The sequence below is a fragment of the Tachyglossus aculeatus genome, chromosome 18, assembly GCF_015852505.1.
Source record: "Tachyglossus aculeatus isolate mTacAcu1 chromosome 18, mTacAcu1.pri, whole genome shotgun sequence".
Lineage (NCBI taxonomy): Eukaryota > Metazoa > Chordata > Mammalia > Monotremata > Tachyglossidae > Tachyglossus > Tachyglossus aculeatus.
The window spans coordinates 23,664,344-23,736,432 of NC_052083.1; the positions used below are offsets into that span (position 1 = coordinate 23,664,344).

Consider the following 72,089-nt stretch of genomic DNA (forward strand, 5'->3'; position numbering starts at 1 on the left):
GACCCTCGCAGCTTCTCCCGTCGCCCACAGATGGGTGGATTGTGGGGATTTGCTGGGGTCGGGGATTTCCCTGCAGCTCTTGGACTCGGTCGGCAGAGGGCGCCCTCTCAGTTTCTCCCGTCCCCTCCAAATCAACTGGTGCTTGGTGACTGGCTGTGGTCGGGGACTGTGAGAGCGCCGCCATAGACGCCCAGGACTCCGTTCCCGAGAAGCCCGACCGCCCGCCCGCCATCACACCGCGTGGCCCCCGCTGCTCCCGGAAGGATCCTCTCCTCAGAGCGCCGCCATAGACGCCCGGGACTCCGTTCCTGAGAGGCCCGCCCGCCCCCATCACACCGCGTGGCCCCCGCTGCTCCAGGAATGATCCTCTCCTCAGAGCGCCCCCATAGACGCCCGGGACTCCGTTCCCGAGAGGCCCGCCCGCCCGCCATCACACCGCATGGACTCCGCTGCTCGCGGAAGGATCCTCTCCTCAGAGCGCCACAGAGGCCCGCCATAGACGCCCGGAACTCCGTTCCCGAGAGGCCCGCCCGCCCCCCATCACACCGCGTGGCCCCCGCTGCTCCTGGAAGGCTCCTCTCCTCCGAGCGCCGCCATAGACTCCCCCTGCTTCCATCCCCCCTCCACCTAAGCGACCTTCCTTATAGTGCTCCCCAACCCCCCTTCCCGGTCCGGTCCTGATTGACTCTCCCCCACCCCCACCCCCACCCCGGGGAAAAGGCTTTTGTTATCACCAAGTTACATTAATGACAACCTCATTCGCACCTACTCAGCCTTGCTGTACCGCCATCGACCCCCGGCCACATCCTCCCCCGGGCCTGGAATGCCCTCCCTCACCCTGGACTTCAAGGCTCTCCATCACCTCGCCCCCTCCTACCTCACCTCCCTTCTCTCTTTCTACAGCCCACCCCGCATCCTCCGCTCCTCTGCTGCTAATCCCCTCACTGTACCTCGTTCTCGCCTGTCCCACCATCGACCCCCGGCCCACGTCATCCCCCGGGCCTGGAATGTCCTCCCTCTGCCCATCTGCCAAGCTAGCTCTCTTCCTCCCTTCAAGGCCCTACTGAGAGCTCACCTACTCCAGGAGGCCTTCCCAGACTAAGCCCCTTCCTTCCTCTCCCCCGGTCCCCCTCTCCATCCCCGCTTATTACCTCCTTCCCTTCCCCACTGCACCTGTATATATGTATATATGTTTGTACATATTTGTTACTCTATTTATTTATTTATTTATTTATTTTACTTGTACATATCTATTCTATTTATTTTATTTTGTTAGTATGTTTGGTTTTGTTCTCTGTCACCCCCTTTTAGACTGTGAGCCCACTGTTGGGTAGAGACTGTCTCTATATGTTGCCAACTTGTACTTTCCAAGCGCTTAGTACAGTGCTCTGCACACAGTAAGCGCTCAATAAATACGATTGATGATGATGATGAAGAGCCCTAGAACAGTGCTTTGCACATAGTAAGCGCTTAATAAATGCCATCATCATCATCACCACCATCATCATCATCATCATCATCAAGAGCCCGGCCTTGGGAGTCAGAGGTCGTGGGTTCTAATCCCTGCTCTGCCACTTGTCAACTGTGTGACTTTGAGCAAGTCACTTCACTGCTCTGGGCCTCAGTTACCTCATCTGTAAAATGGGGATTAAAAGTGTGAGCTCCACGTAGGACAACCTGACAAACTTGTACCCCGCCCCCCCAGCTCCTAGAACAGTGCTTGTCACATAGTAAGCGCTTAACAAATGTCATCATTATTATTATGACCCGGAGGGGGAGAAGGGCCTGGGCTAGGAGAAGGAAGATGGTCAGGACTGGGCGGAGGAGAAAGACCAGGTACAGGTGGAGGAAAAGGACAAGAACCGGGCGGAGGAGTAGGGGTAGGACGGGGCAGATGAGGAAGCCCAGGACAGGGACGAGAATTAGGTCCAAGACAGGGCAGAGGAGGAAGCCCAGCCCTTGGAGGAGGAGGAGGAGCGTCAGAACCTGGCGTAGGAGTAGGACCAGGACCTGGTGGCCAATTAGGACCAGTCAAGGGTGGAGGCATAGGGAGAGGAAGGGGAGGAGGAGGAGGGCCAGAACCATAGGGAGCAGTAGGGCCTGGACCCGGCGGACAAGGAGGGACAGGACCGTGTAATAATAGGAAGACCAGGACGAGGCTGAAGAAGAGGGCCAGGTCCGAGCCAAAGAGAGAGGGCTTGGACTGGACAGAGGAGGATGGCCAGGACCAGTGGGAAAAGGAGGGCCTGGGCGAGGCAGAGGAGAAGGGTCAGGAATGGGTGGAATAGGAGTGTCAGACCAGGTGGAAGAGTAGGGCCAGGGTCAGGCAGAGGGATAAGGTCAGGACCAGAGTGAGAAGTAAGGCCCGGACAAGGTGGAAGATTAGGGCCGGGACTGGGCAGAGAGTAGGGCCAGGACCATAGGGAGGAGTCGGGCACGGATGAGGTGGAGGAGGGCAAGGACCGGGTGAAAGAGAAAAGCCATGAAAGTGGAGAAAAGAACGGTCAGGACCGGGCAGAAGAGGAGGGATTCAAAGACCGGTGGAAGAGTAGGGACAGGACCGGATAGAGGAGGAAGGCTAGACTCGGAGGTGGAGGGCCAAAACTGGGCAGAGAAGGAGGGTCACGATCAGTTGGTGAAGGAGGCTCTGGAACGAGCAGAGGAGCAGGGCTGGGAATGGGCAGAGGGGTAGGGCCGAGAATGGGCAGAGGGATAGGGCCGAGACCCGACGGAGGAGAAGGGCCTGGAATAGGAGGAGTATCATCATCATCATCATCATCATCAATCGTATTTATTGAGTGCTTACTGTGTGCAGAGCACTGTACTAAGCGCTTGGGAAGTACAAGTTGGCAACATATAGAGACAGTCCCTACCCAACAGTGGGCTCACAGTCTAAAAGGGGGAGACAGAGAACAAATCCAAACATACTAACAAAATAAAATAACTAGAATAGATATGTACAAGTAAAATGAATAAATAAATAAATAAATAGAGTAACAAATATGTACAAACATATATACATATATACAGGTGCTGTGGCGAAGGGAAGGAGGTAAGATGGGGGGAAGGAGGTAAGATGGGGGGAAGGAGAGGGGGGCGAGGGGGAGAGGAAGGAAGGGGCTCAGTCTGGGAAGGCCTCCTGGAGTAGGTGAGCTTTCAGTAGGGCCTTGAAGGGAGGAAGAGAGCTAGCTTGGCTGGTGGGCAGAGGGAGGGCATTCCAGGCCAGGGGGATGACGTGGGCCGGGGGTCGATAGCGGAACAGGCGAGAACGAGGTACGGTGAGGAGATTAGCGGCAGAGGAGCGGAGGGTGCGGGGTGGGCTGTAGAAGGAGAGAAGGGAGGTGAGGTAGGAGGGGGCGAGGCGATGGAGAGCCTTGAAGCCCAGAATGAGGAGTTTCTGCCTGATGCGCAGATTGATTGGTAGCCACTGGAGATTTTTGAGGATGGCCTCGACTGGGCGGAGGAGGTCCAGGCGGAAGAGGAGGGACTGGACTGCGCAGAGGAGGAGGACCAGGACCGCGTCGGGGAAGAGAGCAAGTACTGGACCGAAGAGCAGGGCCAGGACGGCTAAGAAGAGGAGGTGGGGCAGGACCAGTTATAGGAGGAAGGCCAGGACAAGGAAGGGCAGTAGGTACAGGACAGCGTGGAGGAGTGGGGCCAAGACCAGATAGAGGAATAGGGCCAGGATCGGGCAGACTAGTTGGGCCAGTATCGGGTGGAGAAGAAGTGCAAGGACCGAGTCAAGGAGAAGGGCAAAAACCGGGTGAAGGAGGAGTGCCTGGACCGAGCCGAGGATTAGGGCTGGGAACGTGCAGTGGGATGGGGCCGGGACCCCGCAGCGGAGGAAGTCCTGGACTAGGAGAAGGAGGATGGCCAGGATCGGGTGAAGGAGGAGGGCCAGGTCCGGACAGAAGAGGAGGGCCTGGACTGGGCAGAGGAGGAGGGCCAGGACCAGGTGGAGGGGTAGGGTCAGGACCAGAGCAAGAAGTAGGGCCTGGACCAGGATGAGGAGTAGGGCCAGGACCGGGTAGAGGAGTACATCCAGGACCGGGAAGAATAGGAGGTCCAGTAAAGGGTGGAGGAAGAGGGCCCAGGCTGGGCACTGGAGGAGGGCCAAGACCGAGAGTAGAAGGAAGGGCTGGATCAGGCAGAGGAGGAGGGTCGGGACCGGTCAGAGTAGAAAGACTAAGACTGGGCAGAGAAGGAGAGTAAGGACAAGGCGAAGCAGGAGGGCCAGGACCAGACGGAAGAGAAGGGCTAAGACCGGGTGGAGGAGGAAGACCTGGTCCGGGCAGAGGAGGAGAGCCAGGATCGGGTAGAGGAAGAGGTCCTGGATCCGCCAGAGGGGTAAGGCCGGGACTGGGTGAAGGGATAGGGATGGGACCCGGTGCAGAAGGAGGGCCTGGACTAGGAGAAGAAAGATGTGCAGGACCAGGCGGAGGAGATAGGCCACGACACGGAGGAGGAGGATGGCCAGGCCCGGTGGAAGAGGCGAGCCTGGACTGGGAAGAGGAGGGTGTTAAGACTGGGTGTAAGACGAGGGCCAGGAACGGGAGGAGGAGGGCCAGGTCGGGGCTGGGGGGAATGGGCAGGACCGGGAGCAAGGGGTAGGTCAGGACTAGGCAGAATAGGAGAACCAAGATCATGGAACGAGGGAGGGCCAGAACCAGGGGGAGAAGGTCCAGCACCGGGAGGAGAAGTATGGCCAGAGCCTGATGGAGGAGTAGGGTCAGAACCCGGAGGAGGAGGGAGGACCACGACTAGGAGAAGGAGGATGGCCAGGATTGAGCTGGGGAGAAATGTCAGGACCAAACGGAGGAGGAGGGCTAAGATCGGGCAGAAGAGAAGGGCCAGGACTGGGCCGAAGTGTATGGCCAGGACCAGGCGGAGGAGGACTGCCAGGATCCAGAGGAGGAGGTGGGCCTGGATTAACAAAAGGAGGATGACCAGGACTGAGTGGAGCAGGAAGGCCAGGACTGGTCGGATGAGTAATTCCAGGACCTGACGTAGGAGTAGGGCCAGATCAAGACAGAGGAGGAGGGCCAGGTTCGGGCGGAGCAGTATGGTCAGGACAAGCAGGAGTAGTAGGGCCCGGCTATTCCACTCTCCCTCTCCACCCAACAGGGCCAGACATGGCCAGCGGTCCTGCTGCAGTGTATAACAGAAGTGCTAGTTTGGTAGGCGGAGGTGAAAGCTATATAAAACGAGCACCACAGAACAATTCCCAGAAGCTTTTGTGCCCTGAGCCGCCACATCACTCTCAATCCCCTTGTGATAGGGCCTGATTGGTTGCGTCAGTGATTGTGCTCGACTACATAGAAACCCAACGAATAGGGAGGGGACTAATTAGGCTTCCCTCTTGTGGGACTATCTTTGGGAGAGACAACACCATCTGCATATGACAGCTCGGAGAGGGCTCATTCAAATGAAAGGATGTGTTATAACACAGAGTGGGTAAAATGCCAGAACACAGAATGTGGAGCCGCTCAGAACCTTGTCGCTTAGTTGTGTGAGGAATGGGATTAAACGAGCCTGATTCTTAGCGAGTTTGGGCTATCCGTGTTCTCAATGTGACACCTCACAGGTAGTGGTCACAGGTTCTTAACAAAGACCATAATTAGTCCTTTGCACATAATAAGAGCTTAATAAATGCCATTTAAAAATTACAAATGATAAAGCTCCCTAAACATCCGCCTCCGACGACTTCCACAATCCATGAAATAGCCACCGTTCCAACTTGGGGCATGACGGGAGTGGTAGTTCAGTAGGCAAAGGTGAACACTGTCAAGAACCAGCATCGCACTACAATTCTCACAAGTCTTTGTGCCTCGAGCTACCATGCCACTCTCCCTCTCCTCGGAACAGGGCCAGACATAGCTGAGGCCCCGCTACGGGGCATGATGGGAGTGGTAATTCGTTAGGCAGAGGTGAACGCTGTCTAGAACGAGCATCACACTATAACACCCAGAAGGCTTTGTGCCTCGAGCCGCCATGCTACTCTAACTCTCCTCGCAACAGGGCCAGATATGGCCGCAGCCCTGCCGAGGGTCATGACTGGAGTGGTAGTTCGGTATTCGGAGGTGAACGCTGTCTAGAACGAACAGCACATCATAACTCCTAGTAGTCTTTTGTGTCATCAGTCGCATAGCTACTCTCCCGCACCTCGCGACAGGCCTGACAAGGCCAAATCTCCCCCGCTGGGCATGACGGCTTCAGCTATCATCTCTACGCTGATAACACCCACATCTACATCTCTGCCCTGCTCTCTCTCCCTCCCTTCAGATTCGGGTCTCCTCCTGCCTTCAGAACATCTCCATCTGGATGTCTGCCTGCCATCTAAAACTCAATATGTCCATTACTGAACTCCTTATCTTCCCTCCCAAACCGTGCCCTCTCCCTGACTTTCCCATCACTGTAGATGGCACTACCACCCTTCCCGTCTCACAAGCCCGGAACCTTGGTGTCATCCTCGGCTCTGCTCTCTCGTTTACCCCTCACATCCAATCCTTCACCAAAACCTGCCGGTCTCACCTCGGCAACATCGCCAATATCCGCCCTTTCCTCTCCATCCAAACTGCTACCCTGCTCGTTCAATCTCTCATCCTATCCCGACCCGACTACTGCATCAGCCTCCTCTCTGATCTCCCATCCTCCTGTCTCTCCCCACTTCAATCTATACTTCACGCTGTTGCCCGGATCGTCTTTGTGCAGAAACGCTCTGGGCATGTTACTGCCCTCATCAAAAATCTCCAGTGGCTACCAATCAACCTACGCATCAGACAAAAACTCCTCATTTCAAGGCTCTCCATCACCTCGCCCCCTCCTACCTCACCACCCTTCTTTCCTTCTACAGCCCAGCCCGCACCTTCAGCTCCTCTGCTGCTAATCTCCTCACTGTGCCTCGTTCTCGCCTGTCCCACCGTTGACCCCTGGCCCACGTCCTCTTCCTGGTTTGGAATGCCCTCCTTTCGCACATCCGCCAAGCTAGCTCTCTTCCTCCATTCAAAGCCCTACTGAGAGCTCACCTCCTCTAGGAGGCTTTCCCAGACTGAGCCCCCTCCTTCCTCTCCCCCCAACCCCCGTCTCCATCCCCCCACCTTACCTCCTTCCCCTCCCCACAACACCTGTATATATGTTTGTACAGATTTATTACTCTATTTATTTTACTTGTCTATATTTACGATTCTATTTATTTTGCTAATGATGTGCATCTAGCTTTACTTCTATTTATTCTGATGACTTGACACCTGTCAACATGTTTTGTTTTGTTGTCTGTCTCCCCCCTCTAGACTGTGAGTCCGTTGTTGGGTAGGGACCGTCTCTATATGTTCCCAACCTGTACTTCCCAAGCGCTTAGTACAGTGCTCTGCACACAGTAAGCACTCAATAAATACGAACGAACGAATGAATGAATGAATGAATGAATGAATGAATGACGGGAGTAATAGTTCAGTAGATGGAGGTGAACGTTGTCTGGAAAGAGCATCACAGTACAACTCCCAGAAGATTTTGTGCCCCGAGACGCAATGCCACTCTCCTTCTCTTCCCAACAGGGCCAGACATGGCCGAGAGCCCAGAAGCGGGGCATGAGGGAGTGGTGGTTTGGTAGATGGATGTGAACGCTGTCTAGAAGGAGCATCACACTACAACTCCCAGAGGTCTCTGGGCCCCGAGCTCCCATGACACTCTCCCTGTCCTCGCGATAGTTGCAGACATGGTGGCGGGCCCCACCGCGAGGCATTGTGGGAGTGGTAGTTCAGTAGGTGTACGTGAACGCTGTCTAGCACGAGCATTGCGCTCTAACTTCCAGGTTTCTTTGTCCTATGAGCCGCCTATCCACTCTTCTCACCTCGTTAAAGGGCCTGATTAGTTTGTGTCGGTGACTGGGCTCAACTACATAGGAATCCTACGGATGGGGCGGGGTTCTTTCTTGTGTGAGCATCTTCGGGAGAGACAAGGCCATCTGCATTTCAAAGCTCGGAGCGAGCTCATTCAAATGCAGTGATCTATTATAACCAACCCCGAGAAAGATGCTCGGACACAGTATGTTGAGCCAATCAGTTCCTTAACACTTAGCTGTGTAGTAAATTCTCCTGGGAGAGAATAGATTAAAGGAGCCTGATTCTGAGCGAGTTTGGTGTCTCCGAGTTCTCTATACGACACTTCAAGGGGTGTGGTAACACGTACTTAGAATATGCCACAAATACTATCAATATAAATGGGAAAACGCTGTGAATATCTGCTTCCCGCGCCCTCTGCCCTCCACAGAATGGCCGCGGCTTCCCCGCGGGGGACGACGGGAGTGGTAGTTCTGTAGGCGGATGTGAACCTGTCTAGAACGAGCATCACTCTCCAACTCCCAGAAGTCTCTGTGCCCCAAGCGGCCATCCCACTCTCCTTCTCCTCTTGACTGAGCTCAACAAGGCTGAGGCTTCTCCATGGGGCAAGGCAGGAGTGGTAATACCGTAGAAGGAGGTCAACGCTGTCTAGAACGAGCATCAAACTACACCTCACAGACGTTTCTAATAATAATAATGATGATAGCATTTGTTAAGCGCTTACTATGTGCCAAATACTGTTCTAAGCACTGAAGGGTACAAGGTAATCAGTTTGTCGCACATGGAGCTCACAGCCTTAATCCCCATTTTACAAATGAGGTAACTGAGGCACAGAGAAGTTAGGTGGCTTGCCCAAAGTCACACAACTGACAAGTGGCGGAGCCGGGATTAGAACCCATTACCTCTGACTCCCAAGACCGTGCTCCTTCCACTGAGCCACGCTGCTTCTCTATAATATTATAGTATTTGTTAAGCGCTTACCATGTACCAAGCACTGTTCTAAGCGCTGAGGTAGATGAAAGGTAATTAGTTTGTCCCACGTGGAACTCACAGTTTTAATCACAGAGAATCACGCTGAGAGAAACAGCGTGGCTCAGTGGAAAGAGCGCGAGCTTTGGAGCCAGACGTCATGGGTTCAAATCCCGGTTCCTCCACTTGTCAGCTATGTGACTTTGGGCAAGTCACTTAACTTCTTTGTGCCTCAGTTATCTCATCTGTAAAATGGGGATTAAGACTTCGAGCCCCCCGTGGGACAACTTGATCTCCTTATAACTTCCCCAGCGCTTAGAACAGTGCTTTGCACCTAGTAAGTGCTTAATAAATGTCATTATTATTATTATTATTATTAATCCCCATTTTACAGATGAGGTAACTGAGGCAACGAGATGTTAAGTGACCTGCCCAAAGTCACACAGGTGACAAATGACGGAGCCGAGATTAAAATCCACGATCTCTGACTCCCAAACCCAGGCTCTTTCCACTCTTTCCATACCCCACGCTGCCACGCCATTCTCCTTCTCCTTGCGACTGGGCCTGACATGTCCACAGGCCCCTCCGCGGGGAAAACCGTTAGTGGTAGTTCGGCACGTTGAGGTGAACGCTGTCTAGAGCGAGAAGCGTAGAAAGAGACCGACCTTCAGAATCAGAGGATGTGGGCTCTACTCCTGTTATTGAAGCCTGGAGCGAGCTGGAACAAAACTGGACCCTCCGGGGCCTCATGAAACTGCCCTCCTATTGGGAGGACATTCGGATGCTGATGCAGTAGTGAATGAGGTATAGTGAATGAGGAATAAGGTACATTCTTAGATTAGCGTGGTGGCAGTGTGACTGGCGAGGAAAGGGAGGATTTCTGATCAATCAATCAATCGTATTTGTTGAGCGCTTACTATGTGCAGAGCACTGTACTAAGCGCTTGGGAAGTACAAATTGGCAACATATAGAGACAGTCCCTACCCAACAGTGGGCTCACAGTCTAAAGGGGGGAGACAGAGAACAAAACCAAACATGCTAACAAAATAAAATGAATAGGATAGATATGTACAAGTAAAATAAATAAATAAATAAATGAATAGAGTAATAAATATGTACAAATATGTATACATATATACAGGTGCTGTGGGGAAGGGAAGGAGGTAAGACGGGGGGATGGAGAGAGAGACGAGGGGGAGAGGAAGGAAGGGGCTCAGTCTGGGAAGTCCTCCTGGAGGAGGTGAGCTCTCAGTAGGGCCTTGAAGGGAGGAAGAGAGCTAGCTTGGCGGAGGGGCAGAGGGAGGGCATTCCAGGCCCGGGGGATGACATGGGCCGGGGGTCGATGGCGGGACAGGCGAGAACGAGGTACGGTGAGGAGATTAGCGGCAGAGGAGCGGAGGGTGCGGGCTGGGCTGTAGAAGGAGAGAAGGGAGGTGAGGTAGGAGGGGGCGAGGTGATGGAGAGCCTTGAAGCCCAGGGTGAGGAGTTTCTGCCTGATGCGCAGATTGATTGGTAGCCACTGGAGATTTTTGAGGAGGGGAGTAATATGCCCAGAGCGTTTCTGGACAAAAATAATCCGGGCAGCAGCATGAAGTATGGATTGAAGTGGAGAGAGACACGAGGATGGGAGATCAGAGAGAAGGCTGATGCAGTAGTCCAGACGGGATAGGATGAGAGCTTGAATGAGCAGGGTAGCGGTATGGATGGAGAGGAAAGGGCGGATCTTGGCAATGTTGCGGAGCTGAGACCGGCAGGTTTTGGTGACGGCTCGGATGTGAGGGGTGAATGAGAGAGCGGAGTCGAGGATGACACCAAGGTTGCGGGCTTGTGAAACGGGAAGGATGGTAGTGCCGTCAACAGAGATGGGAAAGTCAGGGAGAGGACAAGGTTTGGGAGGGAAGACAAGGAGTTCAGTCTTCGACATGTTGGGTTTTAGGTGGCGGGTAGACATCCAGATGGAGATGTCCTGAAGGCAGGAGGAGATTCGAGCCTGGAGAGAGGGGGAGAGAGCAGGGGCAGAGATGTAGATCTGGGTGTCATCAGCGTAGAGATGATAGTTGAAGCCGTGGAAGCGAATGAGGTCACCAAGGGAGTGCGTGTAGATTGAGAACAGAAGGGGACCAAGCACTGAACCTTGGGGAACCCCCACAGTAAGAGGATGGGAGGGGGAGGAGGAGCCTGCAAAAGAGACTGAGAAAGAACGACCGGAGAGATAAGAGGAGAACCAGGAGAGGACGGAGTCTGTGAAGCCAAGGTCAGATAGCGTGTTGAGGAGAAGGGGGTGGTCCACAGTGTCAAAGGCTGCTGAGAGGTCGAGGAGGATTAGGATGGAGTATGAGCCGTTGGATTTGGCAAGCAGGAGGTCATTGGTGACCTTTGAGAGGGAAGTTTCCGTGGAATGAAGGGGACGGAAGCCAGACTGGAGGGGGTCGAGGAGAGAGTTGTTGTTGAGGAATTCTAGGCAGCGCGTGTAGACGACTCGTTCAAGGAGTTTGGAAAGGAATAGTAGGAGGGATATGGGGCGATAACTAGAAGGCGAGGTGGGGTCAAGAGAGGGTTTTTTTAGGATGGGAGAGACATGGGCATGTTTGAAGGCAGAGGGGAAGGAACCAGTGGTGAGTGAGCGGTTGAAGATGGAAGTTCAGGAGGGGAGAAGGGATGGAGCGAGAGATTTCATGAGATGAGAGGGAATGGGGTCAGAAGCACAGGTGGCCGGAGTAGCACTTGAGAGGAGGGAGGAGAGGTCCTCTGAGGATACTGCTGGGAAGGATGGGAAAGTAGCAGAGAGTGTGAGAGCCGGGGGGTTGGAGGAGGGGGGAAGAGACTTTGGGGAGGTCGGACCTGATGGATTTAATTTTGTTAATGAAGTAGGAGGCCAGATCGTTGGGGGTGAGGGAAGGAGGAGGGGGAGGAACCGGGTCCCTGAGAAGGGAGTTGAATGTACGGAAGAGCTGGCGGGGGTGATGGGCATGGGTGTCAATAAGGGAGGAGAAATAGTTTTGTCTGGCAGAAGAGAGGGCTGAGTTGAGGCAGCAAAGGATAAACTTGAAGTGAACGAGGTTGGCATGGTGTTTAGACTTTCGCCAGCAGCGTTCGGCTGATTTCCAGGATATGGTGAGAAAAATGAATATGTGGTTGAATGAGGCAGGTGAGCCAAGGCTATTGCCTAGGTTATGGGGTTGTGAGGCTAAGAGGATGCTGGCATTTTTTCCAGTGGTGTGGAAATCATAAAGACGGGCGGGGATACTTGTGTTTGAGTGTGAAGAGGAAGAGTTCCTCCTCGGACATGTTAAATGTCGGTAAATGGCCGCAACGATAGGAAGTGCTGTCTTCGAGCGGAGAAGGGGTAGTGTTAGAGCAGGTGAGCCTAATTTGGAGAGGGCCCTCGTGTCAAGACAGAGGAGTTGAATTGTGACAAAAGGTGCCATGCATGACTGGTTTGCGGACATTCGGGTTGGGGCTTCTCGGGGAGGAGCCCCAAGACGTTGACCCCACCCATGTGCTGAGAATCAGGCCAGACAGGCCCTCGTGACGAACCGTCTTCCGGGTCGATCTCTCTCACCAGAGTCGCCCAAAGCACGCACACCGTAAAACTCAGGATATATCAATGTGAGTGGAAACTGTGTTCGGAAAGCGTCTTCTTGCGGCAGCCTGACAAGTCACCCTCTCAAGCCTAGAAAATATGACCTTTAACCAGGTTTTGTCTCGACATAGCGGGCACAATCAGTCCATTGCCCTCGGGTTTAGCGCACCTCTTGCTCCCCCTTTCATCCCTTTGCCTTGTGCCAATATGGTTCTCCACACATACGATTCCCACATCAAGTGTGTGTGAAACGGGGATTAGAACCGGGGTACTCTGACTCCCAGGCCCATGCTATCTCTATTCATCCATGCTGCTTCTCCACGGATTTCATATCACTGATAAGCAATGTTGGTAACTCCGGAGTGATTTGAAGTATGCCTCCTTTGAGAGTTCTGTTGGCCGTTACTTCTTCAAGGGTTATATTTTCCCAGCACGTGAGCATTTCCTTTCTCTTCTCTCTGGGGTGTTATCGCTGACTTGCCAGAGTGAATAGGACCGGTCAATGGCTAAAATTTCCCTATCAATAAATCGGAACAGCTATTTCACATGTCGGATTTACAGGAGCAAAGTGCAATTTTCCTGAATAAGATGAAAGAGCTCCGCCTTTGGAAATTAAGTTCCGTATTACTTTTGATCATATAGGAAAGCGGTGTGGCCTAGTGCAAGAAAGTACGGGGACCTAGGTTTTAATACTGGCTCTGCCACTAGTCCCCGATGTGATCTTGGGCCAATCACTTAACTTCTAGATGCCTCAGATACCTCACCTGTAAAACTCGGATTAAATTATACTCCTTCCTATTTAGCACTGTCCTAAACACTAGGGTGGGTAGGACCCTGATAAACCATTCAGGTAGGACCGAGTCCCTGTCCAGCTGGAGTCTGAGCACCTAGATGCAACTTGCATAATGATACTTTTAATCCTCCTTCACACTCTGAAGAGCTTTAGTACGGTGATCCTGAGGGGAAAAGGTTTCTAGCACTAAAACTCTTCAGAGTGTGAAGGAGGATTACAAGTATCATCCTGAGTCTTTTCAGTCTTATATGGAGGTAGAGGATTGTACTGCTGACATGGGATCCCGTCACTTGGAAGGAGGAGATGTTCTGTTCATTCCACGGTCTTTTTTAATAGCCTATGCAGATAGGAGGTTACACCAAAGATGCTTGCAGATCCAAAGCAATGTAGAATACTGTTAACTCACAGCTTTCACTAGAAGATTGACTGGAGTTTCATCCCTGATATGGACGTCATCAATGCCCTGCCCTGTCATACCCCTGAAGTATTTTGATACACTCCTCCTCTCGTCCCCATCCCTAGAGCATTTACTACCACTACCCAGAACTGGGTCCCCTGTGCAGGACCATGTTGGAAAACATCTTCTGGAGTCAGTTAGAGGAAGGGAGATGAATGGATGATGCATGACAATCAGCAAGGGAGAAGGGGGAATGGGTGTCAGGGCCCATGGTCCCTCTAGACCATGGTCCTGCTTAACTGGAGTGAAAGGAAGAAAGGCCTGGTCACCATTTCGTTTTCAATTCTACCTCAATTAACTCCTCTGAGAGAATCCAGGCGTTGGCCTTGATCTGAGTTGTATGAATTCTGCAGCTCCGCTGTCTGGGGTAAAGGCGGAGTGGAGAAGGGGAGTTACCTATAAGGAGGCCAGAAGGTTTAACCATGAGACATGCGCTCTGGTGTGGAGGTGTGCCGTTCCCGAGGCGAAGACCTCTCCAAGGGGCTAAGAATGACTGGAGGCCATGAGGGGAGTATGGGCCTGGAAGGATTAGCCTTACCCGAGCTGGAGAGTATGTCGGGTCTAATCAAGCAGATGCAAGGGGGGGGGGATCAATCTCAATCTTGGCTGAGTAGGTGTCGTTTGCACACCTGGCTGACCCTGCGTTTCGTCTCTCGTAGGTAAGACAAGGGGAGAAGACGGGTCGGAGCGGACCGGAGAGGCGGACAGGAGGGAAGCTATGTATGAGGCATTTCTCTGACACGTTGTAGAAAGAGATGACTCCGGCCTCATAATCCAGGAAAACCTCACCCGGCGGATAGGAAGGGCCGTAGTGAGCTGGGTGAAGGGGAAGGCGATCCAGAAACTTCTCCCACCTATAGACTGGAAGGCCATCAGTGAAAAGTGTCTCCTGGTGCAATTGACACGTTGTTCATCTTACTCATCTACTCGTAACACACCACCACCTCCCACTCCGGCTGGTCTCCCACCTCCACCTCCCAGTAGTGCCGCCCCGAAGTGAACACCGGGATGCCCAGGACGCTGCCACAATTGTCGAATCTGTCCTGATGGTCTGGCACATCCTGCGGGGCCTCCACGAGTGTCACACTCCTCCGATCCTGTGACACGACGAGATGCGGACCTGCTGTGTTTGGGTCCAGGGTCATGTCCACTACGGAGAGAGAAAAGGTCGCATTTCATTATACCACATTCTATCCTTGGCTTCCATAGGTGTTTGGAGAGTTTAGCAGTGGAGAGGGGCATAGTGCAGTGCGGCACCCACAATCCATGCCTGGAAAGAAAGATGGGGATTCGGCTATATTTGTCTCCACTCCAGCGGTGAGAGCAGAGATGTTTTCTGCATGAATTCTTAGCCCACTAGAATCTGAAAGAGAAGACCTCCTCCTATAGTATCCTCTGCCAGGGCAGTTGGGAGAGGGAAAAACACACATGGGAGCCCAAGCAAGATTTCGTTGGAATTTCACATCCCTAATCTTCCAAGAGTTGGGTCAGGTGGGGACTTGAAATCCCAGCCCATCGGATTGGGAGTCCCTCAGGCTGCCTCTACACAGGACGATACTCGCAGTCCATCCTTCAGCATAATGATGGCTGAGAGAGACTACAGCCTGACAGTCCCAGTAAGGGGCTTTCTTTCCCTGTAGGTACTGTCTGAGACAGGAATCTGGGGTAAAATTTTCCAGAGAACTGACTCAGGACGAGCCCATCATGGGCTTCCACTCACCTGCATATCTGCTGAGTATTTCTCTCATCCCAGGCACACAGCAGGTGGTCAGCTCAAAGGACCTGTTGGCCTTTGGCCATTGCTGCAGCTCTGACACACTTCTGGATAGAGCAAAGAGTCGGTCATAAATAATTCTAGTCCATCTCAGACCCCAGCACGTCACGCGGAGCAATACTTTTGTGCCCTTCCCAAAAGGTCCCACGGACACCTGTAGTACGTGGATTCCTTGGACCTTCATTTCTTGGATCGTCCACAAGGAGCACAGAACACGTACGTACATGCACAATGTTCCTCTCGCCTCCTAAGGAGAAAGAAGACACTGAATTAGTATTTGATCTATTGAACTGTTCCCAGCCCACGTCTTCCCGTAACGTGGCTCTCCGTGGGGACACTACATCGATCCACTCTGCACCCACTTGATTCCAACAGCAAAGAGCAGGGACCATGAGATTACATACATACATTTCCTTTCGGTCAATCGGTGTTGTCGTCCCGTGGGCTCTTGAAGCTTTGTCCAGAGCCCGGGACGGAGGGATGCAACTGGGGTCCTACCATCCAGGACCCAGCTCTGGAGGACCCTCCCGAGCAAGGTTGTCGTGGCTCCGGATGTGACTCCACTGAAAACACAGAAGAGCCTCTCTGTGCTCCATTCCCATCTTGCCTCATGTCTGGTTCCTGGACTTTAACCCGTAGCAGCTCTATGCTCCCACTCTGGCACTTCTCCTCCAGCTCTGTGATCAGTGCCCGAAGAGCATGGCTCCGCTGGAATAGATGCTCCTCGCCCTTCCTCGGTTTTTGCAGATTCTCCCCCTTGTCCTTCTTCAGGATCCGAAGCCGCAACTCGAGCTCCTCATCCAGGAATAGGTGCATTTTCTGAAACTCGGACACGAGATTCTGCCTACATTTCTGCACCTCCTCCTGCCGGGAATGAGGTCAGGGTGGAAAGGAGAGTCAGTAGACCATCGGACATATTGAACCTCCCCAGTCCTGCTAAAGGTGAAGAAGGGACTCCGCTGCGTGAAATCAGAACTTGACCTTCACCATCGCTGAGTTCATTTTTTCCGCAGCTAGCACAGTCTGAACCTCTTCAATTTCTGCCCACAGGGGATGAAGAAGCTCCTGGAATCTCTCCTGAAAGACAAAACGGCCGTCCGTCGATGACCGTGACCCCAGCACACTTGGAATACAGTTGTGCTGCTTTGGGCCTCTCCCAGCTAGTTCCCGGACCTCGAGAGTAGGATAGGGAGATACTGGCGTGGCACCAGACGAAAACGTTCTAATTCGACCTTCAACACTTGCTTTGGAATGACCACGGAGCGGACATTTTACCCTGTAATCCTCCGCGGCCTCTCCAGTCGGACTCACGCTGTGTTCCCCGTGCTCCTTGGAACGGTAGCGGGGCACACAGATTACGGTGTCGTCCTCCTGACAAAACAGCTTCAGAGATTGCTGGTGTTTCTCACACAGCTCTTCCTCCTCAGCGGGGCCCCGAGGTAGGTGAGGTCCGAGCTGCATTCCGATCACTGCCAGCCTCCCCAGACGTTTACCGGTCTCCAGGTCTTTCAGGTGGCAAGCCCCACGGCACTCTGGGCAGGAGAAAGACTTCTGAATAGCATCTGAGCACCTGAGAAGACAGAACCGGCAGAAGCTGTGCCCACAGCTGATGGTCACGGGTTCGGTGAAGTACTCCATGCAGACAGAGCAGGTCAGGTCTTCCTGGAGGCATTTGGCCAGACCCATGGCAGCAACCTTCCTCAGGAGAGAGGCCGAAGTCGAGTCACTGAAGCCACGCTGTCGATCGCCCATTGACTTTCCTCCTGTCAAAAGATAGCCAGATGGTTGTTCCTGTCTCAGATCCTAGGAGCCATTCAGAAAGAGAGTGGATCTCCACCAAGGGAAAGTCGCACCAATGATTTCTCTGGTGTCAGATGTCTGCTATGAGGCTCAGCTCTGGAGGTGCAGCCCCAGTAGCTCAAATATCAAGGGGTGAACTGCACTTCCTTTTTGATCCGTGTCAGCAGCCTGATGGCATTTACTGAGCACTTGCTCTGCCCCGAGCACTGTTCCTCCCTTCAAAGCCCTACTGAGAGCTCACCTCTTCCAAGAGGCCTTCCCAGACTGAGCCCCCTCTCCTCCTCCCCATCACCCCCGCCCTACCTCCATACCCTCCCCACAGCACCTGTATATATGTTTGTACAGATTTATTACTCTATTTTACTTGTACATATTTACTATTCTATATACTTTGTTAATGATGTGCATCTAGCTTTATTTCTATTTGTTCTGACGACTTGACACCTGTCCACATGTTTGCTTTTGTTGTCTGTCTCCCCCTTCTAGATTGTGAGCCCGTTTTTGGGTAGGGACCATCTCTATATGAGGCCAACTTGTACTTCCCAAGCGCTTAGTACAGTGCTCTGCGCACAGTAAGCGCTCAATAAATACGATTGAATGAATGAATGAGTGTTATCGTGTGGCTCTGGGATCTTTAAAATAACACCCTCCCGGCTTTCCAGATAATAAGCCCTCCTGACCAGATATCTTTAGACTGCGTTGTCAGAACGTGATTCCTGTCGGAGAAGGAGTCGGTGGGCCAGGGTGTCCACCTCACTGAGACAATGGAGCTACCGGGACCCAAGATAGGCCCTCTGGTGGGTCATGAAAATGTCCTGGTATTGGAAGGACATTAGAGGCTGATGCAGTAGTGAAGGTGGGACATGTGATAGGAGATTTGATCAGCGTTGCAGCAGTAGGGTTGGAGAGGAAAGGGCGGATTTGATCAGTGTAGTGAAGGTTGTACAAAATCCATTTCCCAACTGGGTTCCGAGTACTGGACCAAGTGCATAGGAGAGTACATCGGAGTGAGTAGATTATAAACGGTGAACATACGTAACGGGTGTTATTGTTTGGCTCTGGGACCCATAAATTCATGCTGCCACCTGCTTTCCAGATATGAGCTCTCCAGACCAGGCTCCTTACGGGTAAGTTACCAGAATGTGCTTCGTGTTGGAGGAGGAGTAGATCGGGCCAGATATGTCCACCTCCCTGAAGCCTGGAACTAGCTGGAAGCCAGCAGGGCCCTCCAGTGGATCTTGTATATGTTCTTGTATTGGGAGGACATGAGGAGGCCGCTGCAGTAGTCAAGGTGAAACGTAAGTGCTTAGATCAGTGTTGAAGCAGTTGAGTTGGAGAAGAACGGGAGAATTTTTAGTGATGTCCTGGAGGTATAACCTTCAGGATTTGGTGAGAGAATCAACATGTGGGTTGAATGAGACAGCTGAGCAAAGGCTTTTGCCAAGGTTACAGGTTTATCAGAAAGGTAGGATAGTGGCGTTGTCTATAGTGGAGTCAATGGTTGTCTTGAAGTCTCCATCTTTATCCAGATGATACTGATGCTCAAAGTCTCTGGACCAGATGGTCTGTTGAGAGCATATCCCTTTCCATGATATTTCCGCTCCCCACAGCACTTGTATATATTTGTACATATTTATTACTCTATTTATTTTACTTGTACATATTTACTACTGTATTTATTTTGTTAATGATGTGCATATAGCTGTAATTCTATTTATTCTGACGGTTTTGACACATGTCTACTTATTTTGTTTTGCTGTCTGTCTCCCCTTTCTAGACTGTGAGCCCGTTGTTGGGTAGGGACCGTCTCTATATGTTGCCGACTTGTACTTCCCAAGCTCCTAGTACAATGCTCTGCACACAGTAAGTGCTCAATAAATACGATTGAATGAATGAATGACACTGACTCTCAGGGAGGCAATTGAATGATGATCCTTGTTCTGGGATCCGACGTGTCCTATTCGGTTAAAACCTAGGAAAATAGACTCTTAGCCATATAACTGTTAGGCAAAGAAGTAACCAGCATCATCATCTAGACAAATACAATTGATAAAGTTTGAAATAACAGCTCTTTTCCAATAATATTTCAAAATTATTCATTAGTCTTTAGAACTGTTTTTAAAAATTACTCTAAAAATTATTCTTAACCATTCAAAAATGGTTGCAATTATTACCTTTCTGTTGCTCTTTCCAAATACTTGGGATAGGATGCCTAAAACCTTCCCAGTCCCATAAAAGCAAACCCAACTGCAAGGACAAAGTAAGCAACTTTATGTATGGCACAGAGTGACAAGCATTCATCTGCTTCTAGCCCCTTTTAGCCAGGCTATAGTAGAGACCGCATACAGGGATTACATTGTTTAAGCCCTTAACATAATTGTCATTTTATATTAAAGGCCTTTTCAACCAAGAGATCAATGTAACAAGCAAAGATGAACAAAGAAACCCCATTTTAATGCATTTATTTTGTAATACTCATCATTTGAATCTCTCCTTTGTGGGCAGCTGTCTCTTTTTCACAGACCTCTTTAGATTCATGGGTGACAAGTTTCTCAGCTTGGTTTCTCGTGTTAGTTAACTCTTATTAGCCGTTTTGAGAGCTGGGGTTCTAGGTGACCCTAGAGTCCCTTGTCAACTGAGAAGATGCCCCACCCTTGGGTCCTTTCCCCAAGAAATTTGTGCAGTCCTGTAGGCTTCCTTTACACGAATTCTTTGTTAATTCCCCTTAGCGAAAAATCCAGATTCAGTTATCATTTTGACGTTTTGCCTTGCAATCGTAGTATTTCCTTTTTACCGAGAGCAATATTTCTTTACACCAAATTTCCATATTCCCATTTATCCAGAATTATAAAAGAAAGGAATATATGTGTTCTTTACATTTTTTTACTACACGTTGCTTATTCCATAGTGAACATGTCAAGGTAAGTTTATTTGCTCAGGCCATCCCGTTTATAGCGGCCGGACATAAAGATGACAGTCCATGTTCAATTTGCTTATATACCTCCTTAACCAACTTAGCAAAATCTGCAGTTAATACAGTAGAATCTCTGACACAGTAATTGAATGACCACCCCTACAGGCTTTCCTAGTCCGAAAGTGCAAGTTATCAGCTCATTTAGCAAGCAGCACGGTGTAGTGGAAAGAGCACGGCCTTGGGTTCCAATAATAATAATGATGGTATTTGCTAAGCGCTTACTATGTGCCAAGCACTGTTCTAAGCGCTGGTCCAGCCTCCGCCACTTATCTGCTGTGTGACCTTGGTCAAGTCACTTAGATTCTCTGGTAACTTAATTTACCTCATCTGTAAAATGGGGATTAAGACCATGAGCCTCACGTGGGACAACCTGATTACCTTCTATCTACCCCAGCGCTTAGAACAGTGTTTGGCACATAGTAAGCGCTTAACAAATGCCATTATTATTGTTATAATTATTGTTATCTCTCCACAATAGAATTCATACTTCACTATAAAGATAGTTAACCATTTCTTTGAGGGAGGCGCCTTCGCTTCAGACAAATTTTATCTTTGATTTTCTAAACTGATAGCTTCAGTCCCCTAAGGTTCTTATTCTCCACAAGGCCCTAAAAAGAGCTGGTTGGGAACTGGTTAGGTTCTCTGCCCCCGTGCCTCACTTAGTGCTCCTTCAGAACCTCCGAGGTCGATAGCGCCAGGAAGTATGCGACGTTTGAATGTTTCTTATCTCTCACTGCCAGCCCCTCCGGGACTAGTAAACTAGGCTCATTGGCCTGGCAGGGTTTGACGGGTCAGAAGTAATTGGAAGGACACAGAGAGAGAGGGGAGGGCTGTGTTTGAGTGTGAAGTAGAGTGGTTCTGTTTTGGACAGGCTGAGTGTCGGTAAATGGCAGCAAGGAAAGATGAATTAGCATGGAAAAGTTCCATCGTGTTCCATCGTGCCATAAATTCCAAACACAGACCTTGCTGAACTCAGAGAGAGATGCACAGCACAGCCATGATTATGAACAATAGAGACATGACACGATCTCCGGAAGAAATGAACAAGACGGACCCAACTGCCAGACAAAGCCCAAAAATCTAGTCCCTGTCTCCAGCACCATATCCCTCTCTGATAAAGGCAGCCGTGCCCCTGACCCCTCTCATTTGGATCATCTACGCGGCTGGGGTCGCTGGTCCCCCTCCTGCGTATCTAGTTGATCCTCTCTGCCCCATATCCCCGCCTCACAGTCTCACAGCGGCTTCCTGGTTCTCTAGGTGGTCCTTCCACTCTGGCAGTCTTTCTTGCCGGTACGTTTTTTCCGGATGCCGTTGCCGGTGGATGGATGCTCATTTCGTCTCTGCCCCTCTTCTCTAGGGGACGGACAAATTGAAAGCTAGTTGCCCTATCTAGGGTGCAAACCAGAGGCTCATAATGGAGTCCACCATGCCCTTTTTTCCGTATGGGCATGACCTTGTGTCATCCAGACAAGGAAAGGAAATACAGCGCGGGGGGCAACAGGAAGGTGATTGGGGCCCACCCATATTTCTGAAGGAGTTTGATAACAGTTAAGTGTTAACCAGGATTTTACCTCCGCCGGAGAGGCCGTTTTCTGATGTGAAACGAAATCGTGGAGAGAAGGGTCAGGGAGTAGAGGAGAAAGATGCCAAGTGGCTGCATCAGGAAATTGTGAGGAATATAGAGCTGCCACTCGCGCAGCGGCATCCGCGCGTGCATTACCCTTGGACACGTGGTCGTGAGAGGAGGAATGCACCACACATTTCACAACAGCAAAGACACAGGTAGCAAGATGGCCTTTAAAAGAGATGCAACAAAGGGCCTATTTTAGTTAGGGGTTCCTGCCGCCGTGAGGAAACCTTGTTGTTGCCAGAGTGAACCAAAACCATACCCAGCCCCAGAGGCATGCCGAGAGTCAGTATAGATTGCTGTGATTTACCCAGAGGCCAGAAAGCAGACATGAGTAAGAGCAACTAACTCAGCCTATTGTGCTGAATAATGGGAATTTAGGGCCTGGGATTCCAGAATAACAGGCTCAGAAAATGCCACATAGCCTGATTTGAACTGCCCTCGGTCACCCCGAAGGCAAGAGCCATCAGTGAACAACAAGAGGTCAGGGTTTTGCAGGGGCTGTGCTGTAAAACTGGGTGCGATCTTATTAGGCGATAACAGCAGCCTTGCAGATATGGTGCTTTCCTTCGTCCTCAGTTGGTATCAGAATAGTAGGACTTAGAGCTGTTCAATATGTGAGAGGTTGCCAGACCTTATCCAAAATCATTCTTCAAAGGCTGGAAGAATATCGAGGGGGATTTTGAAAGGATTTTGAGTCTGGGTGGCACTTTGCCAATCACCAGGCATGAAGAGCCAGGGTTTTCACTTCTGTGTGCCAGCACTGGATACCACAACAGCAGCATAGATAAAATAAGACCACAGTGAGCCATCACAAGAAATTCATCTGGCAGCAGCAGGCAGGATGGACACCCGGGTCAAAGTGGGGGCAAAAAGCTGTTTATCGGTTTCTATTTACATAGAGGTATCTGGCCGGACCCAGTTGATTTTCATTCGGGGTAGTTGCTCCGCCCCATCTTGTCCTCTCCTTAGCTCAGGACGTCGGCGACTACCACCTCTTTATCCCATCAGTGTCAGCAGCTGCAGTCAAGGTCATCATCAACATCAGCTCACCAAGGGATCGTGACATACATGCCATGCCCACGTCAAGCTAACGGCATCATGGCCAAACATAATGAAGTCCAAGCCTCAGGTTTGTCACATTCTACTCCTCTGCACGTGCTCTTCCGTGGAATCCAGCCACCTGGGTTACTGTGGCGAGTGGGCTGCTATGTCCAGCACATGGCATTCTCTTGTCTGGTCTAGGTGATACCTTGCCCATGAAATGGGTGATATTAGATATATGCAAGCATGTCGTGGAGGCGGTCGCAATGCCACTTCACCTAAAACTGGATGACAAGTGCTCCTCTTTGCAAAAAAAGGTACCCTCACGCATAAGCATCCATGCCTTGTGGTGTGCCCAACAGCAAAGCAACAAGGTAGTATGATACAGTCACCTGCAGTGGGATGCAGGACTTCACTTTCATCTTGTCCTTTGCTACCAGTTGTCTTTGGCTCTCCTTTTTAGCTGAGAACCAACAGGAGGGCAAAGGGAAGGACACTCAGGAAGATTACTCTGCTGCTGAGGAAAGCCCTTGTGCCCCCACCAAAATGACAACATGAGGGCTTCTACCAGATACCCATATTGCTTCTGTTATTCACTAGGTGTTCTGTTGCTCTCTGTTAAAAATTATCAACAAAGATCATCCCAACAATTATACAAAACAAGCCGTCAAACAAAGGAAAAATGTTCTTATGGTCTTGGAGTCCCCATCTCGGGTGTGGCAGTTCGTTAGGCGGAGGTGAATGCAGTCTAGAACGACCATAACACTACAACTCCCATCATCCGACTAGCAACTCAACCTCACCTCGCTACAGGGCCAGATTGTCTTGTGTAAGTGACGGGAATCGACTACGTAAGAAGCCTGCATATAGGGTGGGAAATGATCAGGGTTTGCACTTATGGGAGCACCTTCGGGAGACTCAAGGCCAGCTGCATTTGACAGCTCGGAGCGGGATCGTTCAAATGCAAGGATGTGTCATAACGCAGTTTGGTTAAGATGCCAGAACACTGTATATAGAGCTGCTCAGTGCCTTGACCCTTGGTTGTATGGTAAACTCTCCTGGGAGGTAATATGATTAAAGGAGCCTGATTCTGAGAGAGGTTTGGGTCCCCATGTTCTCTGCGATACTTCACGAGGAGTGGTAACAGTTACTTAACAAATACCATAATTACTATTGTTGTCCGCCAGAGGACTTGGCATGACTGACTCCATCTTGTGCATACTTTTCATTCATTCATTCAATCGTATTTATTGAGCGCTTACTGTGTGCAGAGCACTGTACTAAGCGCTTGGGAACTACAAGTTGGGAGAATATAGAGACTGTCCCTACGCAACAGTTGGCTCACAGTCTAGAAGGGGAGACAGAGAACAAAACAAAACATATTAACAAAATAAAATAAATAGAATAAATATGTACAAATAAAATAAATAGAGTAATAAATACGTATAAGCATATATAAATATATACAGGTGCATACCGACAGTAACCCTCCATTTTGTGCATTCCGAGAGCAACTCCATTTTGTATGTTATGCAAGGCTCAACAACAGAATGTGTTCAAGGCCCGTAACAAGTAACACCTGTCTGTGCAAGGTTGTAAGGCCAAGTAACTTCCATCTGTACAGCAAGGTTGTAAGGCCAGTAACTCCCATCTGCACAAGGTTGTGATAACAGAGACAAATTAAAATTCGACAACCATCCTGTTGGCCCTCATTGGTTCCCTGAAGTTTCTCATTGCTCGCTCCCGCATTTCTGTAACTGAGTAATGGACTCAGCGAGAAGGGAACTCGGGGCTGCTTGTTACTCGTACCTCTCTCGGGAGGCAAACGGGCAGGTAGCCACCTTCCTCCTTTACTGCTCTATCTGAACTTACGTCTCAAGTCATTTTTCCTATCTACGTCACCACCTTGGGTTCACGAACCCTGTGGCCGATTTACACCAGATTACTTATTTTGCACCCTACTTTCGATAACAGTAACTTCTTTTTGAGACCACGTGCTGTGATCTGGATAAGAACAACCTCCGTGGGTGAGAACGGTAGACTCCCGTGAAGCGTCAGACTTCGTAAGTAATGATCTGCTTTTAGGCTCCAAGTCTCCCCTTCTCTCCTTCTGGGTTGTTAATTTGGGGCGCCCGGTTAAGCCAGGTTACGGGGTTTCTCCTCCTGGTTTAGGGAGGAGGGTGGTTTTCCTCAGGAGATGTTCTGAGGGGCTCTAGGGGTTCTTTCTGGGTTAAACGCAAAGGGGGTTCCAGTTGCGGGAACCATGGTCTCGAGTCACTCTAAGACAAGCTCGTGTCTGGCTAAAGTTTTCCAATCATGGGATGAGGGTCACCTTCCGGTAACTAAAGGAATGTAAAACAACAACTTGCAGGGTGTCACAAGGCCTGGACCCAGTTCTGGGACCAACAGCGTCCTTATTCCTGTCCCGAGGGAGGGTCATTTGATCTATAAACTCTTAGCAAACTTCGGGAGGTTTTATCCTGTTCCCGGTCTGATGAAATGTGCTATCGGTGCTGTTGGGCTACAATTAGTGAGGCTCCATTCTCACAAACTGGAAGTACACCATCGCCATCTGTAGAAGAACAGGCGGTGTTGCCTTCAGGTCCAAGGTCGGACCCGATATAAAACCCCCTACCTGGTTATATTTCCCTGGTACCATTCCTAGGTCCTGTCCGTGAGACCGCCCAACAGGTCCCAAGGGCAAACGGCAGGTTTACAGTGATTACAGCCGGGGTTCATGTTCTTTTTGAGCCCCAAACCCTCCTGCTCTGGAAGCAGAATACCCCGCCCTTCCGGAAAAATCCGCAAGAAATGAAGCGAAGGATCCTGCGAATTTTTAGAACCCATCTTCCTACCTGGGCAGATGTCAAGGAGTTGCTCGAATTGTTTTTCACTTCTGATGAGCGCTCCCGTCTCAGACTGCAAAGTTGGAGAAAGATGGTCAGCCCCATGTAGCGTGGCCAGCAATTGAGCCTGATTGGAACTTAAATGTGGAAATGTGGAATCGCCTTAATCAGGCACGGCAGACTCTCCTGGTCGCCATCCAAGAATTAGGCCGTAAACCTCCTAACTGGGACTCCTTTCATGGGATGACCCAGAAGGGAGGGGAAACCTCCGGTGAATTTTTCACTCGTCTTAGTGAGGGAGCAGAAACGTTAGTACAATTAAATCTGGGTAATGAAAGAGATGCTAAAGCCTTGACCACTGCCTTTGTGAAACAGGGGAGGTTTGTTGATTATTCTGATAAATATAGCCCCGGATGGGTGGCAAATCCCCTGCCAGAGCTGCGGGAGATCGTGCACCATGTACAAAATATGAAATCCACCAATGCTGCAAAGGGTCTGCTTATGGGCACATCCTCCACCCCGGGACGTCGCTTTTATTGTCATCAGAAAGGTCACTTTAAGAGAAATTGCCCGCAACTGTGGCGCTATAACAAGCAGACATTCCCGCCTCCCGCCAAATGGCTGTCCGAATAAAGCCAGACCTGGTTCGGGTCCGGCCCCTGGGAATAGGCCCCACATACCCCCGGCTCAAAATGCAGGTCCGGACTTTGGCCCCATTGGACCTTGGGACCCGGCGGGAACCCAGTGACCCCCGTCTCTCCTAAATGTGCTATCCCCTGGAGATGAGTATCCCGATGTGTGTGCCTTACCAGCTGGATACTCCATGGGGATTGATCTCCCTGACCTGAGCCCACATGTTGAACCATGGCTCTACAGAGCCTCATGGTATGGCTCCCGTGGTGACTGATGACCAGGTCGTTACCCATGGCCCCGAGTCATTCTGTGAATTGACCATTAATACAAAATCCTATAAATCGTTGATTGACATGGGTGTGACCTATTCAGCGCTCCCTTCCTTTCCTCCTGGGGCTAGAGAAAAGGATAGGGTAAGTGTAGTAGGGGTAAATGGGAAGGTTCAAACTGTTCCTAGAACGCAGCCCCTGTGGTGCTGGCTACAGGGGATTTGCATCCACCACCCATTCCTCATCATTCCTTCCACTCCATCTCCCTTAATGGGATGAGATTTACTCTACGGTAAGAATGTTACTTTGGCTTGTGACGATCAGGAAGGAATTGCCTTGACTCTAGGAAGTCTCCTGGGAAAGCCTGACCCGTTGTGCACTCCATCTGCACAGCTGAGTCCCTTCATGGGGCTCCTGGATGCGACTCCCGGCACAGATGATCCCACTCTAAGGACATTGTTCCTAACCTCTTTCCATAATTGTGAAGTAAAATTTTGGTTTCAAGAAGAATTTATTTCCTGTGAAATACACAGATTTCATTTCAGAAATCTACTCTTTAGGTACTCACAATTCCTGTTAATCATAGAGTCACAGTAATTTAGCGCTTTAGCTGACCTACTCACTTTGCTTTGTTCATGGTTCTGCGCTTCTAATCTTTTGCCCATCAGTGTATGGCTGATGATAGTTTTTTTTAAATGATACTTGTTAGGCACTTACTATCAATCAATCAATCAATCATATTTATTGAGCGCTTACTATGTGCAGAGCACTGTACTAAGCGCTTGGGAAGTACAAATTGGCAACACATAGAGACAATCCCTACCCAACATTGGGTTCACAGTCTAAAAGGGGGAGACAGAGAACAAAACCAAACATACTAACAAAATAAAATAAATAGAATAGATATGTACAAGTAAAATAAATAAATAAATAAATAGAGTAATAAATATGTACAAACATATATACATATATACAGGTGCTGTGGGGAAGGGAAGGAGGAAAGATGGGGGGGATGAAGAGGGGGACGAGGGGGAGAGGAAGGAAGGGGCTCAGTCTGGGAAGGCCTCCTGGAGGAGGTGAGCTCTCAGCAGGGCCTTGAAGGGAGGAAGAGAGCTAGCTTGGCGGATGGGCAGAGGGAGGGCATTCCAGGCCCGGGGGATGACGTGGGCCGGGGGTCGATGGCGGGACAGGCGAGAACGAGGTACGGTGAGGAGATTAGCGGCGGAGGAGCGGAGGGTGCGGGCTGGGCTGTAGAAGGAGAGAAGGGAGGTGAGGTAGGAGGGGGCGAGATGATGGAGAGCCTTGAAGCCCAGGGTGAGGAGTTTCTGCCTCCTCCCGATCAGCGTGTTCACCACGTGGCCGAGGCTCAGCTCCAGCATCCCCGATTCTACCTTCCTGCAGAAGTCAGGGGAGCTGGTGCCGATGGCCAGCTGCGCTGTGTACGTCAGGGTCTCCCGGATGGTGAGGTAGCCCAGAAAAGTGTCCTCCTGCAGGGCGTAGGAGATGCAATCCTGAAACTGGTCGGGGCGCGGCTGGTGGCCGTTCACACACAGGTCTCCCACCAGTGTCACCTGCTGCCTCAGCCGCCCCGGCAGCATGTCCAGCAGCGTGGTCTTCCCGGAACCTGGATCCCGGAGGAGTTGGGCTGCGATGGACACACGACGCCTTTTGCCATCAGAAATGTCTCCGGTCACACGGCTCCCGATCAGCGTGTCCACCACCTGGCTGAGGCTCGGCTGTACCATCCCCGATTCTACCTTCCTGCAGAAGTCAGGGGAGCTGGTGCCGATGGCCAGCCGCGCTGTGTACGTCAGGGTTTCCCGGATGGTGAGGTAGCCCAGAAAAGTGTCCTCCTGCAGGGGATGTGCCAGGCACTATACTAAGTATAGTATATACTTAGTATACTTAGTATACTTACTTAGTATATACTAAGTATACACATGCCTTATTATGTGCCAGGCACTATACTAAGTCCTGGGATAGATATAAGCTAATCAGGTTGGATATGGTCTGTGTCCCACATGGGACTCAGAGTTATAATCTCTATTTTACAGATGAGGTAACTGAGGCACAGAGGAGTTAAGTGACTTCCCCAAGGTCACACAGCAGACAAGTGGCCGAGCCAGCATTAGAACCCAGATCCTTGCTCAAACCATTAGGCCATCTTCAAAACCTTTTTGAAATCTCATCTCTTCCAGAAGGCCGTCCTGGTTTAATTTCTCCTCTCCCCTCCAGGTTTACCCCCCATAGTCCATCCAGGTATTCTGCATCAACCACATAATTAAGAACTCACATCCACTTGTAGCACATTAATACACATCGTATGACTTATGTATTCACCTCCTTGTCATCCAACTATCTGTAAATCATTTTAGTGCCTGTCTCTCTTCCTAGATGAAAAGCTTTTGAGGACAGAGAGGGCATCTTATCAGTCTACTGTACTGTCATGAACACTTATGATCGGTTCGCAGATAATACTGTCACTAGCACTTAGAACAGAGTTCAGATCACAGTTCTGTTCATTAAATTCTATTCATGGATTGGTTAAGAGAAACATTCACCCCTCATTCTCTTTGATGGCAAAAGGTCTGACAACTCTATCCTGAAACAATCAGAATCCCAGTCCCTTGCTAACTAATCATTACTGGGCAATGCCCCAAATGGTTCCAGAATGGTCTAAAAGGGTGTAGGTAGCTTTGTATCCCTGTTACATATTATCACGAGGGGCTTTGGCCCTGGGTAAGACAGAGCCAAATATCATTATTATTATTAGAGAAGCAGCTTGGCCTAGTGGACAGAGCCAGTGGACCTGGGTTCCAACCCCAGTTTTGCCACTTACATACTGTGCGACCTTGGGCAAGCCACTTAACTTTTCTGTGCCTCAGTTACTCATTTGTAAAATAGGAACTCAATAGCTATTCTCCCTCCTCCTTTAAATTTGAGACTCCTGATTATCTTATATCTGCCCCAAGAGCTTAGTATAATGCTTGACACATAGAAAGCACTCATTTATTCATTCATTCATTCATTCATTCAATCGTATTTATTTAGTGCTTTACTGTGTGGAAAGCACTGTACTAAGAACTTGGGAAAATACAATGTAACAATAAGCAGGCACACTCCCCGCCCACAGAATGCTTTGTTAAGGTAGATGTCTGCATCAAGAGGCTGAGGTGTAGCCCTATGAAGAAGAAAGCTTGAATACTCCCTTCCTTCATGTCCTGTGGGATTTTTCTTAAGGATGATACAGATTTCTGGAATACAGTGAGAGAGAAATTCATTTCGGATTCAAAATGAGTCAAACAAAAAAGACTCCATCCCGTGGGAGTCTGGAGAAATTTTGAAGTCCTGCACGTGATTATTCTCCGCACGGAGGTGATCTAAAGAACAATTAATTGATGCCTTTCATTTCTTGCAGTATCATGGGGGTCTCAGAGGGCTTCAAGAGCTCAATCCCCAAACACCACTAAGCCCAATATAAACATGACATTGTTACCCAATGCAATTCTTTTTGAGCCTCAAGTAACAGATCTTTTCCTCCCCAGCAACATATTTGTTAGAGAGATCTTGGATTGGATCATTGAAAGACATGGAATTTTGTGAGACTGAACCTTCTTCTACCTTTTCTACCTCTTCCTCTTCCTGGAAGTTAGAGTATGATTATATAGATCCACAGATATCAGTCCTTCATGCCGACGGGTGCAGGCATCGTGAAGAAAGGGTTGGCCCATTCTTAGGCTCAGGATTACATTCAATTAAGGCTAGAAATTCTTTTCTCCTCTTTAACAGGGAAAAAACTCAATTTTTGTCCTCTATATTATCCCAGGAAATCACCTATCAGTAGATTACATTGTTTGTGCCTGCTGATGGTTAGGCTTCCTAAACATTCCAACAGTATAGATGTTTTTCCAAAAGGCTTTTGATCAAAGAAAAAGGGAGTTTTGTTGACTGGACATTCAAGTTGGCCTCATTTTGTGCATTTCTATAAAAATCTATCAGACATTGTTTCTGTGTATGCATTGGCTGCAGGCTCTTCTGACTGCATGGCACATTCATTAAAATTTTAATTTTAGAGCAGAAATTTGACCAAGTGTGGAGAGGCACCAAGGTGTAAGACAGAGCCCTGTTGTAGAGAACATCCACTTGATTTTGTAAACAATAAGAAGAGCAATTTACTTCATAGTAGATACTTTCCTTCAGGAAAGTCTTTTCACACTTTGTTGAAATGTAATACCACAAAATAGTGACAAACGGCTTTGTAGTAATTTTTTTTTAAATGAAGCACTTGAATCTAAAGGTTCTAAAGGTTGTTGGAAAGTGTAGAATGCTGCTTATATTTATAATTTAAGCATGCAGCTTCTGTGCTTGCTTACATCGGTTCATTGTCAAAATACCTTCTTTGGATGAAGACTTTCAGGTCATTCTTTGTTCTGCTTGATTTCCAGATCTGCAATCATCCTTCATGATGCTACTTACTTTATCCTCACTGACTACTAAATGTTCTTAAAAAGAAGAAATCTTCCTAAGAGATGGAGTGTCTTAGAAGAAAGTGAAAGGAGACACTGAATGTTAGATGACTGGAAGTTCAAATGAGAAAAAAATGGCAGGATTTTAGAAAGTGAAATTAGGTAGTTTTGTGAGTATGACAATCTAATGCAATTTCCTATTTAGGTACATTAAGGGATGTGGTGGAAGAAATACTATAATTAATATGAGTAATTAGGGTAATGTACTCTTGAGGATGAAGGAAAGGGAGTCAAGATGATTAGGAGCAAGCACTTAGTACAGTGCTCTGCACACAGTAAGTGCTCAACAAATATGATTGAATGAATGAATTAGGACCAGAAGCAAGAATGATTGGACTTTATGAGAAAGTAGAGGCTTGGAGTAATGTGCATTGGTTCCTCGGAAGAAATCTCCTTTAAGTGAACTAAGAATTTCCATGAGAAACCATTATTTTCATCATAATCATAATCATCATTATTATTACTATTATTATCATTATTATTGCCATTGTTGGAGTAGATACAAGATAATCAGATAGGACAAAGTCCCTGTCCCACACAGGACTCACAATCCACGTAAGATTAAATCTCCATTTTACAGATGAGGAAACTGAGGCTCAGAAAAGTCAAGTGAGTTGTCCAAGGTCACACAGCAGACAAATGGCAGAGCTGGGATTAAAACTCAGAACCTCTGACTCCCAGCCTGTTCTTTTTCCCGTAGGCCACCATTCAGTAAGTCATAGCTTTAATGGGAGATATGAGGGCCTGCAGTCCAAACCAGTGATCCAGTGGTGAAGGTTCAGTCAACTGAATTTATTGAGAATCTGCACAGAACACTGCACGAAGCACTTGAAATAGTAAAATAAAGTTAGTAGGTATCATTCCTACCTTCGAGGAGCTTACAGTATAGCAGGGCAGGAAGACACTAAAATAAATTACAAATAGGAGGAAGAAGAAAATATGGATATGTCTATGTATTACTGTTTAATTAACAGGGTATGTATGTTATATACGGATGTGTTCTGGGTGGAAGCATAGCTGGAGTAGTAGATAGAGCACAGGACTAACCCTGGCTCCACCACGCTTCTACTGTGTGACTTTGGGCAAATCACGTCACCTCTCTGGGCTTCAGTTCCCTCATCTGTATAAAATTAGGTTTGAGACTGTGAGTCCCACATGGGACAGGGACTGTGTCCAACTCTATTTGCTTGTATCCACCCCAGCACGTAGTATATTTCTTGGCACATAGTAAGTGCTTAACAAATCCCATTATTATTATTAAGTCCTGAAGTGGTGATTGAGCTCCTCTTAGACAGTTAGTCCCATGGAGGACAAGGATTGTGTCTGTTTTGATTATCCTGTACTTAATGCAGTGCTGAGGCCAGTTCTTGGCACAGAGTAAGTGCTAAATAAATATCAGAACAATAATAATTGTTACTATTAAATTTGTAGAAGAGAAATTAATCAGAAAAGACCTCCTGAATGAGACGTGATTTCAGAAGAATTCTGGAGATGGGGTGATCTTTGATTTGCCAGGAATGAGGTGGGAGGGAATTCCAGGCAGAGGGGTTGAAAGTGAGGGAGAAGTTGAGGACAATGCAAAGGATTTGGGCATCTGACACAAGGAAGTTGGTAGTGTTGTCAACTGTGATGGAAAAACAGGATGGAGGAGGGGATCTGTGAGGAAATCATTTTTACACATACTACTAGAGATGCTGTAGAGACAAGAGGAAATAGGACATTTTAAAAAAGGTATTTATTAGACACCTACTGTGTGCAGAACAATGTGCTCAATACTAAGTAGTGTACGGTATCTGCCAGAGACAAGATTCCTACCCACAATCAGCAGTAGGCATTCCTATTTTATTGTTGGCAGGGAATGTACCTACTAACTCTGTTGTATTGTACTGAGTACAGTGCTCTGCCCAGAATAATCAATCAATCAGTTGTACCTATTAACCACTTACTGTGTGCAGAGCACTGAACTAAGCACTTGGGTGAATACAGAGTTGGTAGACACGTTCTCTGCCGACAAGGAACTTAAAAATAAATACCATTGAATGGTTGAATGGAACATAAGTATTTGTAATTTCATCAAAAATCTTGTTCTTTACCATTTTCCAATCTTAGCTTTGAATAGGAATGCTACATCCCTGAGCCTCAGACCACTGCAATGTTGATGGTGTAGTTCATTTTTCCCCAGGTAACAGAAGGACACTGAATGGCCAACGGAAATCACACAACTATGACTGAGTTCATTCTGTCTGGATCCAGACAGTGATCCACAGTTACAGATCCCCTTCTTCATGCTGTTCCTCCTCATCTATGTGGTTAATCTTCTGGGAAATCTGCTCATCATTTTAATCATTAGAGTCTCTTCGCAACTTCACACACCCATGTACCTTTTCCTTAGTCATCTGTCTTTCTCTGACTCATGTTATTCATCGGCCATCATCCCTAAAATGCTGGCAAATTTCTTAATGGACAAGAAAACCATTTGTTACCCAGGATGTGTGGCTCAGCTCTGGGCTGCGGCTACATTTGGGGTAGTGGAGTATTGTCTTCTGGCAGTAATGGCTTATGATCGATATGTAGCAATCTGTAAACCCCTTCTATGCATAATCTGTATGCCTCAGAGGCTGTGTGCTTTACTGGTTACTGCTTCCTACACGGCCAGCTGCCTGAATACTCTGGTCTATACATCTAATGTATTTAGTTTGTCCTTCTGTGGACCTTCTGAAATTAATCACTGCTACTGTGACGTCCCTCCATTGTTGAAGCTGTCATGTTCGGACCCCAGGCTTGCCAAAATAATTCCTACTGTCCCCCCATTGTTGAAGCTGTCCTGTTCGGACTCCAGGCTTACCCAAATACTTCCTACTGCTTCCACAGCCATCATTATGCTGGTTACGGTTCTGACCACACTAATATCATATGTATACATCCTGTTGGCTATTTTTAAAATACAGTCCTCTGGAGGAAGGCAATGAGCTTTCTTCACATGCACCTCTCACCTACTGACAGTCACTTTATTCTATGGAACTACAATGTTTATTTATCTGCTACCCAGTTCCAGCTTTTCAATGGATCAGAAAAAAATGGTGTCCGTGTGCTATATGATACTGATCCCAGTGCTGAACCCAATGATCTGAGGAACAAAGAGGTGAAAGATGCCCTGTGGAAGGTCATGGGCAGGGAACGGATCTGCTAATTCTGCCATGCTGTACTCTCCCAAGTGCTTAGTACAGTGCTCTGCACATAGTAAGTCCTTAATATATACCATTAATTGATTGATTTTAAAGGTCAAGAATCACACAGACTGTGAATTATTTATTCTGGTAAATTCATAACAATAAAAATGATTTTTGCCTTTTACATCCATCCTCTTCTAATGCGAGGGTTGCATTCTTTCAAAACCCTTTGGTGAGGAGAACTCGTGCTGTGGCATGTGCTGTGCTAGACTGGTAGCTCACAGTGGGCAGGGAATGTCTGTTATACTGTTCACCCACAAGCCCTGAGAAGAGTGCTCTGCACACAGTAAGCACTCAATAAATACAACTGACTGACTGACTCGTTCTGTAGATATGCTCACAGCCTGTTTCTTCTGACTCCACATCAAGCTGTTTCCAATCAGATCCAAGTTTCTAGAGATTGTTTCCTAATTTCCCAATAATGCTCTAGCTAAAAAATGTAAACGAAAATCATGTGCTATAGTGGCATTGGGTGTTTATACATGTTCAGTGGTACATTTCATTACATGTTATATTATTTCATCTCAACATAGTCATTCATCTACCAATTATATCATTCTTTTTCCTCCTGCTGCCATTGTAAACGACTGTAGAATGTCTTTCCTATGACATAGGAAACTCCTGGATGGCACATAATGTCTGCTTTGCTTCTGCTGTACTTTCTCAGACACTCAGTTTAGTGATACACTCAGTAAGTCTGGATGAAAACCATCGATTGATTTATTGATTAATTTCAATTTTGCTTCAATAAACTGGTTTCAATGATCTGAAATGAAACTTTGTTTCCAACATGGGTTTTTGCATTTCTTAAAGGCAAGTTTAATAAAAGTCTGTTCTCATATTCTGCATATTCTCATTTCCCTTGTCAATTCTCTCTCCATTGGCTAAGAAAGCAATTCCTTCCAAGTCCTGAGGTAATCTTTGTTGCACTTCTAGTCTTCTTCATCTTTCATCCATTTGCCCTACTTAGTGTCATTGACAAATCAATCAATCAATCAATCAATCGTATTTATTGAGCGCTTACTATGTGCAGAGCACTGTACTAAGCGCTTGGGAAGTACAAATTGGCAACACACAGAGACAGTCCCTACCCAACAGTGGGCTCACAGTCTAAAAGGGGGAGACAGAGAGCAGAACCAAACATACCAACAAAATAAAATAAATAGGATAGAAATGTACAAGTAAAATAAATAAATAAATAAATAAATAAATAAATAGAGTAATAAATATGTACAACCATATATACATATATACAGGTGCTGTGGGGAAGGGAAGGAGGTAAGATGGGGGGGATGGAGAGGGGGACGAGGGGGAGAGGAAGGAAGGGGCTCAGTCTGGGAAGGCCTCCTGGAGGAGGTGAGCTCTCAGCAGGGCCTTGAAGGGAGGAAGAGAGCTAGCTTGGCGGAGGGGCAGAGGGAGGGCATTCCAGGCCCGGGGGATGACGTGGGCCGGGGGTCGACGGCGGGACAGGCGAGAACGAGGTACAGTGAGGAGATTAGCGGTGGAGGAGCGGAGGTTGCGGGCTGGGCAGTAGAAGGAGAGAAGGGAGGTGAGGTAGGAGGGGGCGAGGTGATGGAGAGCCTTGAAGCCCAGGGTGAGGAGTTTCTGCCTTATGCGCAGATTGATTGGTAGCCACTGGAGATTTTTGAGGAGGGGAGTAATATGCCCAGAGCGTTTCTGGACAAAGATAATCCGGGCAGCAGCATGAAGTATGGATTGAAGTGGAGAGAGACACGAGGATGGGAGATCAGAGAGAAGGCTGGTGCAGTAGTCCAGACGGGATAGGATGAGAGCTTGAATGAGCAGGGTAGCAGTTTGGATGGAGAGGAAAGGGTGGATCTTGGCAATGTTGCGGAGCTGAGATCGGCAGGTTTTGGTGACGGCTTGGATGTGAGGGGTGAATGAGAGAGCGGAGTCGAGGATGACACCAAGGTTGCGGGCTTGTGAGACGGGAAGGATGGTAGTGCCGTCAACAGAGATGGGAAAGTCAGGGAGAGGACAAGGTTTGGGAGGGAAGACAAGGAGATCAGTCTTCGACATGTTGAGCTTTAGGTGGTGGGCGGACATCCAGATGGAGATGTCCTGAAGGCAGGAGGAGATGCTAGCCTGGAGGGAGGGGGAGAGAGCAGGAGCAGAGATGTAGATCTGGGTGTCATCAGCGTAGAAAATCCCATGACCCCTCCATTCCTTAGGTATCTTTGAATTGGCTTTATTGTTCTTACTAACCTTTCAATAGGGTAGGGCTAAATTTGGAGAACAAGTTGGGAGATTTACCCTAAGCCATTGGGCAGAGCTTCTCAGTCTCAGAGCATTCTGAGGAAGCATTTCTAGGTGGGACACCCACAGCATGGGTGTTCCAAATCAGAATGTTATTCTATTCAGATACATCTTGAAGATTAAAGCATGATTGAAATTGCTTACCCATCACATGCTTCTTCATTTTAAATCTGTACAAATCTCAAAACTGAGGAGGTATTATTGTCCTGCGTATTCATTAAGATATTGATGTTATTAGTATTATTTATTATGTTATTATTTTAAAGAAGCAGCAAGTCCCCACTCTCGGCTTCAAGGCTCTCCATCACCTCACTCCCTCCTACCTCGCCTTCCTTCTTTCCTTCTACAGCCCTGCCCACACCCTCCACTCCTCTGTCGCTAACCTCCTCACTGTGCCTCGTTCTCGCCTGTCCCGCCATTGACCCCCGGCCCATGCCCTCCCTCTGGACTGGAATGCTCTCCCTCCACACATCCGCCAAGCTAGCTCTCTTCCTCCCTTCAAAGCCCTACTGAGAGCTCACGTCCTCCAGGAGGCCTTCCCAGACTGAGCCCCCTCCTTCCTCTCCCCCTCTTCCTCCTCCCCAATCAATCAATCAATCAATCGCACTTATTGAGCACTTACTGTGTGCAGAGCACTGTACTAAGCGCTTGGGAAGTACAAGTTAGCAACATATAGAGACAGCCCCTACCCAACAGTGGGCTCACAGTCTAGAAGCCCCATCCCCCCAACTTACCTCCTTCGTCTCCCCACAGCACCTATATATATGCATATATGTATATATGATTGTACATATTTATTACTCTATTTATTTTACCTGTACATATTTATTCTATTTATTTTATTTTGTTAATATGTTTTGTTTTGTTGTCTGTCTCCCCCTTCTAGACTGTGAGCCCTCTGTTGGGTAGGGACCGTCTCTATATATTGCCAACTTGTATTTCCCAAGCGCTAAGTACAGTGCTCTGCACACAGTAAGCGCTCATTAAATACGATTGAATGAATGAATAAATGAAAGTCCTAGTGGAAAGAGCCCTGGACTGTGAGTCAGAGGGCCTGGGTTCTAATCCCTGCTCCAAGACGTCTCTGCCATGTGATCTTGGGCAAGTCTTTTAAACTTCTTTGTGCCTCAGTTCCCTTATCTGTAAAATTAGGATTTAGACTGTGAGCCTCATGTGGGATGGGGACCATGTTCAACCTAATTATCTTGTATCTACTTCAGCGCCTGGCACAATTAAGTGCTTAACAATCATTAAAAGAAAATTACTAACACTGCTAGTCCTCTGAAATTTCAATTCCAGATGTGCCAAATCTGAGCTCCTCCCCGTTCCCTGTCTCCAGCTTTGGAGACTGGGTTCATGCACTTTTATTGCATCTGAGTAAAGAATCAATCACTTACATATACTGACCACTTATTGGTGCTGAGCCCTGAACTAAGCCCTTTAGAGATTTCAGTAGAAGTAGTAGACATAATGCCTCCCATTAGGGTGCTTACCAAAGTGTGTGTATGTATGTATAAGGGGGGGAGAGGAGGAAACTCTTCTATAACCTCCCCAGATCCCTCTGTACAAATCTAAAGATCGCATATTTATGTTGGTTTACAGAAGCCTGCTTCTCCCACCCATCTTTCTACTCATAGTCACAAGAGTATTGGGAGTGTTGTTCCTGAGACTACTGGGCGAGTAAGCTATCTCCCTTGCTCAGCCAAGGAGATCCTGGGAGAAAAAAAATGTACTTTTACTGTTAAATCATTTCAAGACTTGTTAGACGATTCCCTCTGCTGTTTAAAAGCACTTTTAGGGTACAGGGTTAATCGACCCATGGTGTGTGATGTCTGTAGAATTGGGGCCATGGACGTTTTCAAAAATCCTCCTTTTCCCAAATGGTGCAATTATTTTAATCTATGGTTCTAATGGGAAGAAGATGAATCTGATAATGATCTATATTGTGTTGCAGCTAGTGCAAGTTTAATAAATGGAAATCAATCCATATCATTTACTGAGCCCTTACTATATGCAGAGTACTGTATTAAGTGCTTGGGAGAGTACAATCCAACAAAGTTGGTAGACACATTCCCTGCCCACAGTGAATTTACAGTCTTAGAAAACAAAGTGATATCTGATATCTATACTTGCTTTTCTCAGAGCAAAATTGATTAGTAGTGATTCTTTCTTGTTTTTTTGTTAAGCACTTACTATGTTCCAGTAATAAACTCTGAGGTAGATACAAGGTTGGACACAGTCCATGACCCACAAGGGGCTCTCAGTCTTAATTCCCATTTTTACAGATGAGGTAACAGTCACAGAGAAGTTAAGTAACTTGCACAAGCTCCCACAGCAGAGAGGTGGCAGAGTTAGGTTTAGAACACAAGTCCTTCTGACTCTCAGACCTATAATGTACCCACTAAGGCAAGCTGCTTCGTACCATACCCATTCATATAGTTTGTTTACCTCCTATAATCTGTTCAAATTTCTGTGTAAAAGACCCATAAAAGTGACAGAAACAAGCTGCTTAAAACAAATTCACTAAATGGTGAAATTCATTTGCCAATTCAATCTTTGAAAGGAATCTTCTGGTGATAATCTGTACTTCCCTTTAGTGTCAGACCTATCTAAGAGGGATTTGCCAGTACCAATTCAGTAAATGTTACTCCAGCCATAGACCACAAGTCTTGATGTAGGGATCTTCACTTGATTGATTTATCCCATCCTACCTCACCTCGCTTCTCTCCTTCTACAACGCAGCCCACACACTTTGCTCCTCTAGTGCTAACCTTCTCACTGTGCCTCGATCTTGCTTGTCTCACCGCCGACCCCTAGCCCAAGTCCATCCTCTGGCCTGGACACATTCCCTCCTCTAATCCGATAGACAACCACTCTCACTCATTTCAATGTCATATTGAAGGTGCATTCATTCATTCATTCAATCGTATTTATTGAGTGCTTCCTGTGTGCGGAGCACTGTACTAAGCGCTTGGGAAGTACAAGTTGGCAATATATAGAGATGGTCCCTACCCAACAGCGGGCTCACAGTCTAGAAGGCGGAGACAGACAACAAAACAATATATATCAACAAAATAAAATAAATAGAATAAGTATGTACAAGTAAAATAGAGTAATAAATATGTACAAGCATATATACATGTATACATATATACAGGTGCTGTGGGGAGACGAAGGAGGTAAGGTGGGGGGATGGGGAGGGCGAGAAGGGGCAGAGGAAGGAGGGGGCTCAGTCTGGGAAGGCCTCCTGGAGGAGGTGAGATCTCAGTTGGGCTTTGAAGGGAGGAAGAGAGCTAGCTTGGCGGATGTGTGGAGGGAAGGCATTCCCGGCCAGGGGGAAGACGTGGACCGGGGGTCGACGGCGGGAGAGGTGAGAACGAGGCACAGTGAGGAGGTTAGCAGCAGAGGAGCGGAGGGTGCGGGCTGGGCTGTAGAAGGAAAGAAGGGAGGTGAGGTAGGAGGGGACGAGGGGATGGAGAGCCTTGAAGCCGAGAGTGAGGAGTTTTTGCCTGTTGCTTAGGTTGATTGGTAGCCACTGGAGATTTTTGATGAGGGCAGTAACATGCCCAGAGCGTTTCTGCACAAAAATGATCCGGGCAGCAGCGTGAAGTATAGATTGAAGTGGGGAGAGACAGGAGTATGGGAGATCAGAGAGGAGGCTGATGCAGTAATCCAGTAGGGATAGGATGAGAGATTGAACGAGCAAGGTAGTGGTTTGGACGGAGAGGAAAGGGCGGGTCTTAGCGATGTTGCAGAGGTGAGACCGGCAGGTTTTGGTGATGGATTGGATGTGAGGGGTGAACGAGAGAGCGAAGTCGAGGATGACACCAAGGTTGAGGGCTTGTGAGACAGGAAGGATGGTAGTGCTGGCAACAGGACGGGAAAGTCGTGGAGAGGGCAGGGTTTGGGAGGTAAGGTGAGGAGTTCAGTCTTGGACATTTTGAGTTTTAGATGGCAGGCAGACATCCAGATGGAGGTGTCTTGAAGGCAGAAAGAGACCCGAGCCTAAAGGGAGGGAGGGAGAGCAGGGGTAGAGATGTAGATTTGGGTGTCATCAGCGTACAGATGATAGTTGAAGCCGTGGGAGTGAATGAGTTCACCAAGGGAGTGAGTGTAGATAGAGAACAGAAGGGGACCAAGAACTGACCCTTGAGGAACCCCTACAGTACGGGGATGGGAGGGGGAGGAGGAGCCTGCAAAAGAGACTGAAAATGAACGGCCGGAGAGATAAGAGGAGAACCAGGAGAGGACAGAGTCTGTGAAGCCAAGATTGGATAGTGTGTTGAGGAGAAGGAGGTGGTCCACAGTGTCGAAGGCAGTGTCGAGGAGGATTAGGATAGAGTAGGGGTCGTTGGATTTGGAAAAAAAGGAGGTCATTGGTGACCTTTGAGAGGGCAGTTTCGGTGAGGTGTAGGGGACAGAAGCCAGATTGGAGTGGGTCGAGGAGAAAGTTGGCATTGAGGAATTCGAGGCAGCGCGTGTAGACGACTGGTTTAAGGAGTTTGGAAAGAAATGATAGGAGGGAGATAGGACGATAACTAGAAGGTGAGGTGGGGTCAAGAGAGGGTTTTTTTAGGATGGGAGAGACGTGGGCATGTTTGAAGGCAGAGGGGAAGGATTTGAGAGTGAGCAGTTGAAGATGGAAGTTAAGGAGGGGAGGACGGACCGAGTGAGGGATTTCATAAGATGAGAGGGAATGGTGTCAGAAGCACAGGTGGCCGGAGTGGCTTGAGAGGAGGGAGGAGATCTCATGATACTGCTGGGAAGGATGGGAGGGTAACAGAGAGGTTTGAGAGCCAGGGGTTGGAGAAGGGGCGGAGGAGTGACTTTGGGGAGCTCAGACCTGATAGGTTTAATTTTATTAATGAAGTAGGAGGCCAGACTAGGCCTCATTTTTCCTCATCTCCCGTTCCCTCTGCATTGCCCTGACTTGTTCTCTTTACTCTTTCTCATTCCCAGCCTCAAAGCACATATGTGCATATCTGTAATTTTATTTATCCCTTTAACCTTCTTCCCTCCCAGCCCTACAGCACTTATGTACATATCCGCAATTTTATTTACTTGCATTCATGTCTCCCTTCCCCACTCTGGACTGTGAGCTCCTTGTGGGCAGGGAATGTCACCGTTTATTGTTGTATTGTACTTTGCCAAGGGCTTAGTACAGTGCTCTGCACACAGTAAGTGCTCAATAAATATGATTGAATGAATGCAATTGACAGATGACATTCAAGATGTTTGCTGCTTTAAGGCCTCTCCCCTATCTCTGCCTCTTGATGGGGGTCTGGGGCCCATTCCTAACCTCTAGGCAAAGAGGTAGTTGAGGTGTGAAAGCAACACAGAGGTTGCCAGGACCCCTTGTCAGTGACTGTCACTCAGGCAGGCTCCTCCATCATATATGAAGAGGCAATCTTCTGGAAAGACCCTGCTTGTGTGATCACATTCTAAAGCTTTTCAGTCCTTGGATAGGAACAAAACAGACTTCTCTTTGGTTGGCTGGAAAATGAGGCAATTTTGTAAGGTATAGTAAAAAACAAGAAGATTCTATAAGTTCCTTTAGGACAAGTACAATTTATATCATTTCTACTATACTCTCCCAAATGCTTAGGATAGTGCTTGGCACAGAGCAATGAAATACAGCATGGCCTAGTGGAAAGGACATGGACCTGAAAATCAGAAGACATGGGTTCTAATCCCAGATCCATGACTTGTCTGCTGAATGATCTTGGGCAAGTCACTTAGCTTTTCTGTACCTCAGGTATCACATCTGTAAAATGGGGATTAAATCTTACTCCCTCCTGCTTGGACTGTCACTTCCATGTGGGGCAGAAAATGGTTCCAAAGTGATTATCTTGTATCTCCTATATCCCCTGGGGGCTTAGTACAGTGTTTGGCACAACGTAAGTGACTAACAAATTCCACACTTTTAATGATCAATAAAAGCGTTGTTTGACATATTTCCAATTTGTTTTTCATTTTGTTTTAAGTAGATTTTCCCAGTATATTGGTTATTGAAAGCAGAGGAGGTATGGTCTTGATTCATTTTCCAATCCCTTTATTTAGTGGCCTAAGAAACTAGATTGGAATGATCCTGAGTGACTGAATTTCTTTCCTTAAATACACAATATACATATATCTTAGGAAGACGTCATTTCATGTGAAATACATAGATTTCACTGCAGATTTCGCCTACAATTCAGAATATGCACAATTCCTGTCAATCTTAAGATCATTACCAGGAGGATAATTCTCAAGCTAACCTACACACTGTGCCTTGTTCCCAGCCCTCCCGCCTCTGACATTTGCTTATGTTCTTCCTTCTTCCTAGACCTCCCCTCTCTCTCATCTCCTCCAGGAAGTCTTCCCTGATTAATTTACCTCCCACACCTCTGGTGTTACTGCTATCTCACCCCTTTGTACCAACCTTGCATTTATATACTCTAAATCAATCAGTCAATCGCTTAATGGTTTTTACTGAGCACTTACTGTATACAGAGCATTGTCTGTATGCAGAGCACTGTACTAAGCAATTGGGAGAGATCAATACAACAGAGATAGTAGACTTATTCTATAAGCCACATTGGAGTACTTGAATACGTACCCAACTCCCAAGAACTCGTGGATAGAGTTATTAAGAACACTTAAGGAACTCACTTTCATCTTTCCTCCTACCTGCAAATTATCTTAGTGTCTGTGGAAAGAGCACAGGCCTGGGTGTCAGAGGTCATGGGTTCTAATCCCAGCTCCGCCACTTAGCTGTGTGACTTTGGGCAAGTCACTTAACTTTCTGTGCCTCAGTTACCTCATATGTAAAATGGGGTTTACGACTGTGAGCCCCATGTGGGACAACCTGATCACCTTGGATCCCACACAGAGCTTAGAACACTGCTTCGCACATACAAAACGCTTAAGAAATATTAAGCACTTAGTACAGTGCTCTGCACACAGTAAGTGCTCAGTAAATATGATTGAAAGAATGTCTCTTTCCCTAGATTATAGGCTCTTTAAGGTCAGAGATGGTGTCTAGTAAATCTTTATTTTAAGCACTTATAATAAAGCGCTCTCCTCACAGTTGCTGTTCATTAAAACTTGATAGACTGAGTAAGGAGCACAATCTCCTTTCCTCCTTTTGGATTACAGAAGTCAGAACACTCTTTCTGCTGAGGAAGTGATCAGATTTAAGCCCCATGAGGCAAGGACCGTGTCTACAAACTCAACTGTATTATTCTCTCTCAAGTGCTTAATACAATGTTCTCAACACAGAAAGCACTGAAAAAATACCATTGACTCCCAGAATCCTTGCTTCCTAATCATTTTGGTACTGCTCTCAATGGTTATTTATCTTAAAAGAGTGAAGGTGTTTCCCAAAGTCTGTAACAAATTACCAGGAGGTGCTTTTAACCTGGAAAATCTAGAACCTAAAATTTGTTCTTTTTTGCTGTTCTTTTTATGGTATCTGTTAAGTGCCTACTATGTGCCAGATACTGTGATAACTGCTGGGTTTGATAAAAACTAATCATGTTGAATGCAGTCCATTGTCTCATATGGTGCTCACAATCTTAATCCCCATTTTACAGATAAGCAGACTGAGGCACAGAGAAATTAAGTGACTTGGTCGAGATCACACAGCCAATAAGTAGTGGAGTTAGGATTAGAACCCAAATCCTTCTGACTCTCGGAGCTGTTCTCTATCCACTAGGTCATGCTACTTTGTTTAGATAGATAATAATTAATAATTATTATGGCATTTGGTAAGCGATTACTATGTGCCAGGAACTGTACTAAGCGCTGGGGTGGACAGAAGCATATCAGGGTGGCCACAGTCCCTGTCCTAATTTAGGCTCACATCATTATGAGGTGGTTGAGGTGAAGTCCTTGATTAAGAAACCTTGGTAGTTCCACTCCACGTTGTGTGAGGTTTCTCTGAGAGGTAATTCAGATTTCTTTGTTGAATAATACAAAAACTCCTTTTTAGCAAAAATGACCCTATCCCTTGGGATTCCGGAGAAATTGTGGGTCCTGCAGGTGATTATTCTCAGTCCCTGGGCGATCTACAGAGCAATTAAATAATGTTTTTCACTTCTTGCAGTATCACAGGTGACACAGAGGAATTGAGTAACTTAATTCCCATAATTCCAATATAAACATGCCTCTGTTACCCAGTGAAATGTTCTGTGAGCCTTAAGTAATAACTCTTTTTCATATTCAACATCTCAGTGGATCAGAAAAAACTGTTGTCTGTGTGCTATATGATATTGATCTCAATGCTGAACCCAATGATCTATAGTCTGAGGAACAAAGAGGTGAAAGATGCCCTATGGAAGGTGATGTCAGGGAACGTGTCAGTTAATTCTCCCGATTGCTTAGTACAGTGCTCTGCACAAAGTATGTGTTCCATACATACCATTGATTGATTGATTTTAAATGTCAAGCATCACACACTAAAGTGGTATTTATTCACGCTGTGACCAGTATTCTGGTATCCTGGTATCCTGAGTATGCAGTGACCATGCTCATAACAGTAAACAGGATTTTTGCATTTTATATCTATCCTCTTCTAATGCGAGGGTTGTGCTCTTGCAAAACCCTTTGTTGAGGAGAACTCGTGCTGCGACATGTGCTGTACTACACTGTAAGTTTGTTGTGGGCAGGGAATATGTCTGTTATATTGTATTCCCCCAAGCGCCGAGTAGAGTGATCTGCATACAGTAAGTGCTCAATAAATACGATTGTCTGACTGACTCATTCTGTAGGTATGCTCACAGCCCTTTTCTCCTGATAGATCAAGCTGTTTCCAGCCAGGCCCATGTTTTCAGAGATTGTTCTGCTTGCCTAGACTTGCTCCCCTTATTATTCTCCCCTCACCGTCCCACAGCACTTATGTGCATATCTGTAATTTATTTATTTATATTAATGTCTGTCTCCCCTTCTAGACTGTAAGGTCGTTGTGGACAGGGAATATGTCTATTGTTGTATTGTACTCTATCAAGAGCTTAGTACAGTTATCTGCACAGAGTAAGCACTCAATAAAATGATTGACTGACTGAATGAATGATGTCTATGACAAACTGTCGCAGGAACTGGGGCAACGGAACTGTTCAAAAATCCTCTTAGCTTTTTACAAACGGTGCAATTATTTTAATCTATGAACTAATGAGAGAGAAATAGGTCAGATATTGATCTGAAATGTGTTACAGTTAGTGCAAAATTTATAAATGGAATCAATCTTTGCTATTTATTGAGCCCTTACTATGTGCCGAGCATTATTACGGGCCGAGTATTAAGCATTATGGAGAGCACAATGAAACAGTGTTGGTAGTCACATTCTCTGCCACAACGAGCTAACAGTCTAGGAAAACAAATATCTGACATCTTTATTTTGTTTTTACAAGAGTAAAATTGGTTGGTACCGATTTTTTTAAAATATATTTGCTAAGCATTTACTTTGTGCCAGGCATTGTACCAAGGTCTGGGGTAGCTATAAGGTTGGACACGGTCCATGTGTCATATGGGTCTCACAGCCTTAATTCCCATTTTACAGATGAGGTAACTGAGTCAAAGAGAAGTTAAGTGACTTGCCCAAGGTCACACAGCCCACAAGTGGAGGCAAAGCTGGGATAAGAACACAAGACCTTCTGAATCCCAGTCCCACACTCCATCCACTAAAACATGCTGCTTCTCTCCTAATGGTAATAGGCCACACCCTTTCTGATATTCAATCTATATTCAATCAATCCCAATCTCATATTCAATCCATATTCAATTCATCACTAAAGCTTGTCAGTTCCATCTTCGCAACATCACTGAAATCATCCACCCTTTCCTCTGCGATCAAACTGCTACCATGTTAATCCAGTTACTTGTCCTGTCCATTCTTGATTACTGTGTCACCCTCCTTGCTGACCTCCCAGTCTCCTGTCTCTCCCCACTCCAGTCCAAACTACACTCTCCTGCCTCAATCATTTTTCTACCAAAACATTTGGGACATGTTTCTCCATTCTCAAGAAACTCCAGCAGTTTCCCATGCACCTCCATATCAAGCCAAAACTCCTCACCATTGGTTTCAAAACATTCAATCACCTTGAACCTTTTAAATAGGAACTCACCTTGCTACTCTCTTACTACAACACAAACCGTACACTTTGTTCCTCTAATGCTAACCTTCTTATTGTATCTCATCTCATCTACCTCACCACTGATCTCTCACCCATTTACTGCCTCTGGCTTGAAATGCCCTCCCTCTTCAAATCCGACATCCAATTATTCTCTCCCCTTTCAAAAGACCTTCCCTGACTAAGCCCTCCTTTCCTCTTCTCCCACTCCCTTGTGTGTCTCCCTGATATGATACCTTTATTCTCCCACACACACACACACCAGCCCCCAGCACTTATGTCCATATCTGTAATTTATTTATTTATATTAATGTCTGTCTCCCCCTCTAAACTGTGAGCTCATTGTGGGAAGGGAATGTGTCTGATAATTGTTGTATTGTACCCTCCCAAGTGTTTAGTGCAGTGTTTTGCACACAGTAAGAGCTTAATAAGTACAATTAAATGAATGAATGAATGAATGATAGTTTGTCTGCCTCCTATAATTCCTTCAAATTTCTATGTAAAAGACCCAAGGAAAACAGACACAGAGGACATCAAAAAACATTTAGATGAAAGTGATAAAAGCAAGCCTACTTAAAAACAGATTCACTAATTGGCGAAATTCATGGGCCAAATCATTTTTTTAAAGGAATAATCTGGTGGTACTTTACTTTAATGCCAAACCTATCTGAGAGAATGCCAAACCTTTCTGAGAAGAATTTGTCAATGCCAATCAGCAAATATTACCCCAGCCACGAGTCTGAGCTGAGGAGTCTTGACATCTGCATCTTCACTTGAGTGACAGATGACATTCAAGGTTTTTCCAGCCTTCAGGCCTCTCCTCTGACCCTGCCTCTTGATGGAGCTCTGGGGTCCATTCCTAACCTCTAGACAAGGGGGCAGGTGAGGGGAAAAAGCAACACAGAGGTCATCAGGACCCCTAGGCAGTGACTGTCTGTCTCGAGTACTTAGGGTAGTGCTTGGCACAGAGCAGTGCAAAGCAGCATGACCTAGAGGAAAGAGCATGGGCCTGGGAGTCAGAAGATGTGGATTCTAATCCTAGCTCCCCTACTTGTCTGCTGAATGACCTTGGGCAAGTCATTTAATTTCTCTGTGCCTCACTTACCTCATCTTTAAAATGGGGATTAAACCTTATTTGCTCCTACTTGGACTGTGATTTCCATGTGGGAAAGAGAATGGGTCCAACCTGATTATCTTGTATCTACCCTAATGCTTAGTACAGTGCTTTGTATATAGTAAGTGCTTAACAAGTGCCATAATTTTAATTATTAATATTAATAACATTAGCAGATAGATTGATTAGGGAATGAATTGTTGATTGATATTTCCAAGTTGCTTTTCATTTAATCTTATGTAGATTTAGCCAATATCTTGTGTGTTGAGAGGGGAGCAAGAATGGAATTGAATTACCTGGTAACTGATTCAGTTCTCCAATCCATTTATTTAGTGGCCTAAGAACCTAGATCAAAATAATACTGAGTGACTGTATTCATTTCCATAGATGTGTGGTATACATGGACCTTAGGAGACCTCATTTCATATGAAATACATAGATTTCATTGCAGATTACTCCTATATTTCATTACATACACAGTTCATGCCAATCAGAGAAGCATTACCAGGAGGGTAATTCTCAAGCTAACTGTGTACTAACTAATACACTGTGTATTGTTCCCATTCCTCCCTCCTCTGACATAATGCTTATGTCCTTGTTTCTTCCTGGAACTCCCCTCTCTCTCAACGCCTCCAAGAAACCTATCCTGGTTAATTTACCTCCCACAGCACCGATTTTATGCCCACAACTTCTATCTCAGGCCTTTGTACCAACATTGTATTTATATACTCTAAATCAATCAGTCAATCGCTTAATGGTTTTTACTGAACATTTACTATATTCAGAACACTGTACTAAGCACTTGGGAGAGATCAATACGACAGAGTTAGAAGATATAGTCTCCAAACCAACTGGAGTACTTGCATAAATACCCAACTCTTAAGAGTTCATGTACATATCCACCTTCCTGTTTTCTCCTACTTGTAAATTATTTTAGCATCTGTCTCTTTCCCTAGATTGTATGCTGTTTCAGTTCAGAAATGGTGTCTAGGTACTTTAATTGTACTCTCACAAGCACTTATTACAATGCTCTGCTCACAGTTACTGCTCATTAAAAGCACTGATAGATTGATGACAGAACACATTCTTCTTTCCCCCTCTTGAGTGACAGAAGTCAGAACACTTATTCTGTTGTGAGGAAGTGATCAGACTTAAGATCCTTCAGGCAGGTACTGTGTCTATCAACTCCATTGCATTGTACTCCCCCAAGTACTTAATACAATGCTCTGAACAATTGACTCCAAGAATCCCTTTCTTCCTACTCAGTAATGGAACTGACTGTTTAGCTTAAAAAAGTGGAGGTACTTCCCAAAGTTTGTAATAGATTCTTTGGAGGGGCTTTGGATGGGGGAAAATCAGACCCTAAAAATATGCTTTGTTTTTTGTTGTGTTTGCTTTTTAATATTTGTTTAGTGCTTACTATGTGCCATGCACTGTACTGTGCACTGGGATAGATAAAAGCTTATCAAGTTGGACACAGTCCAAGTCCCACATAGGATTCACAATTATAATCCTTATTTTGTAAATGATGTAACTAAATCCTGGAGGAAGTGAAGTGACTTGCCCAAGGTCACACAGCAGATAAGTGATAGAGTTGGGATTAGAACCTAGGTCCTTCTGAGTCCCAGTTCTAAGCTCAATCCACTAGGCCATGGTGCTTTGTTCAAGAAAATGTCATCATGAGGTGGCTGAGTTATATCCCTTGATTTAGAAAACTTGATTGCTCAACTCCATGGTGTATTAGATTTCTCTGAGGGGTAATTCAGATTTCTGTTTTGAATAAGTCAGAAACTTCTTTCCTTTTGGCAAAGACTACTCCAACTTTTGGGAGTCCAGAAAAGTTGTGAGGTTCTGCAGGTGATTATTCCCAAGCCCTGGGTGATCTAAAAAGCAATTAAATAATGCTTTTGACTTCTTGCAGTATCACAGATGACTCAGAGGAGTTCAGGGACTTGGCCTTCTAACACCACTAAGCCCAATATAAACATGTCTCTGTAACCCAATGTGATGCTTTTTGAGCCTCAAAGGATAATTATTTTCGTATCCAGCAACTTCTTGTGAAACTCTTGGAATTTTATTCTTGATAAATGTTGAATTTTTTGAAGCTGACTCAGTCTCCTCTTCCTCACTTACCTATTTGGAGATTAGCATAAGATCATGTAAATACACAGCTATCAGCCCTTATGGGTTTATGCTGATGGGTTGCAAGAGTAGAGACAAAAGCTTAGGCTCATTCTTAGGCCCAGGAATGCTTTGACCTGAAAAGGATAGAGGTCCCTTTCCCCACTTCAGCCAGGAAAACCTCACTGACTTGTCCCTCCACCTCCTCAATCTATCAATCAATCATTGGTATTTATGGAGTGCTTACTGAGTGCAAGAAACTGTATTAAGCTCTTGGGACAGTGAAATGCAATAGAGTTGCTTCCAGCCAAGAAGCAGCTTACAGTAATCTTTTTGCTCTTGGTTCATTCAACCATTCAATAGTATTTATTGAGCACTTACTGTGTGCAGAGCACTGTACTAAGCGCTTGGGAAGTACAAGTTGACAACATATAGAGATGGTCCCTACCCAACAACGGGCTTACAGTCTAGAAGATATGTTAAGAAATGTTAGGTGCTTACAGACACTTCCACAGGTATAGGTGCTCTTCCAAAAGCCTTTTGACAAAGAAAAGGGCATCTGAGTTTGCAGAAGATTCTTGTTGACCCAATCTTCTGGATTCATTTAGAAATCCGTTAGACATTTATTCTTCTGTGTGCATTAGCTACAGGCTACTTTGACTGCACTCATTTTTAATTAGATAAGAAAAGTGTACAGTTTAAGTGTGATGGAGCACTAAGTCGTAAGGCAGAGTCTTTCTGAGATGATTCTCCCCTTGATTCCGCCACTAAAGCAGAGTAATTTATTTCATAGTAAATATTTTCCTACAAAAATATGGTCTTCCCACATTACCTTGCAGATACCTCATAACTGTGCCAACCCCAATTTTGATGGGAAGAATTTTGTTTTATTTTTTCAATTTTGGTGGGGATGGTGCACTGAAATCTAAAGTAGTTCAAAGATTTTTCTTAATGGATAGATAATTATATATATTTACAAAATCATCTGGAAGAAAATATTCAAAAATGTTGTTGTTGAAAATTGTAGATTGCTGCTTGTTTTCATAATATAAGGAAGCAGTTTCTGAGTGTGCTAGCATGGATACAGTGACAAATGGTCTTCTTTGGGAGAAGATTTTCAGGTTAATTTTCGGTTCCATTTGATTTCCATCCCTAATATTTGGAAATACTTTATCTTCATTAACTACTAAACTTTTCAGAACAAGAAGAAACCTGTCTAAGAGGTGGAATGTCTAGAACACAGAGAAGAGGAGATTCTGAATTTTAAATGGATGTTTAAATGAAGAAAAATGGGAGATTGGAAAAAATAAAATACGGTAATTTTGTGAGTATGATAATGCAATTCCCCATTGAGGTGTATTTAAGAATTGGGTGGAGGAACTGCTACAGGTAATGTGTGTAATGGGAATAAATGAACTCTTAAGGAAGAAGGAAATGAAGCATCGATGGAGGGGGGCAGCAATGATGATGAATGGGCTCTGTAGGAAAGTAAAGGGTTGGAGTAGTGTGTACTGGTGCCTTAGAAAATATGTTCTTTGACTGAATTAAGAATTTCTGTGAGAGTGAAACATTCGGTAAGTCCTGGCTTCAGTGGGAGATCTGAGGGCCTGACACCCAGACCAGTGATATAGCAACTATCATCCTCAGGCAGGTGTGAAGGCCAATCAATCAGTTTAATTTATTGAGGATCTGTAATTGCAATGCATTGAACCAAGCACCGAGGAGAGTACAATTCATTCAGTAGTATTTATTTTGCACTTACAGTGTGCAGAGCACTGTACTAAGCTCTTGGAAGACTACAGTAATAAACAGACACATTCCCTGACCACAGTGAGCTTACATTCTAGAGAATTAGTAGACATGAATTCGTAGCATGACCCCTGTCCAATAGAAACTTATAATGCAGCAGGGAAGAGATAAAAAAGGAAGTAGAAAAAGTGAAGAGTGTATGAATTAGTGCTTAACTAATTTTATGTGTAATATATGTAAGAAGTGTTGTGGGTTGTTGCAAAAGTATTTTATTGAAGTAGTAGTTGGGGCACTTTTAGACAGTGAGCCTTATGTGGGACAGGAACTAGGTCCACTCTGATTACCTTGGGCTGGTTACATAGCAAGGGCTTAGCACACATTATTATCATCCTCCTCCTCATCATCATCAACAACATCACTATCTGGATAGAGGATATAATAATAAGAGAAAGACCTTCTGGATGAGGCCTTATGGATAAGGTGTGATTTTAGATGGGCTCTTTAGATAGAAAGGACTGTGAACTGGACAATTAGAGAAGGGAGAGAATTCCAGACAAAGGGATTTTTATCAATTCTTCAAGTTCTCCAGTCTTTCAAATTTTTAGTTTCAACAGAAATTCTACTCCTACGGGCCTCTGAGCACTGCAATGCTGATGGTGTAGTTCATTTTCTTCCCACGTAACAGCAGTACAGTACATGGCCAACAGAAATCATGAAGCTCTGAGTGAGTTCATTCTGTGGGGATTAACAAGTGATCCACAGTTACAGATCCTCCTCTTCATGCTGTTCCTCCTCATCTATGCGGTCACTCCTCTGGGGAATCAGCTCATCATTCTAATCATTGGAGTCAGTTCACAACTTCACACACCCATGTACTTTTTCCTTAGCCATCTGTCTTCCTCTGACTCATGTTATTCATCATCTGTCACCCCTAAGATGCTGGAAAAAATTTTAGGGGACAAGAAAGCCATTTCTTACCCATGATGTGTGGCCCAGCTCTCTGCTGTAGTTACATTTGGGGTAATGGAGTACTGTCTTCTGGCTGATATGGCTTATAATCGATATGTAATTGGGCAAGTCACTTAACCTCTCTGTGCCTCAGTTACCTTATCTGTAAAATGGGGATTAAAACTATGAGCCCCCCGTGGTACAACCTGGCCACCTTGTAACCTCCCCAGCGCTTAGAACAGTGCTTTGCACATGCTAATTGCTTAACAAGTACTATGATTATTATTATTATTATTATTATTATTATTATTATTATTATTATTATGTAGCAATCTGTAAACACCTGCTATATATAGTCTGCATGCCTCAGAGGCTGGTGTGCTTTACTGGTCACTGCTTCTTACCTGGCCAGTTGTCTGAATGCTGTGGTCAGTGAAGCAAGTGTACTTAATTTGTCCTTCTGTGGATCTCATGAAATTAATCACTTCTACTGTGACATCCCCCCATTGTTGAGGCTGTCCTGTTCAGACCCCAGGCTTGCCCAAGTCCTTCCTGCTGCTTCCACAGCTGTCACTGTGCTGGTTACAGTACTGACCATACTGATATTGCATGTGCACATCCTGCTGGCTCTTTAAAAAATACACTCCCCTGGAGCAAGGCAAAAAGCTTTTTTTACATGTGCCTCTTACTTAATGACAGTCACTTTATTTTATGGAACGACAATGTTTATCTATCTGCTGCCCAGTTCCAGCTTCTCAATGGATCAGAAAAAAATGGTGTCCTTGTGCTAGATGATACTGATCCCCATGCTGAACCCAATGCTCTATAGTCTGAAGAACAAAGAGGTGAAAGATGCAGAGATAAAGATGCACTGAGGAAGGTAATTTTTCTAAAAAAAGTCTTTTTAACGTCAAGAATCGCACACTAGATGTGAATCAGTCACATTGGTCCATTCATAACAATAAAGAGGATTTTTGCATTTTGCATCCATCTTCAGCAAAGATGTTTACAAACAGTTCTCCTCTGAATGTGAGGGTTGTATCCTGTGTTGAGACCTCATGCTGTTCCACATGCTTTGCTCATTCTGCGGATATGTTAACAGCCTGATTCTTCTGATAGTCCATCAAGCTGTTCTCAAACAGGCCTAATCATTTTTAATTGCCTAGCAATATTCAAGCCAAAGGGTGTAAAGAAAACTTGGACAATAGCAGAATTAAATGTTCATGATTATTTAGTCATAGACTTCATTATGTATTCAGTTGTTTCACCTTGACATATTCATTCTTCTACTGATCATATCATTCTATTTTCTCCCACTTTCATTGTTTGTGAACAATTTTTGTTTGTCTGTCTGTCTTCCCTATAATATGGGGAACTCCTTGATGGTAGATAATGTGTGCTTTGCTTCTGCTGCACTCTCCCAAGCATTTAGTATAGTGTTATGACTCGAATAAATTCTGGATAAATATCTTTGATGGAGTGATCGATTTGAATTTTATTCTATTAGAAGTTTGAATAATGGTTACTGAAATCTTTTATCCAGCTCTTCATCTCATTTTCAGGGCATCTCTGGTGGAATTCTAGTGAGTGTGCAATCTCATTTCCCTTGTCATTCCTGTCTCCAATGGCAATAGCCAATATACCAATTGCTCCCAAGTCCTTGAGGTAATCTTTATTGCTTCGCTAAGCTTCTCCGTGGCCATTTAACCAATTATCTTACTTAGTCCCCCTGCCAGTTCCCAAGTTTAAACCTTAAGTATCTCTGAACTAAACTATTGCTATATTTTTCTTGCTAGCATCTTAGAACCCCTCTTACAATTGCACCTGGAGAGTTTTCAGTACTCCACTAATCTCGGCTATGTGAGCAAGAGTCAAGGAGAGGTATACCTATTCCATTCCTAGCATGAGCAGTAGCTAGTAAGTGGAAGGCAATCTGCTAGAAGTCAAAACTCACCTGACCTGTGCTGGGCAACAGTGGCATAGGAGAGAGTTGAAAGCAGAGACTCAGGTTTACTGCTCCATCCATAGGACTCCATCCTCCTCCACCTCCGAGACATTTTGCCAAGAGTCCCTGGACTCTGCTTGCCATTAACCTCTTTGGCCTGATTTGACTGACCTATGGACAATGCATCCTTCTGCTTTGAGCATCATCAGCTCATCTTATGGTCGCTTCTGCATGTTAATTGTTAACTGCTCTCTGTGATGTCTTCTGCTTATTTTATTATTCCCATCGAATGTCAATTGCTAACGTCACTCGATGATGTCATCACCAGCTTATTTTACTGCCATCGCATGTTAATTGTTAAATGCTGTCTGCGATGTCATCTGCTTATTTTTTGCCATCACATAGTAGTTATCTGCTCTCTGTGATAACATCATCGGCCTATTTTATTATTGCCATAACATGTTAATTGTTAACTACCCTCTGTGATGTCATCACCTACTTATATCATTGCTACTGTGTTATTGCTACTGCATTTCAATTGTTAGCCTCCCGCTGTGCTATCATTTACCTTGCTGAACTCACCCTGAACTATTAATTCCCCTGCTCCCAACTGCCATTCCCATCCCTCACCTTCCCCTTCCCCTCTTCCACCCAGCTCTTGCCCTCCCTTTCCCCCACCACCACCTTCCCACCCCCTACCCAGGATCCCTCTGTTTCAGCGCCAACCCTCAACTCCTCCCTCCCAGCCCCCTCCCTCCCCTCCTCCCCGCCCCCACCCCATCCCGGTTCTCCTTTCTCATCGCCACCCCTCTTCCCACTCTCCCCGCCCAGGCCCCCGCCAACTCATCCCAATCCAAATCCTCCCCACCCCTCGCACCCTTCCCTCTCCCTCTCCTCCCTCCACAGCTGCTGCCAAGTGTGGCCTCTGGAATCCCGGCTCCATTATAAGTAAGCTCCCTTTCATCCTGGACCTATTCCTTTCCAGCTCTCTACTCCTCCTCGCCCTAACTGAACCATGGCTGTCTCCGGATGACACGGTCTCTTCACCTGCTCTCTCCAGTGGAGGCCTCTTCTTCTTCCACTCCCCCAGACTCACCAGGAAAGGAGGAGGTGTCGGTTTCCTTCTCGACCCCCAATGTCGCCTTCGCACTATCCCTCCTCCCCCCTCCCTTTCCTTCCCTTCCTTTGAAGCCCACATTATTCGCCTCTACCACCCCCTCAAGAGTCTTGTAGCCATCATCTACCGCCCCCTCGGCCCCACCTCCAACTTTTGTAACGATTTTGACCCCTTCCTCACCTTTCTACTCTCCTTTCCCATGCCCACTCTGATCCTCGAAGACTTCAACATCCACATAGATATCCCTGGTGACTCCTCTGCTGCCCGCCTTCTATCTCTCCTTGACGCTGCCAACCTCCTGCTCCACCCCACCTCGACCACTCACCAACTTGGTCACACCCTCGAACTCATCATCTCCTACCGCTGCACTATCTACACCCTCACCAACTCTGAAATCCGTCTCTCTGATCATAACCTTCTCACCTGCCTCCTCACTCACACACCTCTCCCCTGTAAATCTATTTTACTACCTCACAGAGACCTCCGCTCTCTCGACCCCATCCATCTTTCTGAGCGCCTCACACCCCACCTCGCCCCCCTTTCATCTCTATCCAATCTTGATGATCAGATTACTGCTCTCAATTCTACCCTCTCTACTCAGCTCGACTCACTCGCTCCCCTTTCCCTTCGCTGCTCTCGTACCACTAACCCACAGCCCTGGATCACTGCTAACCGCCTCCTTTGCTCGTATTCTTGAGCTGCTGAACGCTGCTGGCGAAAGTCTAAACACCAAGCCAACCTTGTTCACTTCAAGGTTATCCTTTCCTGCCTTAACTCTGCCCTCTCCTCTGCCAGACAAAACTATGTCTCCTCCCTTATTGACACCGATGCCCATCATCCCCATCAGCTCTTCCGTACATTTAACTCTCTTCTCAGGCCTCCTGTTCCTTCCCCTCCTCCTTCCCTCACCCCAACGATCTGGCCTCCTACTTCATTAGTAAAATTAATTCCATCAGGTCTGAGCTCCCCAGTCACTCCCCCCCCCTTCTCCAACCCCCGGCTCTCAAACCTCTCCACTACTATCCCATCCTTCCCAGCAGTATCCTCAGATGAGATTTCCTCACTCCTCCCAAGTGCTACTCCGGCCAGCTGTGCTTCCGACCCCACACCCTCTCATTTTATGAAATCTCTCACCCAGTCCCTCCTCCCCTCCTTAACTTCCATCTTCAACTGCTTACTCTCCAATGGTTCCTTCCCCTCTGCCTTCAAATATGCCCACGTCTCCCCCATCCTAAAAAAACCCTCTCTTGAACCCACCTCCCCTTCTACTTATCGCCCTATCTCCTTCCTACCATTCCTTTCCAAACTCCTTGAACAAGTCGTCTACACCTGCTGTCTCGAATTCCTCAACGCCGACTCTCTCCTCGACCCCCTCCAATTTGGCTTCTGTTCCTTACATTCCACCGAAACTGCCCTCTCAAAGGTCACCAATGACCTCCTGCTTGCCAAATCCAACGGCTCATACTCTATCCTAATCCTCCTTGACCTCACAGCTGCCTTCGACACTGTTGACCACCCCCATCTCCTCAACACGCTATCCTACCTTGGCCACACAGACTCCGTCCTCTCCTGGTTCTCCTCTTATCTCTCTGGTCGTTCATTCTCAGTCTCTTTTGCAGGCTCCTCCTCCCCCTCCCATCCCCTTACTGTAGGGGTTCCTCAGGGGTCAATTCTTGGTTCCCTTTTGTTCTCTATCTACACTCACTCTCTTGGTGAACTCATTCACTCCCACGGCTTCAAATATCATCTCTACGCTGATGACACCCAAATCTACATCTCTGTCCCTGCTTTCTCTCCCTTGCTTCAGGCTCGGGTCTCCTCCTGCCTTCAAGACATCTCCATCTGGATGTCTGCCCGCCATCTGAAACTCAATATGTCCAAGACTGAACTCCGTATCTTCCCCCCCCCAAACCCTGCCCTCTCCCTGACTTTCCCGTTACTGTTGACGGCACTACCATCCTTCCCGTCTCACAAGCCCTCAACCTTGGTGTCATCCTCGACTCCACTCTCTCGTTCACCCCTCACATCCAATCCATCACCAAAACCTGCCGGTCTCACCTGCACAACATCACCAAGATCCGCCTTTTCCTCTCCATCCAAACTGCTACCCTGCTCGTTCAATCTCTCATCCTATCCCGACTGGATTACTGCGTCAGCCTCCTCTCTGATCTCCCATCCTCTTGTCTCTCCCCACTTCAATCTATACTTCACGCTGCTGCCCGGATCGTTTTTGTGCAGAAATGCTCTGGGCATGTTACTCCTCTCCTCAAAAATCTCCAGTGGCTACCAGTCAACCTACGCATCAGGCAGAAACTCCTCACTCTCAGCTTCAAGGCTCTCCGTCATCTCAGCCCACACCCTCAGCTCCTCTGCTGCTAACCTCCTCACTGTGCCTCGTTCTCGCCTGTCCCACCATCGGCCCCCGGCCCACGTCTTCCCCCTGGCCTGGAATGCCCTCCCTCCGCACATTCACCAAGCTAGCTCTCTTCCTCCATTCAAAGCCCTACTGAGAGCTCACCTTCTCCAGGAGGCCTTCCCAGACTGAGACCCCTCCTTCCTCTCCCCTTCCTCCCACTCCCCATCCCCCCGCCCTACCTCCTTCCCCTCCCCACAGCACCTGTGTATATGTTTGTACGTATTTTTTGCTCTATTTGTTTTACTTGTACATATTTACTATTCTAATTATTTTATTTCGTTAATATATTTTGTTTTGTTGTCTGTCTCCCCCTTCTAGACTGTGAGCCTGTTGTTGGGTAGGGACCGTCTCTTTATGTTGCCAACTTGTACTTCCCAAGCGCTTAGTACAGTGCTCTGCACACTGTAAGCGCTCAATAAATGAATGAGTGAAAGCTCAGAAGACAATGGTAAACTATTTCCGTATTTTTACCAAGAAAAATCTATGGATGCCTTGCCAAAACAATTGCAGATGGAGGTGGAGCAACCTGGAAGTGAGGTATCTATGGAGTTGCTATGGGTCAGAGATGATGTGACAGCATTAGACAAGTATCTCAGTAGGATGGGGACAATTCTTGTGACCAAGTTGGGAAATTTTCCCTAAGCAATGTCACAGAACAAACCTTCTTAGTAGCACATTCTTCTAGGAGGCATTTCTCAGTAGGGCACCCAGAGAGAGGCTGTTCCAAATCAAAATTCTACTCAATACAGTTTCATCCTGAGAATTAAGACGTGTTTGGAATTGCTCTAGTGTGGCTTAGTGGAAAGAGCACCCACTTGGGAGTCAGAGGTCATGGGTTCTAATCCCAGCTCTGCCACCTATCAGCTATGTGACTTTGGGCAAGTCACTTAACTTCTCTGTGCCTCAGTTACCTCACCTGTAAAATGGGGATGAGTCTCACATGAGATATCCTGATTATCTTGTATCTACCCTAGGGTTTAGAACAGTGCTTGGCAAGTAGTAAACCCTTAACAAATACCCTTATTATTATTATTATTATATCTTTTTCACTTTTAATCTGTAAAGAGTTTGCATTATTGTCATTAATTTTCAATGACAATAGCATTGCAAGCACTATTAAATGTCAATTTCTGATGTGCCAAATTTGAACTTCAGGAATACTGGATGCAAATTAAAGCCATGGATAGTTTCTAAAGTAATTCTCCGAATTTTTAGACTCTGGTCTCTTCATAGCCATCTACCCTCTTTCTCAACTATACTCTCTCCTTTACTGACCAACTGTTTCCTATTCACCCTTGAATCTCTCCCCCTTTACCCCATGCAGTCTCCCATCCATTGAACAACTCCTTTCTTACCTTTTATGCTGCAGTTTTCTTCCAAGTTTCTTCCAAGTTTCATCCTACCTAATCTATCTTTCACAAATCTATTCATGTATTCTGCAAAATCTCTCAGTCACTCCATGTTTCAAACTCTTTCCTCCCCTTTTTCTTTCTTTCATTTTCACTGTACTCTAGTATTCTACAAGAAGTAGCAGTAACAGTATTTTTAAGCACTTACTGGGTGTGCACTACTGTACTAAGCGCTGGGAAAGAGTATGCAGGTGGGAATTAGACACAGACGCTTTCCCTTGAGGGGCTCACAACCTATCGATATAAGTGTGTGGGACTGGGGAAGGCAGGGAGAGATGGTGGGTGAAGACTTGAGATGGACATAATGAAAGCAATGAAACACTAAAATATTAAAACAGCATAAGGAATAAGGACAAATATGCAGTGCATAAAATATGCTTCCTGTTTAATCTCTGTATTTCATTTTGTTTAGATTTGCAATTTCCCATTATCAATTGTTCTTCTGAACTTTTTCCCAAGTTGAACTACATGCGCTGAAAAAACTCTGGTGTTCTAGAAGCTATGCCCTGACTCTTAATTCATTTAAATCAATCACAGCTCAACAGTAAGTCTACTCCTTCTTGAAGTCTTCTCCAATTAATATCAACTGTACTCTGGCATATCAATATAATTCCCACTATCCCCCCATATATATCTGTATTGAAAGGTGATTTCCCCAGAATTTCCCTGTTGCATCAACGATCCTACCCAATATAAAGAGACTCCCAGTTACCCTTCCAAAACTTTATTTGCACGTACTGCAGCATTGCTGATGGCATTAGAAAAAAACCTGGATTTATAAATAATAACTCTTGGTATCACGTCCTCTTTATCAGCTGCCGAGGGATAGATTGCATTTCTTTTGAGATGCCTTTACAGCATTTCTTATAGAATTCTTCTAGGGAGTTTCCCGTTAGGCTGTATAAACACTGTTGATAGGAAACACCTAATCATATTTCAGTTAAGGTGGAAAGACTGTAGAAAGACTTCTCCCAAACTTCCTAAAGTTCATAAACTTAGCTATAGGTTTATGTCCTCATGTGTGAAAAACTTAGGACGGTACTAAGCAGACCCCAAAGGTGTGAAAAGTGAATAGTAAAAATCTGAGAAGAGCTAAATTAGGAAAGTTAATAATGAGACAAGATTATTGTCAAGAAGAGGAGTTTTGGGAGGCACTAGGAATGTCACATCAAGTATAAGTATGGTCCCTATGCAGGGATCTATTAATCAGAGTTCACGTGTTGTCCAGTAAGAGGAGGTCACTTGACATTGTGCCAGGTGCCTCTGAGTTGAGAGCAGCTCCTATTACCAGAGAGAAAAAGGCAGATCCTAATAAATGCAATAAGCCTCACTACTGTCCATATACAACCCAGTCCAGACACTTCGCTCCTCTAATGCTAACCTTCTCACTGTGCCTCTAGTTCACCTACCTTGCATCCGATTCCTAGCCCACATTCTGACTCTGACCTCCTCAAATCCGGCAATCAATTTCTCTCCTCACCCTTCAAAGCCTACCAAATTCAAAATTCAATCGAATTTATTGAAGGCACACCTCCTCCAAGAGGCCTTCCCAGACTAAGTCCCTCTTTCCTCTTCTCCCACTCCCTTCTGCATCTCCCTGACTTGCTTCCTTTCTCGTCTCTAGACTGTAAATCCATTGGGAACTTGAGCATTGATAAGTAAACCTGTGGCCAGCAGGTTTTTTTTCACTGCAGCTTATGCCCTGTGCTCTACTGTCTGTCTTCTTCCCCCTCGACCTCTCAGCTGCCTTCGACACTGTGTACCACCCCCTTCTCCTCAGCACGCTATCCAACCTTGGCTTCACAGACTCCGTCCTCTTCTGGTTCTCCTCTAATCTCTCCGGTCGTTCATTCTCAGTCTCTTTTGCAGGCTCCTCCTCCCCCTCCCATCCCCTTACTGTGGGGGTTCCCAAAGGCTCAGTTCTCGGTCCCCTTCTATTCTCGATCTACACTCACTCCCTTGGTGACCTCATTCGCTCCCACAGCTTCAACTATCGTCTCTACGCTGATGACACCCAAATCTACATCTCTGCCCCTGCTCCCTCCAGGCTCGCATCTCCTCCTGCCTTCAGGACATCTCCATCTGGATGTCTGCCCGCCACCTAAAACTCAACATGTCCAAGACTGAACTCCTTTTCTTCCCTCCCAAACCCTGCCCTCTCCCTCCCTGACTTTCCCATCATTGTGGACGGCACTACCATCCTTCTCGTCTCACAAGTCCGAAACCTTGGTGTCATCCTCGACTCCGCTCTATCATTCACCCCCACATCCAAGCAATCACAAAACCTGCCAGTCTCAGCTCCGCAACATTGCCAAGATCCGCCCTTTCCTCTCCATCCAAACCGCTACCCTGCTCGTTCAAGCTCTCATCCTATCCCGTCTGGACTACTGTATCAGCCTCCACTCCAATCTCCCATCCTCTTGTCTCAACCCGCTTCAATCCATACTTCATGCCGCTGCCCAGATTGTCTTTGTCCAGAAACGCTCTGGGCATGTTACTCCCCTCCTCAACAATCTCCAGTGGCTACCAATCAACCTACACATCAGGCAGAAACTCCTCACCCTCGGGTTCAAGGCTCTCCATCACCTCGCCCCCTCCAACCTCACCTCCCTTCTTTCTACAGCCCAGCCCGCACCCTCCGCTCCTCTGCCGCTAATCTCCTCACCGTGCCTCGTTCTCGCCTGTCCCGCCGTCGACCCCCGGCCCACGTCGTCCCCCGGGCCTGGAATGTCCTCCCCCCCCACATCCGCCAAGCTAGCTCTCTTCCTCCCTTCAAGGCCCTACTAAGAGCTCACCTCCTCCAGGAGGCCTTCCCAGACTGAGCCCCCTCCTTCCTCTCCCCCTCCACCCCCTCTCCATTCCCCCGGCCTTACCTCCTTCCCTTCCCCACAGCACCTGTATATATGTATCTGTGCTTGTACGTATTTATTACTCTATTTATTTATTTATTTTACTTGTACATATCCTATTTATTTTATTCTGTTAATATGTTTGGTTTTGTTCTCTGTCTCCCCCTTCTAGACTGTGAGCCCACCTGTTGGGTAGGGACCGTCTCTATATGTTGCCAACTTGTACTTCCCAAGTGCTTAGTACAGTGCTCTGCACACAGTTAGCGCTCAATAAATACAATTGATTGATTGATTCTTCAGAAATTGTTACCGCTAACATGTTGTCCCGTTGGAACAGCCTACTTTTAGTAACATTTGTCGTGCACATTCTAGTGCCAAAAATGGGTCATTGTTAGCCTACTTGTAGAGTAAGATCCATAAGAATCTAGAAGGAGATAAGCATTTAAGAGGGAAAGGTGATTCTTATGTCTGTGTCTAATTATTAATAGTATTTATTGAGTGCTTACTGTGGGCAGAACACTGCACAAAATGTTTGGGTAAGTAAAAGACAGTAGAGTTGATAGACATGATTCCTGCCCCAAAGCAGCTCCAAAGGTGACACGTGCTCACCCTTTCCATGTGCTTATATAGTGGTGAGACAATAGCTATTAAACAAATATGATATACTGTTTTATTATAATTAAAACATCTATTTACACTATATTTTCATTGATGTGATTTCCACCCAGATATAGAACATTTAACTGTAACAACAGTTAAAGATCTAATTTTTTACTAATAGGTATTTTTCATCTATTGTTATCTCTGCTTTGGAAAATGGTATTGGTATTAAATGGTATTTGTTAATAAGGGATACTTAAATAGTGTTTTATTTATACATCGTGTCTTTTGAATGATTAAAAATATTTTCCCTCTACCCAACAATATACAAAAATTCTCACTGAAGTCTAGATTAGCAAGACCTTGTTTCCACCACAGGTTTCGCATTTTCATTTTTATGGTATTTGCTATGTGCCGAGGACTGTACTATATGCTCTGGTGTCGATACAAGTTAATCAGGATGGATACAGTCCATGTCCCACATGGAGCTCACAGTCTTGACCCTCATTTTATGGATGAGGTAAGTGAGGCACTGAGAAGTTATGTGTCTTGCCCAAGATCACAAAGCAGGTAAAAGGAGGATCCAGGATTAAAGCTCAGGTCGTTTTGACTCCCAGGTCCGCGCTCTAGCCACTAGGCCAGGCTGCTCCACAGCAATGCAATCCAATCAATCATTCCTTCATAACATCATTAACATCCACACTTTCCTCTCTCTCCAAACTGTTACTACATTAATCTTAGCACTTATCCTATCCCATCTTGATTACTACATTAGATTCCTCACTGTCCTCTCTGACTCCTGTCTCTCCCCAGTTCAGTCTATACTTTACTCCGCTGCCCAGATCATTTTTCTACAAGACCATGTTTCCCCACTCCTCAAGAACCTCCAGTGACTGCCCATTCATCCCGCATCAAACAGGAGCTCTTTAAAGTATTCAATCACCTTGTGCACTCCTACCTCACCTTGCTACTCTTCTACTACAATCCAACCTGCACACTTTGCTTCTCTAGTACCAACCTACTTACTGTACCTCGATCTTGCCCATTTTGCCACTGACCTCTTGCTCATGTCCTGCCTCTAGCCTGGAATAGTAATAATAATAATAATAATAATAATAATGGCATTTATTAAGTACTTACTATGTGCAAAGCAGTGTTCTAAGAGCTGGGGAGGTTACAGTTGATCAGGTTGTCCCACGGGGGGCTCACAGTCTTCATCCCCATTTTCCAGATGAGGTAACTGAGGCCCATAGAAGTGAAGTGACTTGCCCAAAGTCACAAAGCTGACAATTGGCGGAGCCGGGGTTTGAACTCATGACCTCTGACTCCAAAGCCCGTGCTCTTTCCACTGAGCCACGCTGCTTCTCTAATGCCCTCTCTCTTCATATCCAATGACAATCTCCCCACCTTCAAGCCTTATTGACTGCACATCTCTTCAAAAAGAGCTTTCCTGGTTAAACCCTCTTTTCCTTTTCCCCTACTCTCTCCTGCATTATCCTGACTCGCTCCCTTTATTCACCCCGACCCAGTCCCACAACACCTATGTACATATTCGTAATTTATTCATTTATATGAATGTCTTTCTCCCCCTCTAGTCTGTAAGGTCATTGTGTGCAGGGACACATGTCTGTTATATGGTTGAGTTGTACTCGTCTACGTGTTTAGTACAGTATTGCTCAATAAATATGATTTAAGTAAGTGCTCAATAAATATGATTGATGGATGGATTGAAATACATAAATCAATCAATCAATTGTACTTAAATAATAATAATAATGATGGTACCCATCAGGCGCTTATTATATGTCAGGTATTGTTTTAAGCACTGAGGTAGATACAAGGTAATCAGGTTGGACACAGTCCCTGTCTCACAAAGGGCTCAGTCTTAATCCCCATTTTACAGATGAGGCAACTGAGGCCCAGAGAAGTGAAGTGACTTGCCCAAGGTCACCCAACAGATAAGTGGTGGTGCTGGGATTAAAACCCATGACCTTCTGACTCCCTGGCCTGTACTGTATCCACTATGCCATTCTGTTTCTCTATTTATTGAGCATTTATTGTGTGCAGAGCACTGTACTAAGCACTTCAGAAAAAACAATACAACAGGAATTGATCGACATGTTCCCTGCCCACAAGGAGTTTACAGACTAGAGGAGAAGATTTTACAGTCCAGGAAGGAATCCCAATATCATCTAGCCTTCATGTTGAGCTGAAGAGGGGCCTAATGGCCTGGTGCTTTACTCAAAAGCCACCTCCCTAGAAGATAAAAAGAACTGCTTCTATCCCTGGAGGATTTAATTGGTGCAATACCGTCTGCAGCCTTTTGGTTACATGGATCTGCTCTGGACAGTTCCACCCCACCTGGACCACTTTAACCATCAAAATTCAATCAGATTATGTGACTGTTTCATCGCACCTGATAACTGCGTTTCAAGGTTCTAACATAACTACACACACTTACTTAGAGCTAATATTGTACTCTTCTTGTATACTTTTTCAAGTGCTTGATACAGCACTTTGAACTTCCTAGGTGCTCAATAAATGCCATTGATTTATTATAACAATCTAATTAGTCCCCATGCTGTCTGTCAGGTTTCCATGTAGCTTACCTCAGGCACCGACCAAGCCAATCACAACTGACATGAGGGGTTGGAGGGTGGTGTTTCTGCTATCTCTATGTGGCCTAGTAGAGAAGCAGCATGGCCTGCTGGAAAACCATAGGCCTGGGAATCAGAGGATCAGGGTTCTAATCCCGGCTATCCCTGGTTCAGTGAATTTCAATTGGCTTAATAATAATGATAATGATAATAATAATAATAATAATAGTTATGTGCTACACACTGTGCTAAGCCCTGGACACAGACTCTATTCCAGATGGGTCTCACATTCTAAGGGGAAGGGAGAACAGCAGACATGAGAAGCAATGTGACCTAGTGAATAGAATATGGGCCTTGGAGTCAGAAGGACTTGGGTTCTAATCCCTGTTATGCCGCTTGTCTGCTGAATGACCTTGGGCAAGTCACTGCACTGCTCTGTGCCTCAGTTACTTCATTTGTAAAATAGGGATTAAGACTGTGAGACCCAGGTGGGACAAGAAGTGTGTCCAGCTTGATTAGGGTTAGGGTTAGGGTTAGGGTTAGACAGGCAGTGGAGCCTTCTTGCTCCCAGGCCCCGGTTCTATCCAATATACCATGACAGCAGAGTCAGGATTAGAACCCAGGTCACCTGAATTAGAACCCAGGTCCTCTGACTCCAAGGCCTGTGCTCTTTCTGTTAGGGCACACGGCTTCCCTACTTCCCCTGATCAACTCTATGGGCAGTAGGTAAGTTTGAAACTGTCAGTGAGGCGAGAGTCCAAGCACAAGACAGCTCACAGGGGAAACTGTGGGAGGGTCTGGGAAACTGTAAAAATGAGGAGTTGGAGAATGGAGGTTCTAGCTCTAGTTATGGTGGAGGGGGGGAAGAGGATTCATTTGAGTCTCTCTTCTTCTCCCTTTCCTTCTCCACATTGGAAGTCACTTGTCACAGAGATGCAACTAGAAGTCCCACAGTCCCCACCAACCTGCTGGAACAGGATGTCCTGATGTTGACGCCTTCCCCGACTCATTCCAGCGCCTTTTCCGGCATCCTGTGAACAGCCCCAACTCTATAGGGCTACCTCTTTAATTCTGGGCTGTGTTAAGGAGCCCTGAGAAGCCTCTCAGGCCTCCAGCCGACCGTGTTTCTGGGTTATCTGAACTGAAACTCTTAAAGGTGTTTTGGCTTAATCTTCCTTTGCCCAATCCCTTGTGCTTGAGTATCTGAGAGTCTGTCCCTGGGCCTCCTCCAGATCTGAAAGGGCAGCAGGGTTTTCCTGACCCCAGGGGCCAAAAATATGGAGGTCTTGAGTGACCACATTCTGTTTATGTCTCTCAGGCTGGTGACAATATTAAATGTCAGGTGGTTGTGGTAAGAAACTTTTTTTTTCACTTTCACCCCTGCTCCCATTTATCTCTATCTCCTTGGGTTGGTCATCCCTAAATTCTCTTCCCTCCCTTCCATCTCTTTCCTCCCTTCCCTCCAGCTCCAAGATTCCAACCATCCTCTCCTCTCACCTTTCCTCCAATCAATCAGTGGTATTTATTGAGTGCTTATTGTGTGAGAGCACTGTACTAAGCTTTTGGGAGAGTACAATATAACAGAGTTGGCAGCCACGTTCCCTGCCCACAATGAGCTTACAGTTTGAAACAGCATGTCTCTTGCCCTTTCTTCCCCTTCCTGTCTCTGTTCTTGTTTCAGCATCTCGTCGTGTGCATTTCTCTGGAGGTGGATTGTGGAAAAAGTAGGAAGAGTGAGAAAGCAGGTAGGAGATGAGACTCTGTTGACTCAAACCAAAAATTTACCACTCATTTTAAGAGACTGTCTTTAGTTTGTGGGGTAATGAGAGGTATGAGAAAGAGGAGAGAAGGAAGACTTTAATCTGTTCTGAAGGAGGGGCTAGAGGTAGAGCAGACCAACACTTTCACACAGGTGCCTCTGCCACCCAGATTATCGAAAGATTCCCCAAGACGGGTCTTGCAAACCTGGTTCTAGTGCTGTGCTTCTGTTCTTGTTACAGCCTCAATTGAAGCAATTAGCGCATTATTTGTGTTGACTGGGGCTGGGTCTTTCTAACCACTATCCATCTCTTTGAAAACCCTGGGGATGGTAAATTTCTAACCTGGGTAGGGCTTGGTTAGAGAGATAGAGTGCCTCATGATCCCAGGACTGCCATGCCTACAAGGAAGCAGCATGGCTCAGTGGAAAGAGCCCGGGCTTGTGAGTCAGAGGTCATGGGTTCTAATCCCGGCTACACAATATATCAATCAATCAATCAATCGTATTTATTGAGCGCTTACTGTGTGCAGAGCACTGTACTAAGCGCTTGGGAAGTACAAGTTGGCAACATACAGAGACAGTCCCTACCCAACAGTGGGCTCACAGTCTAAAAGAGGGAGACAGAAAACAAAACCAAACATACTAACAAAATAAAATAAATACAATAGATATGTACAAGTAAAATAAATAAATAGAGTAATAAATATGTACAAACACGTATACATATATACAGGTGCTATGGGGAAGAGAAGGAGGTAAGATGGGGGATGGAGAGGAGGACGAGGGGGAGAGGAAGGAAGGGGCTCAGTCTGGGAAGGCCTCCTGGGGGAGGTGAGCTCTCAGTAAGGCCTTTAAGGGAGGAAGAGAGCTAGTTTGGCGGATGGGGCAGAGGGAGGGCATTCCAGGCCCGGGGGATGACGTGGGTCGGGGGTCGATGATATATATATATATATCTGCTGGGTGACCTTGTGCAAGTCACTTAACTCCTCTGAACTTCAGTTACCTCATCCGTAACATGGAGATTAAGACTGTGAGCCCCACGTGGGACACCCTGATCACCTTGTATCCCCCTCCCAGCCCTCAGAACCGTGCTTCGCACATAGTAATTGCTTAACAAATGCCATCATTATTATGATTGTTTTAAGCATGGAGACACATTAGAGGCTGGAGCCCTCTCTGCCTAGGGAGAATCCTTTCATAGTCAGTGGTATTTATTGAGCGCTTACTGTGTTCAGAGCACTGGACTAAGTGCTTGAGAGAATACAATGTAACAGTAAACAGACACATTCCCTGACCACAATGAGCTCACAATTTGGAATTTTCTTCTCCAATAGCTGACTCCTCCAAAGAGGAGGGCCATTTTGATGGCAGCTCAGCAACCCGCCCACACACCCAGGATCACCTAGCAGGACTCAGGGTTCCACTACACCTCCATCCTGCAAGTGACTCAGAACTGTCTTCACAGTGGAATGGTTTCCCCTGGTATTAGAGGTAATGACTCTGCCTCTTGCACCCTCCTGGCTTTTTTTAAATGGTATTTGCTAGAAGTGCTTACTGTGTGCCAGGCACTGTACTATGGACTGGGGAAGATACAAGTTAATCAGGTTGGACACAATCTATGTCCCACAAGGGGCTCACAGTCTTAATTCTTATTTTACCAATGAGGTAACTGAGGCACAGAACAGTGACTTTCTCAGGCTCACACAGCAGAGAAGTGGTAGAGCAGAGATTAGAATCCAGATCCCTCTTACGCTCAATCCACTAGGCCTTGCTGCTTCTGAGCCATTAGAAGGTTGGCTGATTGATACCAGCCTGGGCCATTAGTCCTTCCCACCTCCACAGAGTTTCACGGTGTTGGTTCAATAACTAATTCTCACCTGAGTCTCAGTTATGTAGACTACTCTGTCATCTAGGATGAGACTGCACCAGGAGAGGCATTCTCCATTTTTGGGCAAGGCTGTGAAGCATGTTGGGAAGCCTCAATGCCTTGGTCATCACCTCCAGATAGAACCACGCCCTCCCTCTGAAATGCTTCTAAGCTTGATTAATCAAATGCTTAAAAACTCCTTGGGTCTTCTTCTGTGATGACACTTGAAACCAATGCATTCTCTATCAGGTAATAGCTTGTTTCCCTGAGAGAAAGGTAAAAACCAACTGAAAAATGTGTCCTTTTCCTTGCCCTTTCCTCGCCACCACAAGCACCTCTGTCTTTTCCTTATCTTTCTTTTTTCGTAAATAGTATTTATTAAGTGCTTACTGTGGTCAGGCACTGTAGTAAGCCCTGAGGTTGATACAACATAATCAAGTTGGACACACTCCCTGTCCCTCGTGGGGCTCAAAGCCTTAATCTCCATTTTACAGATGAGAGACCTGAGACATAGAGACGTGAAGTGACTTGCCCAAGTTCACACAGCCGATAACTGTAGGAGCAGGGATTAGAACCAAGGTCCTCTGACTCACAGGCCTGAGTTCTGTCCAAAGAGTGATGCTGCTTCTCACAGTGGATCCAGACTGGTCCCTAACAGCTCTCATTTTCAGGAGCAGATGCAGACTTATGCAACCCTTCATATTGGACACTGACCTATTTACAGCAGCTTTCCTTGGACTGGAATTGTTTGCCAAGCAGTCCCAGAGCCTCTGATTTCATCTTGCGTGCCCCCAAGTTGTTTTTGCTTTCGGATTTGCTTAACCTACTGCAGAATCAATGAATGAAAGCACACTTTCACTGCCTTCACAGCTAAGCATCATGATATGCATGTGGAATGCTATCACGGATCATTCTTCCAAATAAGGTCCCTCTCCGAATGTTGATTGGCAAAAGAGTTAGCAATGGTTTGTTTTGAAATTCCCAAGGAGTTCCCATCTTCTATGACCTGCTTCACGGGAATCAAATTAGGAAAAACCCCATTCTACTGTTAAAGACTATGATATGTCTGGTAAAATGTGATATTCAATGGAGCTATAGGAAAGGGAATAGGAAAAAGACAACACTTCGTTGTTAAAGAAACATTTATTTTATTATTTAAACTAGAACAGCTGCCTTCGACACTGTGGATCACCCCCTTCTCCTCAACATGCTATCCAACCTTGGCTTCACAGACTCCGTCCTCTCCTGGTTCTCCTCTTATCTCTCTGGTCGTTCATTCTCAGTCTCTTTTGCAGGGCTCCTCTCCCCCACCCATCCCCTTACTGTAGGGGTTCCACAAGGGTCAGTTCTTGGTCCCCTTCTGTTCTCTATCTACACTCACTCCCTTGCTAAACTCATTCGCTTCCACGGCTTCAACTATCATCTCTACGCTGATGACACCTAAATCTACATCTCTGCCCCTGCTCTCTCTCCCTCCCTTCAGGCTCGGGTCTCCTCCTACCTTCAGGAAATCTCCATCTGGATGTCTGCCTGCCATCGAAAACTCAATATGTCCAAGGCTGAATTCCTTATCTTCCCTCCAAAACTCTACCATCTCCCTGACTTTCCCATCACTGTAGACGACACTACCATCCTTCACGTCTCACAAACCCGCAACCTTGGTGTCATCCTCGACTCTACTCTCTCGTTCACCCTTCACATCCAATCCGTCACCAAAACCTGCCGGTCTCACCTCCGCAACATCGTCAAGATCCTCCCTTTCGTCTCTAGCCAAACTGCTACCCTGCTCGTTCAATCCTCATCCTATCCCTACTGGATTACTGCATCAGCCTCTTCTCTGATCTCCCATCCTCCTGTCTCTCCCCACTTCAATCTATACTTCACGCTGCTTCCCGGATTATCTCTGTGCAGAAACGCTCTGGGCATGTTACTCCCCTCCTCAAAATTCTCCAGTGGCTACCAATCAACCTACGCATCAGGCAAAAACTCCTCACTCTCGGCTTCAAGGCTCTCCATCACCTCGCCCCCCTCCTACCTCACCTCCCTTATTTCCTTCTACAGCCCAGCCCACACCCTCTGCTCTTCTGCCACTAACCTCCTCACTGTGCCTCGTTTCCACCTGTCCTGCCGTCGACCCCCGGCCCACGTCCTCCCCCTGGCCTGGAATACCCTCCCTCTGCACATCCGCCAGTCTAGCTCTCTTCCTCCCTTCAAAGCCTTACTTAGAGCTCACCTCCTCCAGGAGGCCTTACCAGACAGCCCCCTTTTTCCTCTCCTCCCCATTCCCACCACCCTACCTCCTTCCACTCCCCGCAGCACCTATATATATGTTTGTACAGATTTATTACTCTATTATTTTACTTGTACATATTTACTATTCTATGTATTTTGTTAATGATGTGCATCTAGATTTACTTCTATTTATTCTGATGACTTGACACCTGTCCACATGTTTTGTTTTGTTGTCTCTCTCCCCCTTCTAGACTGTGATCCCGTTGGTGAGTAGGGACCGTTTCTATATGTTACCAGCTTGTACTTCCAAGCGCTTAGTACAGTGCTCTGCACACAGTAAGCGCTCAATAAATATGATTGAATGAATGAATGAACAGGTCTGACACTGTGCTACGGAACAGGCTGCTCTCATTTCTCCTCATTCGAGATGAGAGAAGGATATAAAGATAAATGGAAGCAGCTGTAGCAGGAGCAAAACCAGCTCTTACCATGTAAAGGTTGCTAATAAGATGGAAGTGAGGATGAATACCTCTACAGCTAAGAAACTCTTTAGTATTTCATGTAGTGATAATTTCTTGAGCACCTACTGAATGCAATACACTATAACACGACTCTGG

At 46.4% G+C, this 72,089-nt stretch overlaps 1 protein-coding gene and 2 pseudogenes across 1 annotated transcript; 2 read left to right on the forward strand and 1 right to left on the reverse strand.

Moving 5' to 3' along the window:
- Window positions 1-14,563: 14,563 nt before the first annotated feature.
- On the reverse strand, window positions 14,564-21,893 carry LOC119940066 (probable E3 ubiquitin-protein ligase TRIML1). Its single transcript, XM_038760114.1, has 7 exons — window positions 21,760-21,893; window positions 21,483-21,541; window positions 16,690-17,177; window positions 16,396-16,491; window positions 16,022-16,278; window positions 15,361-15,461; window positions 14,564-14,790 (listed from the first exon to the last, which is right to left on the reverse strand). Exons 1-7 carry the CDS (start codon window positions 21,891-21,893, stop codon window positions 14,564-14,566), a joined length of 1,362 nt encoding a protein of 453 aa, XP_038616042.1.
- Window positions 21,894-33,333: 11,440 nt separating this feature from the next.
- On the forward strand, window positions 33,334-52,395 carry LOC119940067 (annotated as a pseudogene).
- Window positions 52,396-52,429: 34 nt separating this feature from the next.
- On the forward strand, window positions 52,430-53,556 carry LOC119940068 (annotated as a pseudogene).
- The last annotated feature ends 18,533 nt before the right edge of the window (window positions 53,557-72,089 follow it).

Coding starts and splice junctions, on each gene's coding strand:
- LOC119940066 (XM_038760114.1), bottom strand. CDS start 21,893: ATGCCGCTGCGCGAGTGGCAGCTCTATATTCCTCACAATTTCCTGATG. Junction 21,542..21,759: donor AAACGGCCTCTCCGGCGGAG/GTAAAATCCTGG, acceptor TCCGTCCCCTAG/AGAAGAGGGGCAGAGACGAA. Junction 15,462..16,021: donor GTCCAGGAACCAGACATGAG/GCAAGATGGGAA, acceptor TGCTCTATCCAG/AAGTGTGTCAGAGCTGCAGC.